Below are 70,568 nucleotides of genomic sequence, written 5' to 3' on the forward strand. Positions count from 1 at the left end.
AGAAACGGAACATTATCGTGGACCAGAGACAGAACATTATCGTGGACCAGAGACGGAACATTATCGTGGACCAGAGACGGAACATTATCGTGGACCAGAGACAGAACATTACCGTGAAACCGAACATTATCGTGGACCAGAGATCGAACATTACCGTGGACCAGAGACAAAACATTATCGTGGACCAGAAACTGAACATTACCGTGAAACCGAACATTATCGTGGACCAGAGACGGAACATTACCGTGGACCAGAGACAGAACATTACCGTGAAACCGAACATTATCGTGGACCAGAGATCGAACATTACCGTGGACCAGAGACAGAACATTACCGTGGACCAGAGACAGAACATTACCGTGGACCAGAGACAGAACATTACCGTGGACCAGAGACAGAACATTACCGTGGACCAGAGACAGAACATTACCGTGGACCAGAGACAGAACATTACTGTGGACCAGAGACCGAACTTTACCTTGAAACCGAACATTACCATGGACCAGAGACAGAACATTACCATGGACCAGGGACAGAACATTACCGTGAAACAGAACATTATCATGGACCAGAAACGGAACATTACCGTGAAACCGAAACAGAACATTATCGTGGACCAAAAACGGAACATTACCGTGGACTAGAAACGGAACATTACCGTGAAACCGAAACAGAACATTATCGTGGACCAAAAACGGAACATTACCGTGGACCAGAGACAGAACATTACCTTGAAACCAAAACAGAACATTATCGTGGACCAGAAAGGGAACATTATCGTGGACCAGAGATAGAACATTACCGTGAAACCGAAACAGAACATTATCGTGGACCAGAAACGGAACATTATCGTGGACCAGAGACAGAACATTATCGTGGACCAGAGACGGAACATTATCGTGGACCAGAGACGGAACATTATCGTGGACCAGAGACAGAACATTACCGTGAAACCTAAACAGAACATTATCGTGGACCAGAAACGGAACATTATCGTGGACCAGAAACAAAACATTATCGTGGACCAGAAACTGAACATTACCGTGAAACCGAACATTATCGTGGACCAGAGACGGAACATTACCGTGGACCAGAGACAGAACATTACCGTGAAACCGAACATTATCGTGGACCAGAGATCGAACATTACCGTGGACCAGAGACAGAACATTACCGTGGACCAGAGACAGAACATTACCGTGGACCAGAGACAGAACATTACCGTGAAACCGAACATTATCGTGGACCAGAAACAGAACATTATCGTGGACCAGAGACGGAACATTACCATGAAACCGAACATTATCGTGGACCAGAGATCGAACATTACCGTGGACCAGAGACAGAACATTACCGTGGACCAGAGACAGAACATTACCGTGGACCAGAGACAGAACATTACCGTGGACCAGAGACAGAACATTACCGTGGACCAGAGACAGAACATTACCGTGGACCAGAGACAGAACATTACCGTGAAACATAAACAGAATATTATCTTGGACCAGAAACGTAACATTACCGTGAAACCGAAACCGAACATTATCGTGGACCAGAGACGGAACATTACCGTGAAACCGAACATTATCATGGACCAGAAACGGAACATTGCCGTGAAACAGAAACAGAACATTATCGTGGACCAGAAACGGAACATTACCGTGAAACTGAAACAGAGCATTATCGTGGACCAGAAACGGAACATTATCATGGACCAGAGACAGAACATTACCGTGAAACCGAAACAGAACATTATCGTGGACCAGAAACGGAACATTACCGTGAAACAGAAACACAACATTATCGTGGACCAGAGACGGAACATTACCGTGAAACCGAACATTATCGTGGACCAGAGATCGAACATTACCGTGGACCAGAAATGGAACATTACCGTGAAACCGAACATTATCGTGGACCAGAGACGGAACATTACCGTGAAACCGAACATTATCGTCGACCAGAAATCGAACATTATCATGGACCAGAGACAGAACATTACCGTGAAAAAGAACATTATCATGGACCAGAAACGGAACATTACCGTGAAACAGAAACAGAACATTATTGTGGACCAGACACAGAACATTACCGTGGACCAGAGACAGAACATTACCGGGAAACCGAAACAGAACATTATCGTGGACCAGAAACGGAAAATTACCGTGAAACCGAACATTATCGTGGACCAGAGATCGAACATTACCATGGACCAGAGACAGAACATTACCGTTTACCAGAGACAGAACATTACCGTGGACCAAAGACCCAACTTTACCTTGAAACCGAACATTACCGTGGACCAGAGACAGAATATTACCATGGACCAGAGACAGAACATTACCGTGAAAAAGAATATTATCATGGACCAGAAACGGAACATTACCGTGAAACAGAAACGGAACATTAGCGTGGACCAGAGACAGAACATTACCGTGAAACTGAAACAGAACATTATCGTGGCCCAGAAACGGAACATTACCGTGAAACAGAAACACAACATTATCGTGGACCAGAGACGGAACATTACCGTGAAACCGAACATTATCGTGGACCAGAGATCGAACATTATCGTGGACCAGAGACAGAACATTACCGTGGACCAGAAATGGAACATTACCGTGAAACCGAACATTATCGTGGACCAGAGACGGAACATTACCGTGAAACCGAACATTATCGTCGACCAGAAATCGAACATTATCGTGGACCAGAGACAGAACATTACCGTGGACCAGAAATGGAACATTACCGTGAAACCGAACATTACCATGGACAAGATACGGAACATTACTGTGGACCAGAGACGGAACATTACCGTGGACCAGAACATTACCGTGGACCAGAATATTACCGTGAAACCGAACATTATCGTGGACCAGAGACCAAACATTACCGTGAAACCGAACATTACCGTGGACCAGAAACGGAACATTACCGTGAAACAGAAACACAAAATTATCGTGGACCAGAAACGGAACATTACCATGAAACAGAAACATAACATTATCGTGGACCAAAGACGGTCCATTATCGTGGACCAGAGACGGAACATTACTGTGAAACCGAACATTATCGTGGACCAGACACAGAACATTACCGTGGACCAGAGACAGAACTTTACCGTGAAACCGAACATTATCGTGGACCAGAAATGGAACATTACCGTGAAGCAGAAACACAAAATTATCGTGGACCAGAAACGGAACATTACCGTCATACAGAAACAGAACATTATCGTGGACCAGAGACGGAACATTACCGTGAAACCGAACATTATCGTGGACCAGAGATCGAACATTACCGTGGACCAGAGACAGACCATTACCGTGGACCAGAGACAGAAAATTACCGTGGACCAGAGACCGAACATTACCGTGGACCAGAGACAGAACATTACCGTGGACCAGAGAAAGAACATTACCGTGGACCAGAGTCACAACATTACCGTGGACCAGAGACAGAACATTACCGTGGACCAGAGACAGAACATTACTGTGGACCAGAGACCGAACTTTACCTTTAAACCGAACATTACCGTGGACCAGAGACAGAACATTACCATTGACCAGAGACAGAACATTACCATGGACCAGAGACAGAACATTATCATGGACCAGAAACGGAACATTACCGTGGACCAGAGACGGAACATTACCATGAAACCGAAACAGAACATTATCGTGGACCAGAGACGGAACATTACCGTGAAACCGAACATTATCGTGGACCAGAGATCGAACATTACTGTGGACCAGAGACAGAACATTACCGTGGACCAGAGATAGAACATTACCGTGGACCAGAGACAGAACATTACCGTGGACCAGAGACAGAACATTACTGTGGACCAGAGACCGAACTTTACCTTGAAACCGAACATTACCGTGGACCAGAGACAGAACATTACCATGGACCAGGGACAGAACATTACCGTGAAACAGAACATTATCATGGACCAGAAACGGAACATTACCGTGAAACAGAAACAGAAAATTATCGTGGACTAGAAACGGAACATTACCGTGAAACCGAAACAGAACATTATCGTGGACCAGAAACGGAACATTACCGTGGACCAGAGACAGAACATTACCTTGAAACCAAAACAGAACATTATCGTGGACCAGAGATAGAACATTACCGTGAAACCGAAACAGAACATTTCCGTGAAACCTAAACAGAACATTATCGTGGACCAGAAACGGAACATTATCGTGGACCAGAAACAAAACATTATCGTGAAACCGAACATTATCGTGGACCAGAGACGGAACATTACCGTGAAACAGAAACAAAACATTACCGTGGACCAGAGACAGAACATTACCGTGAAACGGAAACAGAACATTACCGTGAAACTGAAACAGAACATTATCGTGGACCAGAAACGGAACATTATCATGGACCAGAGACAGAACATTACAGTGAAACCGAAACAGAACATTATCGTGGACCAGAAACGGAACATTATCGTGGACCAAAGACGGAACATTATCGTGGACCAGAGACGGAACATTACAGTGAAACTGAACATTATCGTGGACCAGACACAGAACATTACCGTGGACCAGAGACAGAACATTACCGTGAAACCGAACATTATCGTGGACCAGAAACGGAACATTACCGTGAAACAGAAACACAAAATTATCGTGGACCAGAAACGGAACATTACCGTGATACAGAAACAGAACATTATCGTGGACCAGAGACGGAACATTACCGTGAAACCGAACATTATCGTGGACCAGAGATCGAACATTACCGTGGACCAGAGACAGAACATTACCGTGGACCAGAGACAGAACATTACCGTGGACCAGAGACAGAACATTACCGTGGACCAGAGACAGAACATTACCGTGGACCAGAGACGGAACATTACCGTGAAACAGAAACAGAATATTATCTTGGACCAGAAACGGAACATTACCGTGAAACCGAAACCGAACATTATCGTGGACCAGAGATCGAACATTACCATGGACCAGAGACAGAACATTACCGTGGACCAGAGACAGAACATTACCGTGGACCAGAGACAGAACATTACTGTGGACCAGAGACAGAACATTACCGTGGACCAGAGACAGAACATTGCCGTGGACCAGAGACAGAACATTACCGTGGACCAGAGACAGAACATTACTGTGGACCAGAGACCGAACTTTACCTTGAAACCGAACATTACCGTGGACCAGAGACAGAACATTACCATGGACCAGGGACAGAACATTACCGTGAAACAGAACATTATCATGGACCAGAAACGGAACATTACCGTGAAACAGAAACAGAAAATTATCGTGGACTAGAAACGGAACATTACCGTGAAACCGAAACAGAACATTATCGTGGACCAGAAACGGAACATTACCGTGGACCAGAGACAGAACATTACCTTGAAACCAAAACAGAACATTATCGTGGACCAGAGATAGAACATTACCGTGAAACCGAAACAGAACATTTCCGTGAAACCTAAACAGAACATTATCGTGGACCAGAAACGGAACATTATCGTGGACCAGAAACGGAACATTATCGTGGACCAGAAACCGAACATTATCGTGGACCAGAGACGGAACATTACCGTGAAACAGAAACAAAACATTACCGTGGACCAGAGACAGAACATTACCGTGAAACGGAAACAGAACATTACCGTGAAACTGAAACAGAACATTATCGTGGACCAGAAACGGAACATTATCATGGACCAGAGACAGAACATTACAGTGAAACCGAAACAGAACATTATCGTGGACCAGAAACGGAACATTATCGTGGACCAAAGACGGAACATTATCGTGGACCAGAGACGGAACATTACAGTGAAACTGAACATTATCGTGGACCAGACACAGAACATTACCGTGGACCAGAGACAGAACATTACCGTGAAACCGAACATTATCGTGGACCAGAAACGGAACATTACCGTGAAACAGAAACACAAAATTATCGTGGACCAGAAACGGAACATTACCGTGATACAGAAACAGAACATTATCGTGGACCAGAGACGGAACATTACCGTGAAACCGAACATTATCGTGGACCAGAGATCGAACATTACCGTGGACCAGAGACAGAACATTACCGTGGACCAGAGACAGAACATTACCGTGGACCAGAGACAGAACATTACCGTGGACCAGAGACAGAACATTACCGTGGACCAGAGACGGAACATTACCGTGAAACAGAAACAGAATATTATCTTGGACCAGAAACGGAACATTACCGTGAAACCGAAACCGAACATTATCGTGGACCAGAGATCGAACATTACCGTGGACCAGAGACAGAACATTACCGTGGACCAGAGACAGAACATTACCGTGGACCAGAGACAGAACATTACCGTGGACCAGAGACAGAACATCACCGTGGACCAGAGACAGAACATTACTGTGGACCAGAGACCGAACTTTACCTTGAAACCGAACATTACCGTGGACCAGAGACAGAACATTACCATGGACCAGGGACAGAACATTACCGTGAAACAGAACATTATCATGGGCCAGAAACGGAACCTTACCGTGAAACACAAACAGAACATTATCGTGGACTAGAAACGGAACATTACCGTGAAACCGAAACAGAACATTATCGTGGACCAAAAACGGAACATTACCGTGGACCAGAGACAGAACATTACCTTGAAACCAAAACAGAACATTATCGTGGACCAGAAAGGGAACATTATCGTGGACCAGAGATAGAACATTACCGTGAAACCGAAACAGAACATTATCGTGGACCAGAAACGGAACATTATCGTGGACCAGAGACAGAACATTATCGTGGACCAGAGACGGAACATTATCGTGGACCAGAGACGGAACATTATCGTGGACCAGAGACAGAACATTACCGTGAAACCTAAACAGAACATTATCGTGGACCAGAAACGGAACATTATCGTGGACCAGAAACAAAACATTATCGTGGACCAGAAACTGAACATTACCGTGAAACCGAACATTATCGTGTACCAGAGACGGAACATTACCGTGGACCAGAGACAGAACATTACCGTGAAACCGAACATTATCGTGGACCAGAGATCGAACATTACCGTGGACCAGAGACAGAACATTACCGTGGACCAGAGACAGAACATTACCGTGGACCAGAGACAGAACATTACCGTGAAACCGAACATTATCGTGGACCAGAAACAGAACATTATCGTGGACCAGAGACGGAACATTACCGTGAAACCGAACATTATCGTGGACCAGAGATCGAACATTACCGTGGACCAGAGACAGAACATTACCGTGGACCAGAGACAGAACATTACCGTGGACCAGAGACAGAACATTACCGTGGACCAGAGACAGAACATTACCGTGGACCAGAGACAGAACATTACCGTGAAACATAAACAGAATATTATCTTGGACCAGAAACGTAACATTACCGTGAAACCGAAACCGAACATTATCGTGGACCAGAGACGGAACATTACCGTGGACCAGAGACGGAACATTACCGTGAAACCGAACATTATCGTGGACCAGAGATCGAACATTACCGTGGACAAGAGACAGAACATTACCGTGAAACAGAACATTATCATGGACCAGAAACGGAACATTGCCGTGAAACAGAAACAGAACATTATCGTGGACCAGAAACGGAACATTACCGTGAAACTGAAACAGAGCATTATCGTGGACCAGAAACGGAACATTAACATGGACCAGAGACAGAACATTACCGTGAAACCGAAACAGAACATTATCGTGGACCAGAAACGGAACATTACCGTGAAACAGAAACACAACATTATCGTGGACCAGAGACGGAACATTACCGTGAAACCGAACATTATCGTGGACCAGAGATCGAACATTACCGTGGACCAGAGACAGAACATTACCGTGGACCAGAGACAGAACATTACCGTGGACCAGAGACAGAACATTATCGTGGACCAGAAACAGAACATTATCGTGGACCAGAGACGGAACATTACCGTGAAACCGAACATTATCGTGGACCAGAGATCGAACATTACCGTGGACCAGAGACAGAACATTACCGTGGACCAGAGACAGAACATTACCGTGGACCAGAGACAGAACATTACCGTGGACCAGAGACAGAACATTACCGTGGACCAGAGACAGAACATTACCGTGAAACATAAACAGAATATTATCTTGGACCAGAAACGTAACATTACCGTGAAACCGAAACCGAACATTATCGTGGACCAGAGACGGAACATTACCGTGGACCAGAGACGGAACATTACCGTGAAACCGAACATTATCGTGGACCAGAGATCGAACATTACCGTGGACAAGAGACAGAACATTACCGTGAAACAGAACATTATCATGGACCAGAAACGGAACATTGCCGTGAAACAGAAACAGAACATTATCGTGGACCAGAAACGGAACATTACCGTGAAACTGAAACAGAGCATTATCGTGGACCAGAAACGGAACATTATCATGGACCAGAGACAGAACATTACCGTGAAACCGAAACAGAACATTATCGTGGACCAGAAACGGAACATTACCGTGAAACAGAAACACAACATTATCGTGGACCAGAGACGGAACATTACCGTGAAACCGAACATTATCGTGGACCAGAGATCGAACATTACCGTGGACCAGAAATGGAACATTACCGTGAAACCGAACATTATCGTGGACCAGAGACGGAACATTACCGTGAAACCGAACATTATCGTCGACCAGAAATCGAACATTATCATGGACCAGAGACAGAACATTACCGTGAAAAAGAACATTATCATGGACCAGAAACGGAACATTACCGTGAAACAGAAACAGAACATTATCGTGGACCAGACACAGAACATTACCGTGGACCAGAGACAGAACATTACCGGGAAACCGAAACAGAACATTATCGTGGACCAGAAACGGAAAATTACCGTGAAACCGAACATTATCGTGGACCAGAGATCGAACATTACCATGGACCAGAGACAGAACATTACCGTTTACCAGAGACAGAACATTACCGTGGACCAAAGACCCAACTTTACCTTGAAACCGAACATTACCGTGGACCAGAGACAGAATATTACCATGGACCAGAGACAGAACATTACCGTGAAAAAGAATATTATCATGGACCAGAAACGGAACATTACCGTGAAACAGAAACAGAACATTATCGTGGACCAGAGACGGAACATTACCGTGAAACCTAAACAGAACATTATCGTGGACCAGAAACGGAACATTATCGTGAAACCGAAAATTATCGTGGACCAGAGACGGAACATTACCGTGAAACAGAAACACAACATTACCGTGGACCAGAGACAGAACATTACCGTGAAACGGAAACAGAAAATTACCGTGAAACAGAAACGGAACATTAGCGTGGACCAGAGACAGAACATTACCGTGAAACTGAAACAGAACATTATCGTGGCCCAGAAACGGAACATTACCGTGAAACAGAAACACAACATTATCGTGGACCAGAGACGGAACATTACCGTGAAACCGAACATTATCGTGGACCAGAGATCGAACATTATCGTGGACCAGAGACAGAACATTACCGTGGACCAGAAATGGAACATTACCGTGAAACCGAACATTATCGTGGACCAGAGACGGAACATTACCGTGAAACCGAACATTATCGTCGACCAGAAATCGAACATTATCGTGGACCAGAGAAAGAACATTACCGTGGACCAGAAATGGAACATTACCGTGAAACCGAACATTACCATGGACCAGATACGGAACATTACTGTGGACCAGAGACGGAACATTACCGTGGACCAGAACATTACCGTGGACCAGAACATTACCGTGAAACCGAACATTATCGTGGACCAGAGACCAAACATTACCGTGAAACCGAACATCACCGTGGACCAGAAACGGAACATTACCGTGAAACAGAAACACAAAATTATCGTGGACCAGAAACGGAACATTACCATGAAACAGAAACATAACATTATCGTGGACCAAAGACGGTCCATTATCGTGGACCAGAGACGGAACATTACTGTGAAACCGAACATTATCGTGGAACAGAAATGGAACATTAACGTGAAACAGAAACACAAAATTATCGTGGACCAGAAACGGAACATTACCGTCATACAGAAACAGAACATTATCGTGGACCAGAGACGGAACATTACCGTGAAACCGAACATTATCGTGGACCAGACACAGAACATTACCGTGGACCAGAGACAGAACTTTACCGTGAAACCGAACATTATCGTGGAACAGAAATGGAACATTACCGTGAAACAGAAACACAAAATTATCGTGGACAAGAAACGAAACATTACCGTCATACAGAAACAGAACATTATCGTGGACCAGAGACGGAACATTACCGTGAAACCGAACATTATCGTGGACCAGAGATCGAACATTACCATGGACCAGAGACAGACCATTACCGTGGACCAGAGACAGAACATTACCGTGGACCAGAGACCGAACTTTACCTTGAAACCGAACATTATCGTGGACCAGAGATCGAACATTACCGTGGACCAGAGACAGAACATTACCGTGGACCAGAGACCGAACATTACCGTGGACCAGAGACAGAACATTACCGTGGACCAGAAACGGAACATTGCCGTGAAACAGAAACACAACATTATCGTGGACCAGAGACGGAACATTACCGTGGACCAGAGACGGAACATTACCGTGAAACCGAAACAGAACATTATCGTGGACCAGAAACGGAACATTACCGTGGACCAGAGACGGAACATTACCGTGAAACCGAAACAGAACATTATCGTGGACCAGAAACGGAACATTACCGTGAAACCGAAACAGAACATTATCGTGGACCAGAGACGAAACATTACCGTGAAACCGAACATTATCGTGGACCAGAGATCGAACAATACCGTGGACCAGAGACAGAACATTACCGTGGACCAGAGACAGAACATTGCCATGGACCAGAAACGGAACATTGCCGTGAAACAGAAACACAACATTATCGTGGACCAGAGACGGAACATTACCGTGGACCAGAGACGGAACATTACCGTGAAACCGAAACAGAACATTATCGTGGACCAGAAACGGAACATTACCGTGAAACCGAAACAGAACATTATCGTGGACCAGAGACGAAACATTACCGTGAAACCGAACATTATCGTGGACCAGAGATCGAACAATACCGTGGACCAGAGACAGAACATTACCGTGGACCAGAGACAGAACATTACCGTGGACCAGGGACAGAACATTACCGTGGACCAGAGACAGAACATTACTGTGGACCAGAGACCGAACTTTACCTTGAAACCGAACATTACCGTGGACCAGAAATGGAACATTACCGTGAAACCGAAACAGAACATTATCGTGGACCAGAGACGGAACATTACCGTGAAACCGAACATTATCGTGGACCAGAGATTGAACATTACCGTGGACCAGAGACAGAACATTACCGTGGACCAGAGAAAGAACATTACCGTGGACCAGAGACAGAACATTACCGTGGACCAGAAACGGAACATTACCGTGAAACCGAAACAGAACATTATCGTGGACCAGAGACGGAACATTACCGTGAAACCGAACATTATCGTGGACCAGAGATCGAACATTACCGTGGACCAGAGACAGAACATTACCGTGGACCAGAGACAGAACATTACCGTGGACCAGAGACAGAACATTACTGTGGACCAGAGACCGAACTTTACCTTGAAACCGAACATTACCGTGGACCAGAGACAAAACATTACCATGGACCAGAGACAGAACATTACTGTGGACCAGAGACCGAACTTTACCATTAACAGAGATCAGAAGATGTTCAAGCAGGTAAACCATTCACAGCGGGAGCGGGCGGGACCGGGCAGAAGCGGGCGGGAGCGGGTGGGAGCGGGATGGAGCGGGACCGGGAGGGAGTGAGCGGGAGCGGGTGGGAGCGGGATGGAGCGGGACCGGGAGGGAGCGGGCGGGAGCGAGCTGGAGCGAGCGGGACCGGGCAGAAGCGGGAGAGAGCGGGCGGGAGCGGGAGGGAGCGGGCGGGAGCGAGCGATATGAACTTTGCCACGGGCAGAAGTGGGAGGGAGCGGGCGGGAGCAAGCGGGAGCGGGATCGGGAGCGGGAGGGAGCGAGCAGTATGAACTTTGCCGCGGGCAGAAGCGGGAGGGAGCGGGCGGAAGCGGGAGGGAGCGGGCATGAGCGAGCGGGAGCGGGAGCGAGCGGGCGGGAGTGGGTGGGAGCGAGCAATATGAACTTTGCCACGGGCAGAAGTGGGAGGATGCGGGCGGTAGCGAGCTGGAGCGAGCGGGACCGGGCAGAAGTGGGAGGATGCGGGCGGGAGCGGGCGAGAGCGAGCTGGAGCGAGCGGGACCGGGCAGAAGCGGGAGGGAGCGGGCGGGAGCGAGCGGGAGCGGGAGGGAGTGGGCGGGAGCGAGCGATATGAACTTTGCCGCGGGCAGAAGTGGGAGGGAGCGGGCGGGAGCGGGAGCGGGAGGGAGCGAGCAGTATGAACTTTGCCTTGGGCAGAAGCGGGAGGGAGCGGGCGGAAGCGGGAGGGAGCGGGCATGAGCGAGCGGGAGCGGGAGGGAGCGGGCGGGAGCGGGTGGGAGCGAGCAATATGAACTTTGCCGCGGGCAGAAGCGGGCGGGAGCGAGCGGGAGCAGGAGGGAGCGAGCGAGAGCGGGCGGGAGCGGGCGGGAGCGAGCAATATGACCTTTGCCGCGGGCAGAAGCGGGAGGGAGTGGGCGGGAGCGTGCGGGAGCGAGCGGGACCGGGCAGAAGTGGGAGGGAGCGGGCGGGAGCGGGAGGGAGCGGGTGGGAGCGAGCGATATGAACTTTGCCGCGGGCAGAAGTGGGAGGATGCGGGCAGAAGTGGGAGGATGCGGGCGGGAGCGGGCGGGGGCGGGAGCGGGAGTGGGAGGGAGCGAGCAATTTGAACTTTGCCACGGGCTGAAGCGGCTAGCGGGCGGGAGTTAAACTGTCAACAAATGTAGACATTATTAAATCCAGGTTAAAAACATTTCTTTTCTCATGTGTTTGTGCATGAAATCTGCACGATATCTTTAACTTATCCAGACTGCTGCTTGTTTTAATAATTTTAATTTAAATTTTATTATTTCATTTCTATCTTTTACAGTTTTAAATAAATAAAAGGCATAAAATTCATAAAATAAATGAATAACCCCTGATGGTTGTCTTCTAAATTGCATAAGACGGGTTAGGGGTTAGGGTTAGGACGTAGGACATGTTTTGTAATTATACCACAACCAGCAATTGTACATGAAATGTGCTACACAAATACATTTGACTGTAAGTTTAGCTCAAGGAAAATGGGAGCAAAAAGAAAACTTGGCGGGAGCGAGCAATATGACCTTTGCCGCGGGCAGAAGCGGGAGGGAGCGGGTGGGAGTGAGCGGGCGGGAGCGAGCAATATGAACTTTGCCGCGGGCAGAAGCGGGAGGGAGCGGGCGGGAGCGGGAGGTAGAGGGCGGAAGCGAGCGGGAGCGGGAGGGAGCGAGCGGGATTGAGCAATATGAACTTTGCCGCGGGCAAAAGCGGGAGGGAGCGGGAGCAGGAGGAAGCGAGCGAGAGCGGGCGGGAGTGAGCGGAAGGGGCGGGAGCGGGTGGGAGCGAGCAATATGAACTTTGCCGCGGGCAGATGTGGGAGGGAGCGGGCGGGAGCGGGTGGGAGTGAGCAATATGAATTTTGCCGCGGGCAGAAGCGGGAGGGAGGGAGTGATCGAGAGCGGGCGGGAGCGGGAGGGAGCGAGCGGGAGTGGGCAGGAGGGAGCGGGCGGGAGCGAGCGATATGAACTTTGCCGCGGGCAGAAGCGGGAGGGAGCAGGCGGGAGCGAGCGGGAGCAGGAGGGAGTGATCGAGAGCGGGTGGGAGCGGGCGGGAGCGGGTGGGAGTGAGCAATATGAACTTTGCCGCGGGCAGAAGTGGGAGGGAGCGGGCGGTAGCGGGTGGGAGTGAGCAATATGAATTTTGCCGCGGGCAGAAGCGGGAGGGAGGGAGTGATCGAGAGCGGGCGGGAGCGGGAGGGAGCGAGCGGGAGTGGGCAGGAGGGAGCGGGCGGGAGCGAGCGATATGAACTTTGCCGCGGGCAGAAGCGGGAGGGAGCAGGCGGGAGCGAGCGGGAGCAGGAGGGAGTGATCGAGAGCGGGTGGGAGCGGGCGGGAGCGGGTGGGAGTGAGCAATATGAACTTTGCCGCGGGCAGAAGTGGGAGAGAGCGGGCGAGAGTGAGCGGGAGTTAAACTGTCAACAAATGTAGACATTTTTAAATCCAGTTTAAAAACATTTCTTTTCTCATGTGTTTGTGCATGAAATCTGCACGATATCTTTAACTTATCCAGACTGTTGCTTGTTTTAATAATTTTAATTTAATTTTTATTATTTCATTTCTTTCTTTTACAGTTTTAAATAAATAAAAGGCGTAAAATTCATAAAATAAATGAATAACCCCTGATGATTGTCTTCAAAATTGCACAAGACGGGTTAGGGGTTAGAGTTAGGACTTAGGACATGTTTTGTAATTATACCACAACCAGCAATTGTATATGAAATGTGCTACACAAATACATTTGACTGTAAGTTTAGCTCAAGGAAAATGGGAGCAAAAAGAAAACTTGTGTTCATATTTTTGTTCATTGTATGTAAATGTGGTCCTGAGAATTGTTAAAAGTTGTAAATTTGCATCCGTGGGTCTTATAGGGTTAGGTCAGAGAATAGAGGTGTGAATGTGAGACAATGTGGCTCAACAAGTGTTAGGTTGGTGAAACCAACATTAACAGAGAGCAGAAGATGTTCAGGCAGGTAAACCATTCACAGGTGACAGCTTTAGGTTGGTGAAACCAACATTAACAGAGATAAGAAGATGTTCAAGCAGGTAAACCATTCACAGCGGGAGCGGGAGCGAGCTGGAGCGGGCGGGAGCGGGAGGGATCTTCGGCGAAGGAGGAGACGAAGATGAAGATGATGAGGACACAGATAAAGAGGAAGAACAAAGCATGATGGAAGTGAAAGCTCACTCCATTATGATGGAGGAGGAAGAGGATGGTGAGAGTGTGATGAGCAGCGTTTCCTCTTCTGCAGCTGCTGCAGCGCTCAAAAGTGGACTGACCGGAGCGCAGAATGGGATGGACAGCCAGGCTTTAACTGGTGGTGAAGAGCAGCTGGTTCCTCCTGAGCACAATGGCGGGGAGGATAGGGAAGATGATGATGGTCTCGACAGCATGATCCGCGAGTGGCAGCGCAGAAATGAAATATACCAGAGTGATGACTGGTGGGAGGCCCAGCTCAACAGTGAGGAGGAGGATGGGGAATCTCTTGCAGGGGGTCGTCCAAAAAAGACAAAAGAAATTACAGATGCTGATGTGGAGAGCGTCACCAGTGAGGATGTACGAGCTGTAAAAGAGCGGTTAAAGCGTCGCATCAGGCGCCCTCCCTCCGACGCGATGTCCACCTCCAGCTGCTCAAGCTATTCCGATCTTTGGAAACAGCGGCTGAAGGAAATCGAGGAACAAGCTGCTGCTCGCTACCGCAAAAAAGAGGATGATGAAGGCAGTGAGAGCACTGCTACAGAAGGCGAAGGAGGAAAGCAAAAGATTGATGATGAAGTTCAGAGCATCCTCTCTGACACAACTTCCATGTACAATTTTTGCCAGAAGAACAAGGAAAAGATGACACCTTTGGAGCGCTGGCGCATAAAGAGAATCCAGTTCGGTTGGAACAAGAAAGATCGCGAGGATGGAGAGAAAAGTTCTGTCGGTGACGGAGAGAAAGGTGATGGCGAGGGAGAAGCCAAGACCCCATCCTTCCAAGATGTGAACCTCACAGCGTACCAGTCGTGGAAGCTAAGGCAACAAAAGCGTCTTGGTGAGGATAACACAGACGAGATTCTGGAGTTGAGCCGGGGGGAGGACTCTGCTACAGTCAAAAGGAGGCAAAGACGTGAGGAGATTCTGGAGCGTTCCAAGAAAACTTTAGAGGAAAGTAAATGGTAAATGGACTTGTACTTGTATAGCGCTTTTCTAGTCTAACTGACCACTCAAAGCGCTTCACTACATGCCGCATTCACCCCATTCACACACACTCATACAGCACGTCTTAAGATACACATAACTACGTGCTTTCTAAGCATTCACACACATTCATACCCCCAATGATACACTGGGGGAGCAACGTTGGGTTCAGTGTCTTGCCCAAGGACGCTTCGACATGTATCCTAGGGAAGCCAAAGTCGAACCACCGACCTTCCGATTGGTGGGCGACTGCTCTTCCTCCTGAGCTACAGCCGCCCCAGTCAGTCCATGTGTGGCTGGGAGACAGAGAGCTGTGTTAGCGGTGGTACGATACCTCTCTCTGCCTTCTGGGCTGGAGCCGGCGTAGCAGGCCCACCAAGTGTGGCTAACGATGACAACATGTCCATGCTCAGTGGCAGATCGTCTGTCATATCCTCTGTTTCAAAAGCTCGCAGTACGAGATCTGTCCAGTCCGCAGTTCCACCGAACCCCATGATGCCGGTTCCTCCCATCCTTCCAGTTCCAGCGGTGCAAGGTCCTGGAGGCGAACCAATGGTCAATCTGGCCAGTATCCAAAACTGGATCGCCAATGTTGTCTCTGAAACAATCAAACAGAAGCAGAGTGGTGGTGGTGCTTCCTACTCCAGTGCTCTGTCCAAAGGACGTGGTGGAGCAGCATCTGCCCTCTCTGGGTCGAGTAGCATCTCAGGTCTCAGTGGTCGAGGCTCGGCCCTGGGTTCTGACCTTGGCTCCACTCTGGGCTCCAAGAAAAACAAAATCACCACCACGAGTGTCCCTCTCTTCAGTCTCAAACTGAACTGGGCAAACTGGATGCCATGGACAAGGAGATCAAGACTGAGATGAGAGAGAAGATGGCCACATATGAAAAGAAGAAGATCCTGGAAGACAACAAGCGAAGTACTCTCTACAAGAAAAAGAAACCGAAGGAGGATGAAGATGAGGAGGAGGAAAGGAAGAAGAGGGAGGAGGAGTTTCTTGAAGGGACAAAGAAAAAGGAGAAACCGAAGAGGAGTTATGGCCTCTCTGGGTGCCTGGATCTCAACCCAGCACTGGAGAAAAACAAGAACACCAGTATCGATGACTGGCTGGAAAGTGTCAGGCCCCCCCCGAGAAAATCCTCTTCTGGTCCAGATGCTGATCCATCAGAAGATCCATATGACGATCTTGATGCTTCTGCTTCTGAATTCGACTTCTCAAGTCGCAGGGCTTCCTACACCGCAGAAGGAGATGATGAGGAAACATACGGTGTTACCTCCAGACACCAGTCAAGACTGCATGAAGATCTGTCGAGGGAAGACACGGAGTATTCCTACAACGGGTTCTCGCAGTCCCGCGGCTACAGCCGTGCAGGAAGGTCATCTGCAACTTATGAGGAGAGCGATGAGGGAACAGAGAGCTATGGCGACTTCACCCAGAGAAAGTTCCCTCATCGTTCACGGCATGAAAACAGCGAGACAGAAGGGAGGAGGAGCAGGCGAGAGGACACCAACGAAGAAGAGGAGGACGACATTGCTACTTTCATTGCCCAAACCAGGCAGAGGGTCAGGGCTCGGGCTGCTGCGGAGACTCTAGATGACGAGGTGCTCACTGCATGGAGGGCTCAGCAGGAAGCAAAGGCTCAGAGTAGAAGTGAATCTTAGAAAGTATTCTAGCTCTTTTGTGCTTCTCAAAAAGGTTCAAACATGACATGTTATCTGAGGTGATTGAAGGAATTCTTTATGCACTATTTTTCATTTGAAAAACACTGGAATTTACATCCAAAGGGAGACTTTACCTTCTTATCATGTATCGAAACTGTACAACATTGAGTACCGGAGCGTGTTTTCAATAATGATTAGAAATAAAAGTAGTTTTACACTCGTTTGTGGTTTTGTGTGCACCTTTGTTGAACGTAAAACTGCTCCTAAAGCACATCGAGTGTGTATTTTCTTCGAAAAGTGCAAGAAAAAAAGAACATTTTCTCCAATTTGTGCTGCTGCATCAATCTATCCTCGTATAAATGTTCTCATAAACAGTGGTGATAGGTCCTCAATTCAGTTCAATCACACTTTATTAATCCCTGAAGGGGAATTATGTTGCTGCATAAATTATTGTTATATACAAGTTTTATATATAATAATAGGTGGATAACAAACTCTAATTCAAAAAAAGGTAACAAGCTGACAAACAAAGTATCCCCACTCACGCCAACCAGCATCACCAACTAAATCACACCGCCGAGGTCAGCAAAGGCGTAAAACAACACCGCATCAACAGAGAGGACAACAATATTTTAATTCCATACACAGCTGAGAACAATGAAAACACTGGGAATGAAACACCTCAACACAAGCTGAGTGGTGTCAGTTCAGTGCAGTTCCCAGACCTTTATAACCGGGGACAATGCACAGCACATGGCAGCCAGATCCTCCACCTCTCACATTCAGCACTCCACCAGCACCTTAAGGATAAGGGACCTTTCCTGATCACAGACAAATGATGGAAGAGCCACAGGTGACTATAACATGTAGGTAAAGAAAACAGGCAGCGACAACCCTCAGAATTACGTCAAGATACTTCAAATTTTATTCATTTAATGTGTAAAAAGTCGGATGTGGCCTTGAACTCTGCACATATGACTGTATTTCCCATGCTACACTGCCACCCGATGGACTTTGTAGGGAAGTGATCATTCATTGCATTAGCTGCAGTGAGAGTCAGTGGGTCCACATGCTGAGATTAACTGAAGCTACAGTTGGGTTCTGCTCCTTATCTGAGGGTAATTATCCTTGGATATATGGCGGTGAATGAATGGAATCACTGGCACAAAGCATGTCATACCCCGGTACCATAGGTGGCGCTGTCCCCATTTCAGCTATCGCTAATAGAGCCACTTCCTGTTGACGTCTTCACCACCAACAACAGCAAACTCAGGCATTCAGAAAGATGGCGAACGCAGAGCGAGATGAAGCTGCGTCCCTCTCCATCTGTGATGAGCTGGTTATGGCACAGACGATGCACAACGGCGCGTTCTCCATCGCGTTGTTTCTTTCTTTCTGACGACAACAACAGGAATATCGGCTCCTTCCACTTCCGGGTGACGATCCAGGAAAAAATCTGGAGCATGCGCAGAACGCATCTCGGGGTCTTAATTCGATCCGATTTCTTGTCAGATTAAGCTTGTTAAATGAACTGAATAACTCAATCTAATGCTACCCACACACCAGAAGACTTTGAAAAGACTCTGAAAGACGAGTGTTTAGAGTTTTTAGTCCCAGACCAGCCTCAGACTAAAGATTTTACAAAGACTGTGAATCTTGTAGGGTCACTATTTACAAGACTACAACTAGATTTTTTTAGATGTTTTACAAACATGGAGAAGAAGCAACTTTTAGCTGCAGCTGCTCTGGTCTGTGCAGTGGTTTATAGTGAAAAACCCAACAAAAAGAAGAGAAAACGCCACAGAATGTCGCTCGTTCTTCTACGTCCGCCGACATGTTTGTTATCGACTGTCTGCTTTCCTGTTTCTGATCTTGTCAGAGCTCATCTATTGGTTGTTGATTGTGTTACGTCACTGCAACCTGCGATAATATTAAACATTTTGATATGAGCCCAAGACTGGGGAAGGATTGGTATGAAACGCGGTCGCAGACTGCAGATTAACACCTTAAACTTAATGATCGAGATGACCGGAGCGCGCCGAGACTCCAGTCAGACTCCTAAACTATACTATTTTATTGCATCCAAAGAAATCGTATTAAACTGAGCTCTTCAGTTAATTCTCATGCATAAGTTGAATCCATGTAAAGCTCAGTAAAAGAACAGCAACCCGTTAAAAGAGAAAAAAGATAAATATCTCCTTCATTGTCTCTGGCTCTGTGGTTCTGTGTTTCTCTGCGGAAGCCATGATGGGCTCCGGGGGCTCTGCCGCCTCCACTCTGTGAAACTCCAGGAAGTACAAGCATCGGCCCATTTTAGCTTCATTAACCAGATAAAACGGGTCGCAGGTTTCAGCTGAAAATTAGTCCAAAACAGGTCCGTCGGGGCCGGAATGTATCCATGGAAATCTATCGATGCATTTTCTGTACCTGCTTGAGCCAAAGCAGGACAGGGGGCGGAGCCTATCCCAGCTGCCATCAGGTGAGAGGCAGGGTACACCTGGACCAGTTCATGAACAGTTTTCATCCTGAATCAGCATCCAACTGGCAGCTGTAATCAGTGTGAAGAAGAAGAAGAAGAGACAGAGGAGCATTGCTTTCACGCAGGAAACATGATGAAGAGAGACGGACATTAATTAACTATTTATTAATATTATTATTAATGCACGTATTTCAGACAATTTATTGTGTGTATTTATTACAGGGTGCGATTTGTGAAAAAACAGAGGGGGGGGGGGGGTCATTTTGAGAAAAATGATCACACAACAGTGTGCAAACTGTTGTGTAGATAAACCTCACACTTAGGCGGTAGGCCTGTTTTGAACCTGAACTTAACCACTGCATCTGCAGAAATATTTTCTCAAAATATTGTTTTTAAATTTGTCAAATAAAAATAAAATTGTAATTCTTTCCCGATATCAGTTCAACAGAAAACATGAAATACCACAATGTGCTGCCAAGATGTTTGTTTTTCCTTTTTTTTCTTTTTTAATGGTTAATCGGGTTGACTATAGGTCAGACTATGAAAACAGTATATATTCTTTGTTGTGGTCCAGTAAAATATGACGATATGCCGCTCTGGATTATTCAAATTTTTTCTCTATTTGATTAAGCTTTTGTTTTGGCGCGGATGACGCAAACAGGAAGTTGGACTTGTGAAACGGAAGAAAATCCGGTTGGTTTTCAAAATAAAACTACTTTCAAAATGAACACGGACCCTTTGTATTTTGGTTGTTAATAATTACGATGTAATGGTGAAAATGCAGGGGGGATAAATCACCGGCAAATCACACCCTGTATAGATATTCTGAGTTTCCCAACGTTTTATACACATGTATCATATTATTAAATCTGCTAACCCTACACACACACACACACACGTGTGCCGCCTTAATCAGAAATAGATATACATGTTCAATCAATCAATCAATGTTATTATATTGCATGTATATGTGTATATATATATATATATATATGAACATAAATATAGAAATATCTATATCTATATTTCTTATTAAGGCGGTGTCAGCCCTCCACAGTGATGAAAAAGATTCAGTGTTGATGTTTTCTTGGTCCACTGCTGCCATCTAGAGGAGTTGTGCCAAAGTCACTTTGCATCTGTCTCTATGCTGCCCTCTTGTGGCCATAAGCTGTAACTACATCTTCATTCAGGATGAACATTGAAACGTGGGAAATCTTTATAAAAGGAGGTTTTATGACGGAAGAGAGCAGTTATATTAATATTTTAACAACACTGTCATATTTAGTTAAGATTATGAATGCTGGAGTTTTACCACAGCTTACATTTCTTATCATTACTCAGTGAAGATGGATCGATGGAAAGATGGACCAGTTTCAAACCTGCACAGTAACTTTTAAAAACCTTTGAGGATGAAACTTCTCGTAAATATAGTTGTACTTTGTCAGTCTGAATGTTTTACTGAAAGCATTGTTGTCCCGTTGTGTCTGAAATGGAGTGAAATCTGTTTGTTATAAAGTCATTTTGTTCATATGATGAAGGCAACCAGCTGCAGTCCACAGATTCAGTCTTTATACTGTGAGCAGGGCGTTTCTGCCCTCTAGCGGCCACAGATGGTATCTACAGAAAAGGTAAAGCTGGAGATATTACAAATGACTGACACTTCCTGTAAGACTTTCAAAATAAAATTATATTAACGCTGTGCTGCACTTAACAGATGTGACATAAAGCTATTTGATCTGATAACAGCGGAGAATTGTTTTACGGACTAGTGACTGAATGTAAATAAATTGGTGGCCTCTTTGTGTGAAAGGCGCAGTTTTTTCCTTCAAGTGTAAACCAAGCTACAGTTAGCGCTAGCTAGTTAACGGCAGTCAGCATCTTTGTTTTCTCTGCTTCTATTCAGCTGAAATGATGAGTCCAAAATGAGTGAATGTGGTGCTAAATCGTGGCTACTTCATGTGACAGTAAATTTAAACAGAACAGACTTTATATTTCTCGCTGTACCGTGGTTCTGGTAATCTAACTTCCGGTTAAATCAGAAAGCACTGATTAATGTAGCTGTGCAGTTTAACCGCTAGAGGGCAGTAATAAACGGCCATTTTATTTTCCAGCGCTTTTTCATGGCAGATATGAATGAATAAATACACACAATAACGTCTGTGTAATACAAACATGATGCATGATGAAACTCTGGACTGTAACACGTGTTTAGGTAGAATTAAGACTCTTCTCCGGGTTATGGAGGGACTTGTAATAAATGTTAATGGTTATTTTGGTTTTCCTCCATTTTCTTTCAGCTCTCCTGCATTTTTTTCATTTGTTTGATTCTCTCATTTCTCCACTTTGGTTTAGTTTTATCTTAGTTTTAAATGGAGCTGCAGCATCAATTGTCTGACTTCAGTTTGCTGTTAAAATAATCAACAACAAAATCACACGATGCAGGTAAAAATCAACTTTAACTTGCATAAGTCACCAGTTATTAAAAAGCTGTTATATTTGGAGCGTATCGATGTTAAAAAGTCAGAAAACTTGAGTAAAACAGGAAGGAGGCTTGGGTGGTCTGTAAACTGTGACACATGAGACAAACAAATGATGCTCAGAAGAAGAATTAAAAGGAACCATCTTTGTTAAAACTGAGCTTCGAGCAATCGATGCAGTTCCACAGCCTTTTTTGCCACCTTGACAGAAAATAAAGAATTACATGATATCTGTTACACATGATGAAATAAAGTTTTAAACATAACAGCTGGAAGCTTCAGGGATCTGCCTCTTTATGAATGAGTCCATCAGCAGCTGTCCATGAACACGGAGGAACATTTCTTCTCATCAGCAGCAGATCAAAGTGTTTCTGGTGTAAACTGGGTCGTACAGAAAAGGCCTCTGAGATCCAGGTGTGTTTCTGCCACAGAGTCACTCAGCTGTAAACTAAACTGAACTAAAACTCATCGTTCTGATCATTTCTTACAGTTAAAGTGGTTTTAACGTGTTTTTTCCTGAGTGTTCAGTTGCTGCATCGTTACCCTGAGACGACATTCAGAATAAATACAGAGAACTCTTCACCTCCTCTTCATCATCAGATACTTTAGCAGAGGAAAGGCAGAGTCCTGATGACTGAGAGCCCTCCTGGAACTCTGTCAAAGCACCAAGAATGAAAGAAAGAGTGAAATGCTCTCAGAAAGAAGGCTGCTTGTTTGCTTCAGCAGCTCAGGCTGTCAGCAGAAGGCTTTAAGTCTGAAAGGGATTTTCTGAAGGCTGCAGTGAGCTCAAGAAGCAGCTCAGCTGTGAGCTCAGATGGTGCCAGCTGTTAGAGATCAGCTTGGGAAGGCAAAGGGACCGAGTTCAAGTCTTTACCAGGCTCCATTTTGAAGGACAAAACTCCAAAAAAGAGACAAAAGCTTCAAGAAAGACCAAACTTCTGTCAGGAAGAACAACTCCAGCTGTTGGAGATCAGCTTGGGAAGGCAAAGGGACCGAGTTAAAGTCTTTACCAGGCTCCATTTTGAAGGACAAAACTCCAAAAAAGAGACAAAAGCTTCAAGAAAGACCAAACTTCTGTCAGGAAGAAAAACTCCAGCTGTTAGAGATCAGCTTGGGAAGGCGAAGGGACCGAGTTCAAGTCTTTACCAGGCTCCATTTTGAAGGACAAAACTCCAAAGAAGAGACAAAAGCTTCAAGAAAGACCAAACTTCTGTCAGGAAGAACAACTCCAGCTGTTAGAGATCAGCTTGGGAAGGCAAAGGGACCGAGTTAAAGTCTTTACCAGGCTCCATTTTGAAGGACAAAACTCCAAAAAAGAGACAAAAGCTTCAAGAAAGACCAAACTTCTGTCAGGAAGAAAAACTCCAGCTGTTAGAGATCAGCTTGGGAAGGCAGAGGGACCGAGTTCAAGTCTTTACCAGGTTCCACTCAACCATGTCTTCAACTTCTAAACCAACAACTCAAATGAAGAGATAAAAGCTTCTGGCCGGAGGAGGCAGCAGAGTGGAAGATTAGCTCAGGCTGCTGCATGAAGGTTTCTGGTTTGGAGGACGCTGGTTCGATGCCCACAGTCAAAGCAACATTGCTTATTGTATTAGATTATTCTAATGAGTCTAAAGGAGTTTTTCTCAGACAGAAACGGACTGATTCCAGACCTCTGAAGTGTGACGGAGTAGCTTGGTGGCATCATGGTAGATGTCAGAGACAGAGAGCTGTAGCTGGAGAAAGACCTGGTTTGAGTCCAGGAGCTGTCAGAGAAGAAGAACAGGGGGAGAGAAGAGAGGAAGAGGAGTGGATAGAGAGAGAGAGGGAGAAGAAGATAGAGAGGCTGAGATAGACCTGGTTTGAGTCCAGGAGCCGTCAGAGAGAGTTAAGGAAGAGAAAGAGGAAGAGGAGTGTTTAGAGAGAGGGTGAGAAGAAGATAGAGATGGGAGGAGGCAGGAGGAAGAAGATACTGGTGAAGAAGACAGAGAGTGGGGCCAGGTGGCCCCCAGAGAGTTCCAGAGGCAAAAGTAGGGGGTTATGATGAGATTTTACAGTTATATTGGATTGTTTTAGTTTAGATTGTTAGTATATTTACATTAGTTATAGTTATAACTATTAGTTATAGTTATATTAGTTACATAACTGTAAAATCTCAGCATAACCCCCTACTTTTGCCTCTGGAACTCTCTGGGGGCCACCTGGCCCCACTCTCTGTCTTCTTCTTCACCATTATCTTCTTCCTCCTGCCTCCTCCCATCTCTATCTTCTTCTCACCCTCTCTCTAAACACTCCTCTTCCTCTTTCTCTTTCTCTTTCTTAACTCTCTCTCTGACAGCTCCTGGACTCAAACCAGGTCTATCTCAGCCTCTCTATCTTCTTCTCCCTCTCTATCCACTCCTCTTCCTCTCTCTAATCTCTCTTCTCCCGCCTGTTCTTTTTCTCTGACAGCTCCTGGACTCAAACCAGGTCTTCTCCAGCTACAGCTCTCTGTCTCTGACATCTACCATGATGCCACCAAGCCCTCTGGGCATCTGGAGAAGTTCTCGGAGCGCTTTTAAATCTTCCTCCAGGTGTTGGACTGTAAAAGTCATTAAAGTTTAAAGTGTCCACCTGACAGCAGCCACAGCTGGAGCCTTCGCAGCTGTGGGCTTTGATCCCAACTCTCCCAAACAGCAGCTCAGTGTTTTATCAGCCTGAGCTATCTGCCCTTCAACGCTCTCACACAAAGCTCACTTTGGTTGTTGGTCCCTGACAGAAATGATGATTATATTCCTTAAAGAATGAAGGCTGGCAGCCCACAGAGCATCTGAGGGAACTGAACCTGTGATGAGTGCAACCCCAGGCAGCGTCCCATCATCCTGAGCTACTCTCTCTGAGTATTTCCACGTCTCAGAGGCTCAAAGCTTTCACCCAACAGCCTGAGCTGTTCAGCTACTCACTGAAAGGTTGAATCCTAAAGTTTCTCTTTTTATTTTGGCTTCAAAAAGCCCAGCCGACTCTGAGCTGAACAACCTGCCTCCTTCTATAAAAGCCATCCCCAGGAGTTGAACCCCCCCTCTGCTTCCAGAAGCTGCTCCGTATGCACCTGAGCCTCCAAACCACAGCTTCAGCCTCCTTTCTGAGCTGCTTCCATCCTTCTGTTCGGATGCTGAACTGCAGAGTTTATTGCTTTAAGAGCTTTGATCCCTCGTCTTCACAAACTAAAAGCTGCTCAGTTTGAGCCATTAAACCAGAGACTTTGCACCTTAAAGCTTTTCACTCTTTACTTTGGCCTCTAAAACCTGAAGACATTTAAATTCTTTAAGCAGCTCACAGGACTTGAAACTATGAGCTCCGAGTCCCAAAGCAGTTTATTGAGCCTCTGAGTTACGGCTCTGCTGGTTTGAGCTGCTTTTCTTGGCACTTTGTACCTGAGACTGATGACCACAGTGTTTTAATGTTTCCTGGGAAGCAGCTTTGCTCATCAACTGTCTTTGGTTTGTTCAGCTGTGTTGGGTTGGGACTGTTCTGTCTCATGCTCTGTATCCAGATAAAGACCTGAGAGTCCAGTCTCCAGAGAGGATCCTCTGTGATCAGACAGTCTGCAAACGGACAAATCACTCATTCTGAACAGAAAACCTTTTTCTGGCGACTGAAGATAGTTCTTTATTCCTCTGGCTGGATGTTTGGGCCGGTTGTCCTGCTGCAGAATGAATGTGGGACCGATCAGAGCCCAAATAAAATGGCCGTTTATTACTAACCTCTAGCGGTTAAACTGCACAGCTACATTAATCAGTGCTTTCTGATTTAACCGGAAGTTAGATTACCAGAACTACGGTACAGCGAGAAATATAAAGTCTGTTCTGTTTAAATTTACTGTCACATGAAGTAGCCACGATTTAGCACCACATTCACTCATTTTGGACTCATCATTTCAGCTGAATAGAAGCAGAGAAAACAAAGATGCTAACTGCCGTTAACTAGCTAGCGCTAACTCAGCTTGGTTTACACTTGAAGGAAAAAACTGCGCCTTTCACACAAAGAGGCCACCAATTTATTTACAGTCAGTCACTAATCCGTAAAACAATTCTCCGCTGTTATCAGATCAAATAGCTTTATGTTACGTCTGTTAAGTGCAGCACAGCGTTAATATAATTTTATTTTGAAAGTCTTACAGGAAGTGCCAGTCATTTGTAATATCTCTATTTTTACCTTTTCTGTAGATACCATCTGTGGCCGCTAGAGGGCAGAAACGCCCTGCTCACAGTATAAAGACTGAATCTGTGGACTGCAGCTGGTTGCCTTCATCATATGAACAAAATGACTTTATAACAAACAGATTTCACTCCATTTCAGACACAACGGGACAACAATGCTTTCAGTAAAACATTCAGACTGACAAAGTACAACTATATTTGTGAGGAGTTTCATCCTTAAAGGTTTTTAACAGTTACTGTGCAGGTTTGAAACTGGTCCATCTTTCCATCGATCCATCTTCACTGAGTAATGATAAGAAATGTAAGCTGTGGTAAAACTCCAGCATTCATAATCTTAACTAAATATGACAGTGTTGTTAAAATATTAATATAACTGCTCTTTTCCATCATAAAACCTTATTTTATAAAGATTTCCCACGTTTCAATGTTCATCCTGACTGAAGGTGTAGTTACAGCTTATGGCCACAGGAGGGCAGCATAGAGACAGATGCAAACTGTCTGTCAAGTCAGCAGTGACGCAATTAGATATCACTTCCGGTAAGGACATAAAAAATAAAAGCTTCCCAAATAATTAATTGTCAGATAAACAAGCAAACACTCCCAAAGTATCAGATACACTTTTTACTATTTCGGTTTGTTGGTTTCATTTTTATATTAGTAAACTTCTCCAGTGGATCAGTCTAACTGCTGGAACAGAAAATATTACCATATTACAGAAAAGGCCTCTGAGATCCAGGTGTGTTTCTGCCACAGAGTCACTCAGCTGTAAACTAAACTGAACTAAAACTCATCGTTCTGATAATTTCTTACAGTTAAAGTGGTTTTAACGTGTTTTTTCCTGAGTGTTCAGTTGCTGCATCGTTACCCTGAGACGACATTCAGAATAAATACAGAGAACTCTTCACCTCCTCTTCATCATCCTTCCTTCATCATCCGAGTCCTTATGACTGAGAGCCCTCCTGTAACTTTGTCAGTTATTTGGATCAGTTTTCTCTCTGAGTTGAACTCTGAATGGCAGCTTCCATCTTTAAAGGACTGGAAGAGGAAGAAGTTTCCAAGGAATCATTCAGAAGAGTTTCAACCAGAAAGTGACTGAATCCATGAATCTGAAAAGGTGTTTCTGAGTGAAAGAGACAGACATGTAGAGACTGAACTATCTGTTCAACAGTGATTCTCTGACAGGAGGAAACTCTTTATGCTCAACACAGAGACACTGAGGAACCAGAGGACCTGAACCCAAACCCAGGAAGCAGAGGTGGAGGAGGAGGAGGAGGAGGAGGAGGAGGAGGAGGAGGAGGAGGAGGAGGAGGAGGAGGAGGAGGAGGAGGAGGAGGAGGAGGAGGAGGAGATGATGTCTGTTCCTCTGTTATTGTGCCAGACAGAGTAACGTCCATCACAGCAGATCAGACTCCAGGACTGATCGTTCCGTCCAAACACACAGTCTCTGCCTCCTCTCCGGCTGATTCTTCTGTAACTCACTGATATATAAACTCTTCCTCTCCACTCGACCTCCCAGAAACAGCGACCAGTCAGAACATTTCTGCACAGCAGCTGAGGCCAGAAATCAAATCTGTCTGGATGATCAGGATATGACTGAACCTCCTCCACCTATGTCACCTTCCTGTTGTCAGACAGTTTCAGTCTCCTGCTCACTGTGTTTGTGTCGATGGTGAGTCGACAGGAATCTGATGGAGAGAACAAACACAATCCAGCTGCAGTTATTGATCTATCATCTGTTCACTTTGATCAGTGAGGGATGTGACAGTGAAGATGGCTGGATGTCATGAATCAGATGAAGAACACACTTACACTTCCTCAGACCTGGAGTCAGCCATCGTTCTCCAGCAGGCTCCACCCTGAAAGGAGGAAAAGAACTGCTAGATTTTTCAGGACTCCACAACTAGTATCTAGAATTAGCCAGTCACATTCCAGCTTATGCTGGAGGAGTTGTGGAGCACATCCTGCCAATCAGAGCCATTTATTCTGGTTCTGTCCCAAACTAAAGACACTCTGGGGAGAGGTCTTTGATGCTCTTAAAGAGCTTTTCCAGCAGGATATACCTCGGGATCCTGCTGTGGCTCGATTAGGAGTGATGCCTAAAGGACTGAATGGGGGGGCAGAGAAACATCTTTTAAATATATTACTTACAGCAGCACTGAAGTGTGCAACTGTTAGATGGTTGAAACCAGCCCCCCCTTCATATAACAGATGGATCCAGAAGGTTTGGGACCTCTATCAGATGGAGCACATTTGTAAGCCCCAGAATTGAAGGGAGTTAGAGGAGTTTTTCCTTCAAAGTCATTCAAAAAGCTGCTGAGACCTCCTCACACTGAGGATAAATCCCTCGGAGTTCACTGAGAGCGACGCACCGCTGCTGTGGAGTACAGCGACTCTCAGCGAAACTCTTCCACAACATCCCACAAACAAGCCCTAAATGAAGGAAAAGGAGGAACCAGCCGAGGCTACGATGAGCTCCTATCAAACAGTTGTGGACCGAGCAGCTAGCAGAACACGATGATGACGTTCTGCACGTTAAAGAGAGAAAGAGAAAGCAAACAACACAAATACGTCAACTGCATTAAATCAGCGTTTGCACCCTGCAAATTATCCATTATCCAGTGAGCAGATTTCCAGCATTTAAAGCCTTTAAATATCAGCCGTTCAAGTCCTCCTTCATGATGAGTGAAACAGGCGAAGACATCGTCAAACGCAGGCGAAAGTCCAACTGGTCCCAGGACCAGCTGCTACTGCTGGCCCAGTTTGTGCTGCAGAGGAGAGGGATTATTAAGGGGAACTTTGGCTCTGGGGGAAGAGCAGTAAAAAGTAAAGACAAGCGGGAGGCGTGGGAAGGAATATGCCTCAGCACGCTCCCAGCAGTGCGTCGCTATACTGAGGACTGCGAGAAGCGATGGTATGCCCTGCAATCACAGCGCAGGCTCCAGACTGCAGACCTTAAGAGAGCCGCCGCAGCTGCAGCTATGTCCTTTTTAACATTGCTCGCATTTATTTGGGACATGCATTTGCATGAGCTGCTTGACTCATTAGAATTTCCCCCACTGGGGGATGAATAAAGTATTTTCTATTCTATTAAACATACAATTAGTGAAGGCTACAGCGGCACGAAACGTTGTGAATGAACCTGAAATTTAATTTGTTGGAGGAGGATCTGCACCAAAGCCATCGTCTCCAGAACATTTGGTGTCGCTGCAGCCATTTTCCGACTCTTTGTGAACAGGTCTTACTGAGTTAGGAGTCCTCTGGAGGACTTTAAGCTCTCCTACAGTTAGGAGCTACTTTTAGGCTGAAGATCCTTTGTGAATACGGCCACTGACCTGTTGATAGACCGGTTCAGAGACTTGTATGAATCTCATTTTCTTCCACTCGGTTCACATAACATTCTGTACTGACATCAGTTTAGAACTGAAATATGTAACAAAGAAATATTCCTTTCAAAACCTTTTAACAGATCAGATCAGAACCGGTTCAGAGACTCTTGTATGCAGCCACGCCGCAGCCACATGAGGTTCTAACCCGGGACAGGAAGTGGGTGGAACTGATGGCGCTAGAAGTGATTTGATTGGTTTTGAGGTGTCTGATATTTACCACGTGTGTAAAGTTGTTCTGGGAAGTGATAAGAAGTCTGAGAACTAGCAGCTGTGTCGGGGAGTCTCGAGCTAAATCAGGACACTGAGCATAACAGACTCCCCAGTTAGTTTGTCCAGAAGAGGCTCAATAGATACGACCATCCGGGCTTCGTGGCTGCTGATGGGAACATGCAACATCTTCAAGGTCACCAAGAAGCGGCAGATTCTACTTAATGAGAGAAGCACCCACAGTAAGGCAGATTTTAGGGAGTTTTACCTGAGATTGTGTGGATCCTTCAGTGCGGCCCTCAGCAGCTTCACTCCTGAGGCTCCTGGATGGTTGTAGCTCAGGTCCAGCTCTCTCAGATGGGAGGGGTTGGAGGTCACAGCTTCAGCCAGAGAAGCACAGCCTTCCTCTGTGATCAGACCTCCTGACAGGCTGCAGGCACACAGAACAACACTCATGGCAGATGGTACACACTATGCAGTCCATGCTCAGCATGGGTATATGTTGCCATTATGAGTGGCAGTTCTGCAGATCAGCCTCTAAAGACTGAAACAATGACACTGAGGAATGGAGCGAGAGTCAAGCTGGGTGTGAATTACGGATTTTGACTCATCTACCAACTTTGGCTGGCTGTTAGATTATTACAGCATCCTAGCTGTGGTGCAAATGAAACCAAAGAAAAATCCCACGAGGGAGCTCCCTAATCCATATAACCCACAGAGAACCCCTTCAACTGGCTGCTCTGAATGTGTCTGTTGGCTTTCAGCTCCAACAGGTCATGAGTATGATTTGACAAAAGACAACTCTTGACAGGTTTTCCGTCGTCTTACAGCCGGTTGGAAACCTGACGAAAGACGGGAATCAATCCTGACCTGAGTGCTTCCAGTCTGCAGTTTGGATTCTTCAGTCCAGCAGACACCTGCTTCACTCCTGAATCCTGCAGGTTGTTGTTACTCAGGTCCAGTTCTGTCAGCCTGGAGGACGGGGAGCTGAGAGCTGAGGACAGAGCTGCGCATCCTTCATCTGAGAGGTTACAGACGCTCAGCCTGAAGCGGGAGCGGGAGGGAGCAGGCAGGAGCGAGCTGGAGCGAGCGGGACGTGTGAGGCAGAAGCAGGAGGGAGCGGGCGGGAGCGAGCGGGAGTGGGAGGGAGCGGGCGGGAGCGAGCAATATGAACTTTGCCGCGGGCAGAAGCGGGAGGGAGCGGGCGGGAGCGGGAGGGAGCTAGCGATATGAACTATGCCGCGGGCAGAAGCGGGAGGGAACGGGCGGGAGCGAGCAATATGAACTTTGCCGCGGGCAGAAGCTTGAGGGAGCGGGTGGGAGCGAGCGGGAGCGGGTGGGAGCGAGCAATATGAACTTTGCCGCCGGCAGAAGCGGGAGGGAACGGGCGGGAGCGGGACCGGGCAGAAGCAGGAGGGAGCGGGCGGGAGCGAGCGGGAGCGGGAGGGAGCGGGTGGGAGCGAGCAATATGAACTTTGCCGCCGGCAGAAGCGGGAGGGAACGGGCGGGAGCGAGCGGGAGCGGGCGGGAGCGAGCAATATGAACTTTGCCGCCAGCAGAAGCGGGAGGAAACGGGCGGGAGCGGGCGGGAGTGTGCGGGAGCGAGCAGTATGAACTTTGCCGCGGGCAGAAGCGGATAGCGGGCGGGAGCGAGCGGGAGCGAGCGGGAGTTAAACTGTCACCAAATGTAGACATTTTTAAATCCAGGTTAAAAACATTTCTTTTCTCATGTGTTTGTGCATGAAATCTGCACGATATCTTTAACTTATCCAGACTGCTGCTTGTTTTAATAATTTTAATTTAATTTTTATTATTTAATTTCTTTCTTTTACAGTTTTAAATAAATAAAAGGCGTAAAATTCATAAAATAAATGAATAACCCCTGATGGTTGTCTTCTAAATTGCATAAGACGGGTTAGGACGTAGGACATGTTTTGTAATTATACCACAACCAGCAATTGTACATGAAATGTGCTCAAATACATTTGACTTTAAGTTCAGCTCATGGAAAATGGGAGCAAAAAGAAAACTTGCGTTCATATTTTTGTTCATTGTATGTAAATATGGTCCTGAGAATTGTTAAAAGTTGTAAATTTGCATCCGTGGGTCTTATAGGGTTAGGTCAGAGAATAGAGGTGTGAATGTGAGACAATGTGGCTCAACAAGTGTTAGGTTGGTGAAACCAACATTAAAAGAGAGCAGAAGATGTTCTGGCAGGTAAACCATTCACAGGTGACAGCTTTAGGTTGGTGAAACCAACATTAACAGAGATCAGAAGATGTTCAAGCAGGTAAACCATTTACAGCGGGAGCGGGAAGGAACGGGAGGGAACGGGAGGGAATGGGAGGGAGCGGGTGGGAGCGGGAGCGGGCGGGAGCGGGCGGGCGGGAGCGGGAGGGAGTGAACGGGACCGGGCAGGAGCGGGAGGGAGTGGGCAGTATGAACTTTGCCGCGGGAAGGAGCAGGAGGGAGCAGGCGGGGATGGGAAGGAGCGGGAGGGAGCGGGTAGTGTGAACTTTGCCGCGGGCAGAAGCGGGAGGGAGCGGGCGGGAGCGGGAGGGAGCGGGCGGGAGTGGGAGGGAGCGAGCAGTATGAACTTTGCCGCGGGCAGAAGCGGGAGGGAGCGGGCGGGAGCTAGCGGGAGCGAGCAATATGAACTTTGCCGCGGGCAGAAGTGGGAGGGAGCAGGAGGGAGCGGGCGGGAGCGAGCGGGAGTTAAACTGTCAACAAATGTAGACATTTTTAAATCCAGGTTAAAAACATTTCTTTTCTCATGTGTCTTTTACGGTTTTAAATAAATAAAAGGCGTAAAATTCATAAAATAAATGAATAACCCCTGATGGTGGTCTTCTAAATTGGATAAGACGGGTTAGGGGTTAGGGTTAGGACGTAGGACATGTTTTGTAATTATACCACAACCAGCAATTGTAAATTAAATGTGCTACACAAATACATTTGACTTTAAGTTTAGCTCATGGAAAATGGGAGCAAAAAGAAAACTTGCGTTCATATTTTTGTTCATTGTATGTAAATGTGGTCCTGAGAATTGATAAAAGTTGTAAATTTGCATGCGTGGGTTTTATAGGGTTAGGTCAGAGAATAGAGGTGTGAATGTGAGACAATGTGGCTCGACAAGTGTTAGGTTGGTGAAACCAACATTAACAGAGAGCAGAAGATGTTCAGGCAGGTAAACCATTCACAGGTGACAGCTTTAGGTTGGTGAAACCAACATTAACAGAGATCAGAAGATGTTCAAGCAGGAAGGATTGAGCGGGAGCGAGCAATATGAACTTTGCCGCGGGCAGAAGCGGGAGGGAGCGGGCGGGAGGGAGAAATATGAACTTTGCCGCGGGCAGAAGCGGGAGGGAGCGGGCGGGAGTGAGCGGGAGCGGGAGGGAGCGGGCGGGAGCGGAAGGGAGCGAGCGGGAGCGGGAGGGAGCGGGCGGGATTGAGCAATATTAACTTTGCCGTGGGCAGAAGCTGGAGGGAGCGGGCGGGAGCGGGCGGGAGAAAGCAATATGAACTTTGCCGCGGGCAGAAGTGGGAGGGAGCGGGCGGGAGCGAGCGGGAGCGGGAGGAAGCGGAAGGGAGCGAGCAATATGAACTTTGCCGCGGTCAGAAGCGGGAGGGAGCGGGCGGGAGCGGGTGGGAGTGAGCGGGAGCGGGCGGGAGCGGGTGGGAGCGAGCAATATAAACTTTGCCGCGGGCAGAAGCGGGAGGGAGCGGGCGGGAGCGAGCGGGAGCGGGTGGTAGTGAGCGGGAGCGGGCGGGAGCGGGTGGGAGCGAGCAATATGAACTTTGCCGCGGGCAGAAGTGGGAGGGAGCGAGCGGGAGCGGGTGGTAGTGAGCGGGAGCGATCGAGAGCAGGCGGGGAGCGAGCAATATGACCGTTGCCGCGGGCAGAAGCGGGAGGGAGCGGGAGGGAGCGGGCGGGAGCGGGAGGGAGCAAGCGATATGAACTTTGCCGCAGGCAGAAGTGGGAGGGAGCGGGCGGGAGTGAGCGGGAGCGGGAGGGAGCGGGAGGGAGATGGCGGGAGCGGTAGGGATTAGGAAGGAGCGGGCGGGAGCGGGTGGGAGCGGGTGCGGGATGGAGCGGGACCGGGAGGGAGCGGGCGGGAGCGGGAGGGAGTGAACGGGACAGGGCAGGAGCGGGCGGGAGCGAGCAATATGAACTTTGCCGCGGGCAGAAGCGGGAGGGAGCGGGCGGGAGCGAGCGGGAGCGGGCGGGAGCGGGTGGGAGTGAGCGGGAGCGGGCGGGAGCGGGTGGGAGCGAGCAATATGAACTTTGCCGCGGGCAGAAGTGGGAGGGAGCGGGCGGGAGCGAGCGGGAGCGGGTGGGAGTGAGCGGGAGCAGGCGGGGACGGGTGGGAGCGAGCAATATAAACTTTGCCGCGGGCAGAAGCGGGAGGTAGCGGGCGGGAGCGAGCGATATGAACTTTGCTGCAGGAAGAAGTGGGAGGGAGCGGGCGGGAGCGGGAACGGGAGGGAGCGAGCAGTATGAACTTTGCCGCGGGCAGAAGCGGGAGGGAGCGGGCGGGAGCGGGAGGGAGCGGGCGGGAGCGAGCGGGAGCAGGAGGGAGCGGGCGGGAGCGGGTGGGAGCGGGAGCGGGATGGAGCGGGACCGGGAGGGAGCGGGCGGGAGCGGGAGGGAGTGAACGGGACAGGGCAGGAGCGGGAGGGAGCGGGCGGGAGCGAGCAATATGAACTTTGCCGCGGGCAGAAGCGGGAGGGAGCGGGCGGGAGCGGGCGGGAGCGGGTGGGAGTGAGCGAGAGCGGGCGGGAGCTGGTGGGAGCGAGCAATATGAACTTTGCCGCGGGCAGAAGTGGGAGGGAGCGGGCGGGAGCGAGCGATATGAACTTTGCCGCGGGCAGAAGCGGGAGGGAGCGGGCGGGAGCGGGAGGGAGCGGGCGGGAGCGAGCGGGAGCAGGAGGGAGCGGGCGGGAGCGGGTGGGAGCGGGAGCGGGATGGAGCGTGACCGGGAGGAAGCGGGCGGGAGCGGGAGGTAGTGAACGGGACAGGGCAGGAGCGGGAGGGAGCGGGCGGGAGCGAGCAATATGAACTTTGCCGCGGGAAGAAGCGGGAGGGAGCGGGCGGGAGCGAGCGGGAGCGGGCGGGAGCGGGTGGGAGTGAGCAATATAAACTTTGCCGCGGGCAGAAGCGGGAGGGAGCGGGCGGGAGCGGGTGGGAGTGAGCGGGAGCGGGCGGGAGTGGGTGGGAGCGAGCAATATGAACTTTGCCGCGGGCAGAAGCGGGAGGGAGCGGGCGGGATTGAGCGGGAGCGGGTGGGAGTGAGCGGGAGCGGGCGGGAGCGGGTGGGAGCGAGCAATATGAACTTTGCCGCGGGCAGAAGTGGGAGGGAGCGGGTGGGAGTGAGCGGGAGCGGGCGGGAGCGGGTGGGAGTGAGCGGGAGCGGACGGGAGCGGGTGGGAGCGAGCAATATAAACTTTGCCGCGGGCAAAAGCGGGAGGGAGCGGGCGGGAGCGGTCGGGAGCGGGTGGGAGCGAGCAATATGAACTTTGCCGCGTGAAGAAGCGGGAGGGAGCGGGCGGGAGCGGGCGGGATTGAGCAATATGAACTTTGCCGCAGGCAGGAGCGGGCGGGAGTGAGCGGGAGCGGGAGGGAGCGGGCGGGAGCGGGAGGGAGAGGGCGGGAGATGTAGAGAGCTGGCGGGAGTGAGCGGGAGCAGGAAGGATTGAGCGGGAGCGAGCAATATGAACTTTGCCGCGGGCAGAAGCGGGAGGGATCGGGCGGGAGTGAGAAATATGAATTTTGCCGCGGGCAGAAGCGGGAGGGAGCGGGCGGGAGTGAGCGGGAGCGGGAGGGAGCGGGCGGGAGCGGGAGGGAGTGAGCGGGAGCGGGAGGGAGCGGGCGGGAGCGAGCAATATGAACTTTGCCGTGGGCAGAAGCGGGAGGGAGCAGGCGGGAGCGGGCGGGAGAAAGCAATATGAACTTTGCCGCGGGCAGAAGTGGGAGGGAGCGGGCGGGAGCGAGCGGGAGCGGGAGGAAGCGGAAGGGAGCGAACGGGAGAGGGAGGGAGTGAACGGGACCAGGCAGGAGCGGGAGGGAGCGGGCGGGAGTGAGCGATATGAACTTTGCCGCGGGCAGAAGCGGGAGGGAGTGGGCGGGTGCGACCGGGAGCAGGAGGGAGCGATCGAGAGCGGGCGGGAGCGGGAGGGAGCAAGCGATATGAACTTTGCCGCAGGCAGAAGTGGGCGGGAGCGAGCGGGAGCGGGAGGGAGCGGGAGGGAGCGGGCGGGAGCGGTAGGGAGCGGGAGCAGGAGGGAGCGAGCGAGAGCGGGTGGGAGCGAGCGGATAGGGCGGGAGCGGGTGGGATGCGAGCAATATAAACTTTGCCACGGGCAAAAGCGGGAGGGAGCGGGCGGGAGCGAGCGGGAGCGGTCGGGAGAGGGTGGGAGTGAGCAATATGAACTTTGCCGCGGGCAGAAGTGGGAGGGAGCGGGCGGGAGTGAGCGGGAGCGGGAGGGAGCGGGCGGGATTTAGCGGGAGTTGGAGGGAGTGAACGGGACCAGGCAGGAGCGGGAGTGAGCGGGCGGGAGCGATCAATATGAACTTTGCCGCGGTCAGAAGCGGGAGGGAGCTGGCGGGAGCGGGTGGGAGTGAGCAATATTAACTCTGCCGTGGGCAGAAGCGGGAGGGAGCGGGCGGGAGCGGTTGGGATTGAGCAATATGAACTTTGCCGCGGGCAGAAGCGGGAGGGAGCGGGCGGGAGTGAGCGGGAGCGGGAGGGAGCGGGCGGGAGCGGGAGGGAGCGAGCGGGAGCGGGAGCGGGCGGGATTGAGCAATATGAACTTTGCCGTGGGCAGAAGCGGGAGGGAGCGGGAGGGAGCGGGCGGGAGCGGGCGGGAGCGAGCAATATGAACTTTGTCGCGGGCAGAAGCGGGAGGGAGCGGGCGGGAGCGAGCGGGAGCGGGAGGGAGTGAGCAATATGAACTTTGCCGCGGGCAGAAGCGGGAGGGAGCGGGCGGGAGTGAGCGGGAGCGGGAGGGAGCGGGCGGAAGCGAGCGGGAGCGGGCGGGAGTTGGTGGGAGTGAGCGATATGAACTTTGCCGCGGGCAGAAGCGGGAGGGAGTGGGCGGGTGCGACCGGGAGCAGGAGGGAGCGATCGAGAGCGGGCGGGAGCGGGAGGGAGCAAGCGATATGAACTTTGCCGCAGGCAGAAGTGGGAGGGAGCGGGAGGGAGCGGGCGGGAGCGGTAGGGAGCGGGAGCAGGAGGGAGCGAGCGAGAGTGGGCAGGAGCGAGCGGATAGGGCGGGAGCGGGTGGGAGCGAGCAATATAAACTTTGCCGCGGGCAAAAGCGGGAGGGAGCGGGCGGGAGCGAGCGGGAGCGGTCGGGAGCGGGTGGGAGTGAGCAAAATGAACTTTGCCGCAGGCAGAAGTGGGAGGGAGCGGGCGGGAGTGAGCGGGAGCGGGAGGGAGCGGGCGGGAGCGGGAGGGAGCAAGCGGGAGCGGGAGGGAGCGGGTGGGATTGAGCAATATGAACTTTGCCGTGGGCAGAAGCGGGAGGGAGCGGGCGGGAGCGGGTGGGAGCGGGAGGGAGCGGGCGGGAGCGAGCAATATGAACTTTGCCGCGGGCAGAAGCGGGAGGGAGTGGGCGGGAGTGAGCGGGAGCGGGAGGGAGCTGGCGGGAGCGGGAGGGAGCGAGCGGGAGGGGGAGGGAGCGGGCGGGATTGAGCAATATGAACTTTGCCGTGGGCAGAAGCGGGAGGGAGCGGGCGGGAGCGGTTGGGATTGAGCAATATGAACTTTGCCGCGGGCAGAAGCGGGAGGGAGCGGGCGGGAGGGAGCGGGCGGTAGCGGGAGGGAGCGAGCGGGAGCGGGAGGGAGCGGGCAAGATTGAGCAATATGAACTTTGCCGTGGGCAGAAGCGGGAGGGAGCGGGCGGGAGCGGGCGGAGGGAGCGGGCGGGAGCGGGCGGAGGGAGCGGGCGGGAGCGGGCGGGAGCGAGCAATATGAACTTTGCCGCGGTCAGAAGCGGGAGGGAGCGGGCGGGAGCGGGCGGGAGCGAGCAATATGAACTTTGCCGCGGGCAGAAGTGGGAGGGAGCGGGCGGGAGTGAGCGGGAGCGGGAGGGAGCGGGCGGGAGCGAGCGGGAGCGGGAGGGAGTGAACGGGACCAGGCAGGAGCGGGAGTGAGCGGGCGGGAGCGAGCGGAGGGAGCGGGCGGGAGCAGGCGGAGGGAGCGGGCGGGAGCGGGCGGGATTGAGCAATATGAACTTTGCCGTGGGCAGAAGCGGGAGGGAGCGGGCGGGAGCGGGCGGGAGCGAGCAATATGAACTTTGCCGAGGGCAGAAGCGGGAGGGAGCGGGCGGGAGCGAGCGGGAGCGGGAGGGATTGAGCAATATGAACTTTGCCGCGGGCAGAAGCGGGAGGGAGCGGGCGGGAGTTAGCGGGAGCGGGAGGGAGCGGGCGGAAGCGAGCGGGAGCGGGCGGGAGTTGGTGGGAGTGAGCGATATGAACTTTGCCGCGGGCAGAAGCGGGAGGGAGTGGGCGGGTGCGACCGGGAGCAGGAGGGAGCGATCGAGAGCGGGCGGGAGCGGGAGGGAGCAAGCGATATGAACTTTGCCGCAGGCAGAAGTGGGAGGGAGCGGGCGGGAGCGAGCGGGAGTGGGCGGGAGCGAGCGGGAGCGGGAGGGAGCGGGAGGGAGCGGGCGGGGAGCGGTAGGGAGCGAGCAATATGAACTTTGCCGAGGGCAGAAGCGGGAGGGAGCGGGCGGGAGCGAGCGGGAGTGGGAGGGATTGAGCAATATGAACTTTGCCGCGGGCAGAAGCGGGAGGGAGCGGGCGGGAGTTAGCGGGAGCGGGAGGGAGCGGGCGGAAGCGAGCGGGAGCGGGCGGGAGTTGGTGGGAGTGAGCGATATGAACTTTGCCGCGGGCAGAAGCGGGAGGGAGTGGGCGGGTGCGACCGGGAGCAGGAGGGAGCGATCGAGAGCGGGCGGGAGCGGGAGGGAGCAAGCGATATGAACTTTGCCGCAGGCAGAAGTGGGAGGGAGCGGGCGGGAGCGAGCGGGAGTGGGCGGGAGCGAGCGGGAGCGGGAGGGAGCGGGAGGGAGCGGGCGGGAGCGGTAGGGAGCGGGAGCAGGAGGGAGCGAGCGAGAGCGGGCGGGAGCGAGCGGATAGGGCGGGAGCGGGTGGGAGGAAGCAATATAAACTTTGCCGCGGGCAAAAGCGGGAGGGAGCGGGCGGGAGCGAGCGGGAGCGGTCGGGAGCGGGTGGGAGTGAGCAATATGAACTTTGCCGCGGGCAGAAGTGGGAGGGAGCGGGCGGGAGTGAGCGGGAGCGGGAGGGAGCGGGCGGGAGCGAGCGGGAGCGGGAGGGAGTGAACGGGACCAGGCAGGAGCGGGAGTGAGCGGGCGGGGAGCGAGCAATATGAACTTTGCCGCGGTCAGAAGCGGGAGGGAGTGGGCGGGAGCGGGTGGGAGTGAGCAATATGAACTTTGCCGCGGGCAGAAGTGGGAGGGAGCGGGCGGGAGCGAGCGGGAGCGGGTGGTAGTGAGCGGGAGCGGGCGGGAGCGGGTGGGAGCGAGCAATATAAACTTTGCCGCGGGCAGAAGCGGGAGGGAGCGGGCGGGAGCGAGCGGGAGCGGGAGGGAGTGAACGGGACCAGGCAGGAGCGGGAGTGAGCGGGCGGGAGCGAGCAATATGAACTTTGCCGCGGTCAGAAGCGGGAGGGAGCGGGCGGGAGCGGGTGGGAGTGAGCAATATGAACTTTGCCGCGGGCAGAAGTGGGAGGGAGCGGGCGGGAGCGAGCGGGAGCGGGTGGTAGTGAGCGGGAGCGGGCGGGAGCGGGTGGGAGCGAGCAATATAAACTTTGCCGCGGGAAGAAGCGGGAGGGAGCGGGCGGGAGCGAGCGGGATCGGGAGGGAGTGAACGGGACCAGGCAGGAGCGGGAGTGAGCGGGCGGGAGCGAGCAATATGAACTTTGCCGCGGTCAGAAGCGGGAGGGAGCGGGCGGGAGCGGGTGGGAGTGAGCAATATGAACTTTGCCGCGGGCAGAAGTGGGAGGGAGCGGGCGGGAGCAAGCGGGAGCGGGTGGTAGTGAGCGGGAGCGGGCGGGAGCGGGTGGGAGCGAGCAATATAAACTTTGCCGCGGGCAGAAGCGGGAGGGAGCGGGCGGGAACGAGCGGGAGCGGGTGGTAGTGAGCGGGAGCGGGCGGGAGCGGGTGGGAGCGAGCAATATGAACTTTGCCGCGGGCAGAAGTGGGAGGGAGCGAGCGGGAGCGGGTGGTAGTGAGCGGGAGCGATCGAGAGCAGGCGGGAGCGAGCAATATGACCTTTGCCGCGGGCAGAAGCGGGAGGGAGCGGGAGGGAGCGGGCGGGAGCGGGAGGGAGCAAGCGATATGAACTTTGCCGCAGGCAGAAGTGGGAGGGAGCGGGCGGGAGTGAGCGGGAGCGGGAGGGAGCGGGAGGGAGATGGCGGGAGCGGTAGGGATTAGGAAGGAGCGGGCGGGAGCGGGTGGGAGCGGGTGCGGGATGGAGCGGGACCGGGAGGGAGCGGGCGGGAGCGGGAGGGAGTGAACGGGACAGGGCAGGAGCGGGCGGGAGCGAGCAATATGAACTTTGCCGCGGGCAGAAGCGGGAGGGAGCGGGCGGGAGCGAGCGGGAGCGGGCGGGAGCGGGCGGGAGTGAGCGGGAGCGGGCGGGAGCGGGTGGGAGCGAGCAATATGAACTTTGCCGCGGGCAGAAGTGGGAGGGAGCGGGCGGGAGCGAGCGGGAGCGGGTGGGAGTGAGCGGGAGCAGGCGGGGACGGGTGGGAGCGAGCAATATAAACTTTGCCGCGGGCAGAAGTGGGAGGGAGCGAGCGGGAGCGGGTGGTAGTGAGCGGGAGCGATCGAGAGCAGGCGGGAGCGAGCAATATGACCTTTGCCGCGGGCAGAAGCGGGAGGGAGCGGGAGGGAGCGGGCGGGAGCGGGAGGGAGCAAGCGATATGAACTTTGCCGCAGGCAGAAGTGGGAGGGAGCGGGCGGGAGTGAGCGGGAGCGGGAGGGAGCGGGAGGGAGATGGCGGGAGCGGTAGGGATTAGGAAGGAGCGGGCGGGAGCGGGTGGGAGCGGGTGCGGGATGGAGCGGGACCGGGAGGGAGCGGGCGGGAGCGGGAGGGAGTGAACGGGACAGGGCAGGAGCGGGCGGGAGCGAGCAATATGAACTTTGCCGCGGGCAGAAGCGGGAGGGAGCGGGCGGGAGCGAGCGGGAGCGGGCGGGAGCGGGCGGGAGTGAGCGGGAGCGGGCGGGAGCGGGTGGGAGCGAGCAATATGAACTTTGCCGCGGGCAGAAGTGGGAGGGAGCGGGCGGGAGCGAGCGGGAGCGGGTGGGAGTGAGCGGGAGCAGGCGGGGACGGGTGGGAGCGAGCAATATAAACTTTGCCGCGGGCAGAAGCGGGAGGGAGCGGGCGGGAGCGAGCGATATGAACTTTGCCGTGGGCAGAAGCGGGAGGGAGCGGGCGGGAGCGGGAGGGAGCGGGCGGGAGCGAGCGGGAGCAGGAGGGAGCGGGCGGGAGCGGGTGGGAGCGGGAGCGGGATGGAGCGTGACCGGGAGGAAGCGGGCGGGAGCGGGAGGTAGTGAACGGGACAGGGCAGGAGCGGGAGGGAGCGGGCGGGAGCGAGCAATATGAACTTTGCCGCGGGAAGAAGCGGGAGGGAGCGGGCGGGAGCGAGCGGGAGCGGGCGGGAGCGGGTGGGAGTGAGCAATATAAACTTTGCCGCGGGCAGAAGCGGGAGGGAGCGGGCGGGAGCGGGTGGGAGTGAGTGGGAGCGGGCGGGAGTGGGTGGGAGCGAGCAATATGAACTTTGCCGCGGGCAGAAGCGGGAGGGAGCGGGCGGGATTGAGCGGGAGCGGGTGGGAGTGAGCGGGAGCGGGCGGGAGCGGGTGGGAGCGAGCAATATGAACTTTGCCGCGGGCAGAAGTGGGAGGGAGCGGGTGGGAGTGAGCGGGAGCGGGCGGGAGCGGGTGGGAGTGAGCGGGAGCGGACGGGAGCGGGTGGGAGCGAGCAATATAAACTTTGCCGCGGGCAAAAGCGGGAGGGAGCGGGCGGGAGCGGTAAGGAGCGGGTGGGAGCGAGCAATATGAACTTTGCCGCGTGAAGAAGCGGGAGGGAGCGGGCGGGAGCGGGCGGGATTGAGCAATATGAACTTTGCCGCGGGAAGAAGCGGGAGGGAGCGGGCGGGAGCGAGCGGGAGCGGGCGGGAGCGGGTGGGAGTGAGCAATATAAACTTTGCCGCGGGCAGAAGCGGGAGGGAGCGGGCGGGAGCGGGTGGGAGTGAGTGGGAGCGGGCGGGAGTGGGTGGGAGCGAGCAATATGAACTTTGCCGCGGGCAGAAGCGGGAGGGAGCGGGCGGGATTGAGCGGGAGCGGGTGGGAGTGAGCGGGAGCGGGCGGGAGCGGGTGGGAGCGAGCAATATGAACTTTGCCGCGGGCAGAAGTGGGAGGGAGCGGGTGGGAGTGAGCGGGAGCGGGCGGGAGCGGGTGGGAGTGAGCGGGAGCGGACGGGAGCGGGTGGGAGCGAGCAATATAAACTTTGCCGCGGGCAAAAGCGGGAGGGAGCGGGCGGGAGCGGTCGGGAGCGGGTGGGAGCGAGCAATATGAACTTTGCCGCGTGAAGAAGCGGGAGGGAGCGGGCGGGAGCGGGCGGGATTGAGCAATATGAACTTTGCCGCAGGCAGGAGCGGGCGGGAGTGAGCGGGAGCGGGAGAGAGCGGGCGGGAGCGGGAGGGAGAGGGCGGGAGATGTAGAGAGCTGGCGGGAGTGAGCGGGAGCAGGAAGGATTGAGCGGGAGCGAGCAATATGAACTTTGCCGCGGGCAGAAGCGGGAGGGATCGGGCGGGAGTGAGAAATATGAATTTTGCCGCGGGCAGAAGCGGGAGGGAGCGGGCGGGAGTGAGCGGGAGCGGGAGGGAGCGGGCGGGAGCGGGAGGGAGTGAGCGGGAGCGGGAGGGAGCGGGCGGGAGCGAGCAATATGAACTTTGCCGTGGGCAGAAGCGGGAGGGAGCAGGCGGGAGCGGGCGGGAGAAAGCAATATGAACTTTGCCGCGGGCAGAAGTGGGAGGGAGCGGGCGGGAGCGAGCGGGAGCGGGAGGAAGCGGAAGGGAGCGAACGGGAGAGGGAGGGAGTGAACGGGACCAGGCAGGAGCGGGAGGGAGCGGGCGGGAGCGAGCAATATGAACTTTGCCGTGGGCAGAAGCGGGAGGGAGTGGGCGGGTGCGACCGGGAGCAGGAGGGAGCGATCGAGAGCGGGCGGGAGCGGGAGGGAGCAAGCGATATGAACTTTGCCGCAGGCAGAAGTGGGCGGGAGCGAGCGGGAGTGGGAGGGAGCGGGAGGGAGCGGGCGGGAGCGGTAGGGAGCGGGAGCAGGAGGGAGCGAGCGAGAGCGGGTGGGAGCGAGCGGATAGGGCGGGAGCGGGTGGGATGCGAGCAATATAAACTTTGCCACGGGCAAAAGCGGGAGGGAGCGGGCGGGAGCGAGCGGGAGCGGTCGGGAGAGGGTGGGAGTGAGCAATATGAACTTTGCCGCGGGCAGAAGTGGGAGGGAGCGGGCGGGAGTGAGCGGGAGCGGGAGGGCGCGGGCGGGATTTAGCGGGAGTTGGAGGGAGTGAACGGGACCAGGCAGGAGCGGGAGTGAGCGGGCGGGAGCGAGCAATATGAACTTTGCCGCGGTCAGAAGCGGGAGGGAGCTGGCGGGAGCGGGTGGGAGTGAGCAATATTAACTCTGCCGTGGGCAGAAGCGGGAGGGAGCGGGCGGGAGCGGTTGGGATTGAGCAATATGAACTTTGCCGCGGGCAGAAGCGGGAGGGAGCGGGCGGGGAGCGAGCGGGAGCGGGAGGGAGTGAGCAATATGAACTTTGCCGCGGGCAGAAGCGGGAGGGAGCGGGCGGGAGTGAGCGGGAGCGGGAGGGAGCGGGCGGAAGCGAGCGGGAGCGGGCGGGAGTTGGTGGGAGTGAGCGATATGAACTTTGCCGCGGGCAGAAGCGGGAGGGAGTGGGCGGGTGCGACCGGGAGCAGGAGGGAGCGATCGAGAGCGGGCGGGAGCGGGAGGGAGCAAGCGATATGAACTTTGCCGCAGGCAGAAGTGGGAGGGAGCGGGAGGGAGCGGGCGGGAGCGGTAGGGAGCGGGAGCAGGAGGGAGCGAGCGAGAGTGGGCAGGAGCGAGCGGATAGGGCGGGAGCGGGGTGGGAGCGAGCAATATAAACTTTGCCGCGGGCAAAAGCGGGAGGGAGCGGGCGGGAGCGAGCGGGAGCGGTCGGGAGCGGTTGGGAGTGAGCAAAATGAACTTTGCCGCAGGCAGAAGCGGGAGGGAGCGGGCGGGAGAGGGTGGGAGTGAGCAATATGAACTTTGCCGCGGGCAGAAGTGGGAGGGAGCGGGCGGGAGCGAGCGGGAGCGGGTGGTAGTGAGCGGGAGCGGGCGGGAGCGGGTGGGAGCGAGCAATATAAACTTTGCCGCGGGAAGAAGCGGGAGGGAGCGGGCGGGAGCGAGCGGGATCGGGAGGGAGTGAACGGGACCAGGCAGGAGCGGGAGTGAGCGGGCGGGGAGCGAGCAATATGAACTTTGCCGCGGTCAGAAGCGGGAGGGAGCGGGCGGGAGCGGGTGGGAGTGAGCAATATGAACTTTGCCGCGGGCAGAAGTGGGAGGGAGCGGGCGGGAGCAAGCGGGAGCGGGTGGTAGTGAGCGGGAGCGGGCGGGGAGCGGGTGGGAGCGAGCAATATAAACTTTGCCGCGGGCAGAAGCGGGAGGGAGCGGGCGGGAACGAGCGGGAGCGGGTGGTAGTGAGCGGGAGCGGGCGGGAGCGGGTGGGAGCGAGCAATATGAACTTTGCCGCGGGCAGAAGTGGGAGGGAGCGAGCGGGAGCGGGTGGTAGTGAGCGGGAGCGATCGAGAGCAGGCGGGAGCGAGCAATATGACCGTTGCCGCGGGCAGAAGCGGGAGGGAGCGGGAGGGAGCGGGCGGGAGCGGGAGGGAGCAAGCGATATGAACTTTGCCGCAGGCAGAAGTGGGAGGGAGCGGGCGGGAGTGAGCGGGAGCGGGAGGGAGCGGGAGGGAGATGGCGGGAGCGGTAGGGATTAGGAAGGAGCGGGCGGGAGCGGGTGGGAGCGGGTGCGGGATGGAGCGGGACCGGGAGGGAGCGGGCGGGAGCGGGAGGGAGTGAACGGGACAGGGCAGGAGCGGGCGGGAGCGAGCAATATGAACTTTGCCGCGGGCAGAAGCGGGAGGGAGCGGGCGGGAGCGAGCGGGAGCGGGCGGGAGCGGGCGGGAGTGAGCGGGAGCGGGCGGGAGCGGGTGGGAGCGAGCAATATGAACTTTGCCGCGGGCAGAAGTGGGAGGGAGCGGGCGGGAGCGAGCGGGAGCGGGTGGGAGTGAGCGGGAGCAGGCGGGGACGGGTGGGAGCGAGCAATATAAACTTTGCCGCGGGCAGAAGCGGGAGGTAGCGGGCGGGAGCGAGCGATATGAACTTTGCTGCAGGAAGAAGTGGGAGGGAGCGGGCGGGAGCGGGAACGGGAGGGAGCGAGCAGTATGAACTTTGCCGCGGGCAGAAGCGGGAGGGAGCGGGCGGGAGCGGGAGGGAGCGGGCGGGAGCGAGCGGGAGCAGGAGGGAGCGGTCGGGAGCGGGTGGGAGCGGGAGCGGGATGGAGCGGGACCGGGAGGGAGCGGGCGGGAGCGGGAGGGAGTGAACGGGACAGGGCAGGAGCGGGAGGGAGCGGGCGGGAGCGAGCAATATGAACTTTGCCGCGGGCAGAAGCGGGAGGGAGCGGGCGGGAGCGGGCGGGAGCGGGTGGGAGTGAGCGAGAGCGGGCGGGAGCTGGTGGGAGCGAGCAATATGAACTTTGCCGCGGGCAGAAGTGGGAGGGAGCGGGCGGGAGCAAGCGGGAGCGGGCGGGAGCGGGTGGGAGTGAGCGGGAGCGGGTGGGAGCGAGCAATATAAACTTTGCCGCGGGCAGAAGCGGGAGGGAGCGGGCGGGAGCGAGCGATATGAACTTTGCCGCGGGCAGAAGCGGGAGGGAGCGGGCGGGAGCGGGAGGGAGCGGGCGGGAGCGAGCGGGAGCAGGAGGGAGCGGGCGGGAGCGGGTGGGAGCGGGAGCGGGATGGAGCGTGACCGGGAGGAAGCGGGCGGGAGCGGGAGGTAGTGAACGGGACAGGGCAGGAGCGGGAGGGAGCGGGCGGGAGCGAGCAATATGAACTTTGCCGCGGGAAGAAGCGGGAGGGAGCGGGCGGGAGCGAGCGGGAGCGGGCGGGAGCGGGTGGGAGTGAGCAATATAAACTTTGCCGCGGGCAGAAGCGGGAGGGAGCGGGCGGGAGCGGGTGGGAGTGAGTGGGAGCGGGCGGGAGTGGGTGGGAGCGAGCAATATGAACTTTGCCGCGGGCAGAAGCGGGAGGGAGCGGGCGGGATTGAGCGGGAGCGGGTGGGAGTGAGCGGGAGCGGGCGGGAGCGGGTGGGAGCGAGCAATATGAACTTTGCCGCGGGCAGAAGTGGGAGGGAGCGGGTGGGAGTGAGCGGGAGCGGGCGGGGAGCGGACGGGAGCGGGTGGGAGCGAGCAATATAAACTTTGCCGCGGGCAAAAGCGGGAGGGAGCGGGCGGGAGCGGTAAGGAGCGGGTGGGAGCGAGCAATATGAACTTTGCCGCGTGAAGAAGCGGGAGGGAGCGGGCGGGAGCGGGCGGGATTGAGCAATATGAACTTTGCCGCGGGAAGAAGCGGGAGGGAGCGGGCGGGAGCGAGCGGGAGCGGGCGGGAGCGGGTGGGAGTGAGCAATATAAACTTTGCCGCGGGCAGAAGCGGGAGGGAGCGGGCGGGAGCGGGTGGGAGTGAGTGGGAGCGGGCGGGAGTGGGTGGGAGCGAGCAATATGAACTTTGCCGCGGGCAGAAGCGGGAGGGAGCGGGCGGGATTGAGCGGGAGCGGGTGGGAGTGAGCGGGAGCGGGCGGGAGCGGGTGGGAGCGAGCAATATGAACTTTGCCGCGGGCAGAAGTGGGAGGGAGCGGGTGGGAGTGAGCGGGAGCGGGCGGGAGCGGGTGGGAGTGAGCGGGAGCGGACGGGAGCGGGTGGGAGCGAGCAATATAAACTTTGCCGCGGGCAAAAGCGGGAGGGAGCGGGCGGGAGCGGTCGGGAGCGGGTGGGAGCGAGCAATATGAACTTTGCCGCGTGAAGAAGCGGGAGGGAGCGGGCGGGAGCGGGCGGGATTGAGCAATATGAACTTTGCCGCAGGCAGGAGCGGGCGGGAGTGAGCGGGAGCGGGAGAGAGCGGGCGGGAGCGGGAGGGAGAGGGCGGGAGATGTAGAGAGCTGGCGGGAGTGAGCGGGAGCAGGAAGGATTGAGCGGGGAGCGAGCAATATGAACTTTGCCGCGGGCAGAAGCGGGAGGGATCGGGCGGGAGTGAGAAATATGAATTTTGCCGCGGGCAGAAGCGGGAGGGAGCGGGCGGGAGTGAGCGGGAGCGGGAGGGAGCGGGCGGGAGCGGGAGGGAGTGAGCGGGAGCGGGAGGGAGCGGGCGGGAGCGAGCAATATGAACTTTGCCGTGGGCAGAAGCGGGAGGGAGCAGGCGGGAGCGGGCGGGAGAAAGCAATATGAACTTTGCCGCGGGCAGAAGTGGGAGGGAGCGGGCGGGAGCGAGCGGGAGCGGGAGGAAGCGGAAGGGAGCGAACGGGAGAGGGAGGGAGTGAACGGGACCAGGCAGGAGCGGGAGGGAGCGGGCGGGAGCGAGCAATATGAACTTTGCCGTGGGCAGAAGCGGGAGGGAGTGGGCGGGTGCGACCGGGAGCAGGAGGGAGCGATCGAGAGCGGGCGGGAGCGGGAGGGAGCAAGCGATATGAACTTTGCCGCAGGCAGAAGTGGGCGGGAGCGAGCGGGAGTGGGAGGGAGCGGGAGGGAGCGGGCGGGAGCGAGCGGAGGGAGCAGGAGGGAGCGAGCGAGAGCGGGTGGGAGCGAGCGGATAGGGCGGGAGCGGGTGGGATGCGAGCAATATAAACTTTGCCACGGGCAAAAGCGGGAGGGAGCGGGGCGGGAGCGAGCGGGAGCGTGTCGGGAGAGGGTGGGAGTGAGCAATATGAACTTTGCCGCGGGCAGAAGTGGGAGGGAGCGGGCGGGAGTGAGCGGGAGCGGGAGGGGAGCGGGCGGGATTTAGCGGGAGTTGGAGGGAGTGAACGGGACCAGGCAGGAGCGGGAGTGAGCGGCGGGAGCGAGCAATATGAACTTTGCCGCGGTCAGAAGCGGGAGGGAGCTGGCGGGAGCGGGGTGGGAGTGAGCAATATTAACTCTGCCGTGGGCAGAAGCGGGAGGGAGCGGGCGGGGAGCGGTTGGGATTGAGCAATATGAACTTTGCCGCGGGCAGAAGCGGGAGGGAGCGGGCGGGAGCGAGCGGGAGCGGGAGGGGAGTGAGCAATATGAACTTTGCCGCGGGCAGAAGCGGGAGGGAGCGGGCCGGGAGTGAGCGGGAGCGGGAGGGAGCGGGCGGAAGCGAGCGGGAGCGGGCGGGAGTTGGTGGGAGTGAGCGATATGAACTTTGCCGCGGGCAGAAGCGGGAGGGAGTGGGCGGGGTGCGACCGGGAGCAGGAGGGAGCGATCGAGAGCGGGCGGGAGCGGGAGGGAGCAAGCGATATGAACTTTGCCGCAGGCAGAAGTGGGAGGGAGCGGGAGGGAGCGGGCGGGAGCGGTAGGGAGCGGGAGCAGGAGGGAGCGAGCGAGAGTGGGCAGGAGCGAGCGGATAGGGCGGGAGCGGGTGGGAGCGAGCAATATAAACTTTGCCGCGGGCAAAAGCGGGAGGGAGCGGGCGGGAGCGAGCGGGAGCGGTCGGGAGCGGGTGGGAGTGAGCAAAATGAACTTTGCCGCAGGCAGAAGTGGGAGGGGAGCGGGCGGGAGTGAGCGGGAGCGGGAGGGAGCGGGCGGGAGCGGGAGGGAGCAAGCGGGAGCGGGAGGGAGCGGGTGGGATTGAGCAATATGAACTTTGCCGTGGGCAGAAGCGGGAGGGAGCGGGCGGGAGCGGGTGGGAGCGGGAGGGAGCGGGCGGGAGCGAGCAATATGAACTTTGCCGCGGGCAGAAGCGGGAGGGAGTGGGCGGGAGTGAGCGGGAGCGGGAGGGAGCTGGCGGGAGCGGGAGGGAGCGAGCGGGAGGGGGAGGGAGCGGGCGGGATGAGCAATATGAACTTTGCCGTGGCAGAAGCGGGAGGGAGCGGGCGGGAGCGGTTGGGATTGAGCAATATGAACTTTGCCGCGGGCAGAAGCGGGAGGGAGCGGGCGGGAGGGAGCGGGCGGGTAGCGGGAGGGAGCGAGCGGGAGCGGGAGGGAGCGGGCAAGATTGAGCAATATGAACTTTGCCGTGGGCAGAAGCGGGAGGGAGCGGGCGGGAGCGGGCGGAGGGACGCGGGCGGGAGCGGGGCGGAGGGAGCGGGCGGGAGCGGGCGGGATTGAGCAATATGAACTTTGCCGTGGGCAGAAGCGGGAGGGAGCGGGCGGGAGCGGGCGGGAGCGAGCAATATGAACTTTGCCGAGGGCAGAAGCGGGAGGGAGCGGGCGGGAGCGAGCGGGAGCGGGAGGGATTGAGCAATATGAACTTTGCCGCGGGCAGAAGCGGGAGGGAGCGGGCGGGAGTTAGCGGGAGCGGGAGGGAGCGGGCGCATAGGGCGGGAGCGGGAGGGAGCGGGTGGGAACGAGCAATATGAACTTTGCCGCGGGCAGGAGCGGGCGGGAGCGACCGGGAGCAGGAGGGAGCGATCGAGAGCGGGCGGGAGCGAGCAATATGACCGTTGCCGCGGGCAGAAGCGGGAGGGAGCGGGAGGGAGCGGGCGGAAGCGGGAGGGAGCAAGCGATATGAACTTTGCCGCAGGCAGAAGTGGGAGGGAGCGGACGGGATTGAGCAATATGAACTTTGCCGTGGGCAGAAGTGGGAGGGAGCAGGCGGGAGCGGGCGGGAGAAAGCAATATGAACTTTGCCGCGGGCAGAAGTGGGAGGGAGCGGGCGGGAGCGAGCGGGAGCGGGAGGAAGCGGAAGGGAGCGAACGGGAGAGGGAGGGAGTGAACGGGACCAGGCAGGAGCGGGAGGGAGCGGGCGGGAGCGAGCAATATGAACTTTGCCGCGGTCAGAAGCGGGAGGGAGCGGGCGGGAGCGGTTGGGATTGAGCAATATGAACTTTGCCGCGGGCAGAAGCGGGAGGGAGCGGGCGGGAGTGAGCGGGAGCGGGAGGGAGCGGGCGGGAGCGGGAGGGAGCGAGCGGGAGCGGGCGGGATTGAGCAATATGAACTTTGCCGTGGGCAGAAGCGAGAGGGAGCGGGCGGGGAGCGGGCGGGAGCGAGCAATATGAACTTTGCCGCGGGCAGAAGCGGGAGGGAGCGGGCGGGAGCGAGCGGGAGCGGTCGGGAGCGGGTGGGAGTGAGCAATATGAACTTTGCCGCGGGCAGAAGTGGGAGGGAGCGGGCGGGAGTGAGCGGGAGCGGGAGGGAGCGGGCGGGGGCGAGCGGGAGCGGGAAGGAGTGAACGGGACCAGGCAGGAGCGGGAGTGAGCGGGCGGGAGCGAGCAATATGAACTTTGCCACGGTCAGAAGCGGGAGGGAGCGGGCGGGAGCGGGTGGGAGTGAGCGGGCGGGATTGAGCAATATGAACTTTGCCGTGGGCAGAAGCGGGAGGGAGCGGGCGGGAGCGGGCGGGAGCGAGCAATATGAACTTTGCCTCGGGCAGAAGCGGGAGGGAGTGGGCGGGAGTGAGCGGGAGCGGGAGGGAGCGGGCGGGAGCGGGAGGGAGCGAGCGGGCGGGATTGAGCAATATGAACTTTGCCGTGGGCAGAAGCGGGAGGGAGCGGGCGGGAGCGGTTGGGATTGAGCAATATGAACTTTGCCGCGGGCAGAAGCGGGAGGGAGCGGGCGGGAGGGAGCGGGCGGGAGCGGGGAGGGAGCGAGCGGGAGCGGGAGGGAGCGGGCAAGATTGAGCAATATGAACTTTGCCGTGGGCAGAAGCGGGAGGGAGTGGGCGGGAGGGAGCGGGCGGGAGCGGGCGGGAGCGAGCGGGAGCGGGAGGGAGTGAACGGGACCGGGAAGAAGCGGGAGGGAGCGGAAGGAGCGAGCTGGATCGGGCGGGACCAGGCAGAAGCGGGAGGGAGCGGGCGGGAGCGAGCAATATGAACTTTGCCGCGGGCAGAAGCGGGAGGGAGCGGGCGGAAGCGGGAGGGAGCGGGCGGGAGCGGGAGAGAGCTGGCGGGAGTGAGCGGGAGCAGGAAGGATTGAGCGGGAGCGAGCAATATGAACTTTGCCGCGGGCAGAAGCGGGAGGGAGCGGGCGGGAGTGAGCGGGAGCGGGAGGGAGCGGGCGGGAGCGAGCAATATGAACTGCCGCGGGCAGAAGCGGGAGGGAGCGGGCGGGAGTGAGCGGGAGCGGGAGGGAGCGGGAGGGAGCGAGCGGGAGCGAGCAATATGAACTTTGCCGCGGGAAGAAGCGGGAGGGAGCGGGCGGGAGCGGGTGGGAGTGGGAGGGAGCGGGCGGGAGCGAGCAATATGAACTTTGCCGCGGGAAGAAGCGGGAGGGAGCGGGCGGGAGTGGGTGGGAGCGGGAGGGAGCGGGCGGGGAGCGAGCAATATGAACTTTGCCGCGGGCAGAAGCGGGAGGGAGTGGGCGGGAGTGAGCGGGAGCGGGAGGGAGCGGGCGGGAGCGGGAGGGAGCGAGCGGGAGGGGGAGGGAGCGGGTGGGATTGAGCAATATGAACTTTGCCGTGGGCAGAAGCGGGAGGGAGCGGGCGGGAGCGGTTGGGATTGAGCAATATGAACTTTGCCGCGGGCAGAAGCGGGAGGGAGCGGGCGGGAGGGAGCGGGCGGGAGCGGGAGGGAGCGAGCGGGAGCGGGAGGGAGCGGGCAAGATTGAGCAATATGAACTTTGCCGTGGGCAGAAGCGGGAGGGAGCGGGAGGGAGCGGGCGGGAGCGGGCGGAGGGAGCGGGCGGGAGCGGGCGGGAGCGGGCGGGAGCGAGCGGGCGGGATTGAGCAATATGAACTTTGCCGTGGGCAGAAGCGGGAGGGAGCGGGCGGGAGCGAGCAATATGAACTTTGCCGCGGGCAGAAGCGGGAGGGAGCGGGCGGGAGCGAGCGGGAGCGGGAGGGATTGAGCAATATGAACTTTGCCGCGGGCAGAAGCGGGAGGGAGCGGGCGGGAGTTAGCGGGAGCGGGAGGGAGCGGGCGGGAGTTGGTGGGAGTGAGCGATATGAACTTTGCCGCGGGCAGAAGCGGGAGGGAGTGGGCGGGTGCGACCGGGAGCAGGAGGGAGCGATCGAGAGCGGGCGGGAGCGGGAGGGAGCGGGCGGGAGCGGGCGGGAGCGAGCAATATGAACTTTGCCGCGGGCAGAAGCAGGAGGGAGCGGGCGGGGAGCGGGCGGGAGCGGGCGGGGAGCGAGCAATATGAACTTTGCTGCGGGCAGAAGTGGGAGGGAGCGGGTGGGAGCGAGCGGGAGCGGGAGGAAGCAGAAGGGAGCGAACGGGATTGGGAGAGAGTGAACGGGACCAGGCAGAAGCGGGAGGGAGCGGGCGGGAGCGAGCAATATGAACTTTGCCGCGGGCAGAAGCGGGAGGGAGCGGGCGGGAGCGAGCGGGAGCGGGCGGGAGCGGGTGGGAGTGAACAATGTTAACTTTGCCTTGGGCAGAAGCGGGAGGGAGCGGGCGGGAGCGGGAGGGAGCGGGCGGGAGCGAGCGGGGGCAGGAGGGAGCGGGCGGGAGCGGGTGGGAGCTGGAGCGGGATGGAGCGGGCGGGAGCGGGAGGGAGTGAACGGGACAGGGCAGGAGCGGGCGGGGAGCGAGCAATATGAACTTTGCCGCGGGCAGAAGCGGGAGGGAGCGGGCGGGAGCGGGTGGGAGTGAGCAATATAAACTTTGCCGCGGGCAGAAGCGGGAGGGAGCGGGCGGGAGTGAGCGGGAGCAGGAAGGATTGAGCGGGAGCGAGCAATATGAACTTTGCCGCGGGCAGAAGCGGGAGGGAGTGGGCGGGAGCGAGCGGGAGCGGGAGGAAGCGGAAGGGAGCGAACGGGAGAGGGAGGGAGTGAACGGGACCAGGCAGGAGCGGGAGGGAGCGGGCGGGAGCGAGCAATATGAACTTTGCCGTGGTCAGAAGCGGGAGGGAGCGGGCGGGAGCGAGCGGGAGCGGGAGGAAGCAGAAGGGAGCGAACGGGAGCGGGAGGGAGTGAACGGGACCAGGCAGGAGCGGGAGGGAGCGGGCGGGGAGCGAGCAATATGAACTTTGCCACGGTCAGAAGCGGGAGGGAGCAGGCGGGGAGCGGGTGGGAGTGAGCAATATTAACTTTGCCGCGGGCAGAAGCGGGAGGGAGTGGGCGGGTGCGACCGGGAGCAGGAGGGAGCGATCGAGAGCGGGCGGGGAGCGGGAGGGAGCAAGCGATATGAACTTTGCCGCAGGCAGAAGTGGGAGGGAGCGGGCGGGAGCGAGCGGGAGTGGGCGGGAGCGGGAGGGAGCGGGAGGGAGCGGGCGGGAGCGGTAGGGAGCGGGAGCAGAAGGGAGCGAGCGCATAGGGCGGGAGCGGGAGGGAGCGGGTGGGAACGAGCAATATGAACTTTGCCGCGGGCAGGAGCGGGCGGGAGCGACCGGGAGCAGGAGGGAGCGATCGAGAGCGGGCGGGAGCGAGCAATATGACCGTTGCCGCGGGCAGAAGCGGGAGGGAGCGGGAGGGAGCGGGCGGAAGCGGGAGGGAGCAAGCGATATGAACTTTGCCGCAGGCAGAAGTGGGAGGGAGCGGACGGGATTGAGCAATATGAACTTTGCCGTGGGCAGAAGTGGGAGGGAGCAGGCGGGAGCGGGCGGGAGAAAGCAATATGAACTTTGCCGCGGGCAGAAGTGGGAGGGAGCGGGCGGGAGCGAGCGGGAGCGAGCGGGAGCGGGAGGAAGCGGAAGGGAGCGAACGGGAGAGGGAGGGAGTGAACGGGACCAGGCAGGAGCGGGAGGGAGCGGGCGGGAGCGAGCAATATGAACTTTGCCGCGGTCAGAAGCGGGAGGGAGCGGGCGGGAGCGGTTGGGATTGAGCAATATGAACTTTGCCGCGGGCAGAAGCGGGAGGGAGCGGGCGGGAGTGAGCGGGAGCGGGAGGGAGCGGGCGGGAGCGGGAGGGAGCGAGCGGGAGCGGGCGGGATTGAGCAATATGAACTTTGCCGTGGGCAGAAGCGAGAGGGAGCGGGCGGGAGCGGGCGGGAGCGAGCAATATGAACTTTGCCGCGGGCAGAAGCGGGAGGGAGCGGGCGGGAGCGAGCGGGAGCGGTCGGGAGCGGGTGGAAGTGAGCAATATGAACTTTGCCGCGGGCAGAAGTGGGAGGGAGCGGGCGGGAGTGAGCGGGAGCGGGAGGGAGCGGGCGGGGGCGAGCGGGAGCGGGAGGGAGTGAACGGGACCAGGCAGGAGCGGGAGTGAGCGGGCGGGAGCGAGCAATATGAACTTTGCCACGGTCAGAAGCGGGAGGGAGCGGGCGGGAGCGGGTGGGAGTGAGCGGGCGGGATTGAGCAATATGAACTTTGCCGTGGGCAGAAGCGGGAGGGAGCGGGCGGGAGCGGGCGGGAGCGAGAAATATGAACTTTGCCTCGGGCAGAAGCGGGAGGGAGTGGGCGGGAGTGAGCGGGAGCGGGAGGGAGCGGGCGGGAGCGGGAGGGAGCGAGCGGGCGGGATTGAGCAATATGAACTTTGCCGTGGGCAGAAGCGGGAGGGAGCGGGCGGGAGCGGGCGGGAGCGGTTGGGATTGAGCAATATGAACTTTGCCGCGGGCAGAAGCGGGAGGGAGCGGGCGGGAGGGAGCGGGCGGGAGCGGGAGGGAGCGAGCGGGAGCGGGAGGGAGCGGGCAAGATTGAGCAATATGAACTTTGCCGTGGGCAGAAGCGGGAGGGAGTGGGCGGGAGGGAGCGGGCGGGAGCGGGCGGGAGCGAGCGGGAGCGGGAGGGAGTGAACGGGACCGGGCAGGAGCGGGAGGGAGCGGAAGGAGCGAGCTGGATCGGGCGGGACCAGGCAGAAGCGGGAGGGAGCGGGCGGGAGCGAGCAATATGAACTTTGCCGCGGGCAGAAGCGGGAGGGAGCGGGCGGAAGCGGGAGGGAGCGGGCGGGAGCGGGAGAGAGCTGGCGGGAGTGAGCGGGAGCAGGAAGGATTGAGCGGGAGCGAGCAATATGAACTTTGCCGCGGGCAGAAGCGGGAGGGAGCGGGCGGGAGTGAGCGGGAGCGGGAGGGAGCGGGCGGGAGCGAGCAATATGAACTGCCGCGGGCAGAAGCGGGAGGGAGCGGGCGGGAGTGAGCGGGAGCGGGAGGGAGCGGGAGGGAGCGAGCGGGAGCGAGCAATATGAACTTTGCCGCGGGAAGAAGCGGGAGGGAGCGGGCGGGAGCGGGTGGGAGTGGGAGGGAGCGGGCGGGAGCGAGCAATATGAACTTTGCCGCGGGCAGAAGCGGGAGGGAGCGGGCGGGAGCGAGCGGGAGCGGGCGGGAGCGGGTGGGAGTGAACAATGTTAACTTTGCCTTGGGCAGAAGCGGGAGGGAGCGGGCGGGAGCGGGAGGGAGCGGGCGGGGAGCGAGCGGGGGGCAGGAGGGAGCGGGCGGGAGCGGGTGGGAGCTGGAGCGGGATGGAGCGGGCGGGAGCGGGAGGGAGTGAACGGGACAGGGCAGGAGCGGGAGGGAGCGGGCGGGAGCGAGCAATATGAACTTTGCCGCGGGCAGAAGCGGGAGGGAGCGGGCGGGAGCGGGTGGGAGTGAGCAATATAAACTTTGCCGCGGGCAGAAGCGGGAGGGAGCGGGCGGGAGTGAGCGGGAGCAGGAAGGATTGAGCGGGAGCGAGCAATATGAACTTTGCCGCGGGCAGAAGCGGGAGGGAGCGGGCGGGAGCGAGCGGGAGCGGGAGGAAGCGGAAGGGAGCGAACGGGAGAGGGAGGGAGTGAACGGGACCAGGCAGGAGCGGGAGGGAGCGGGCGGGAGCGAGCAATATGAACTTTGCCGCGGTCAGAAGCGGGAGGGAGCGGGCGGGAGCGAGCGGGAGCGGGAGGAAGCAGAAGGGAGCGAACGGGAGCGGGAGGGAGTGAACGGGACCAGGCAGGAGCGGGAGGGAGCGGGCGGGAGCGAGCAATATGAACTTTGCCACGGTCAGAAGCGGGAGGGAGCAGGCGGGAGCGGGTGGGAGTGAGCAATATTAACTTTGCCGCGGGCAGAAGCGGGAGGGAGTGGGCGGGTGCGACCGGGAGCAGGAGGGAGCGATCGAGAGCGGGCGGGAGCGGGAGGGAGCAAGCGATATGAACTTTGCCGCAGGCAGAAGTGGGAGGGAGCGGGCGGGAGCGAGCGGGAGTGGGCGGGAGCGGGAGGGAGCGGGAGGGAGCGGGCGGGAGCGGTAGGGAGCGGGAGCAGAAGGGAGCGAGCGCATAGGGCGGGAGCGGGAGGGAGCGGGTGGGAACGAGCAATATGAACTTTGCCGCGGGCAGGAGCGGGCGGGAGCGACCGGGAGCAGGAGGGAGCGATCGAGAGCGGGTGGGAGCGAGCAATATGACCGTTGCCGTGGGCAGAAGCGGGAGGGAGCGGGAGGGAGCGGGCGGAAGCGGGAGGGAGCAAGCGATATGAACTTTGCCGCAGGCAGAAGTGGGAGGGAGCGGACGGGATTGAGCAATATGAACTTTGCCGTGGGCAGAAGTGGGAGGGAGCAGGCGGGAGCGGGCGGGAGAAAGCAATATGAACTTTGCCGCGGGCAGAAGTGGGAGGGAGCGGGCGGGAGCGAGCGGGAGCGAGCGGGAGCGGGAGGAAGCGGAAGGGAGCGAACGGGAGAGGGAGGGAGTGAACGGGACCAGGCAGGAGCGGGAGGGAGCGGGCGGGAGCGAGCAATATGAACTTTGCCGCGGTCAGAAGCGGGAGGGAGCGGGCGGGAGCGGTTGGGATTGAGCAATATGAACTTTGCCGCGGGCAGAAGCGGGAGGGAGCGGGCGGAGGTGAGCGGGAGCGGGAGGGAGCGGGCGGGAGCGGGAGGGAGCGAGCGGGAGCGGGCGGGATTGAGCAATATGAACTTTGCCGTGGGCAGAAGCGAGAGGGAGCGGGCGGGAGCGGGCGGGGAGCGAGCAATATGAACTTTGCCGCGGGCAGAAGCGGGAGGGAGCGGGCGGGGAGCGAGCGGGAGCGGTCGGGAGCGGGTGGGAGTGAGCAATATGAACTTTGCCGCGGGCAGAAGTGGGAGGGAGCGGGCGGGAGTGAGCGGGAGCGGGAGGGAGCGGGCGGGGGCGAGCGGGAGCGGGAGGGAGTGAACGGGACCAGGCAGGAGCGGGAGTGAGCGGGCGGGAGCGAGCAATATGAACTTTGCCACGGTCAGAAGCGGGAGGGAGCGGGCGGGAGCGGGTGGGAGTGAGCGGGCGGGATTGAGCAATATGAACTTTGCCGTGGGCAGAAGCGGGAGGGAGCGGGCGGGAGCGGGCGGGGAGCGAGCAATATGAACTTTGCCTCGGGCAGAAGCGGGAGGGAGTGGGCGGGGAGTGAGCGGGAGCGGGAGGGAGCGGGCGGGAGCGGGAGGGAGCGAGCGGGCGGGATTGAGCAATATGAACTTTGCCGTGGGCAGAAGCGGGAGGGAGCGGGCGGGAGCGGTTGGGATTGAGCAATATGAACTTTGCCGCGGGCAGAAGCGGGAGGGAGCGGGCGGGAGGGAGCGGGCGGGAGCGGGAGGGAGCGAGCGGGAGCGGGAGGGAGCGGGCAAGATTGAGCAATATGAACTTTGCCGTGGGCAGAAGCGGGAGGGAGTGGGCGGGAGGGAGCGGGCGGGAGCGGGCGGGAGCGAGCGGGAGCGGGAGGGAGTGAACGGGACCGGGCAGGAGCGGGAGGGAGCGGAAGGAGCGAGCTGGATCGGGCGGGACAAGGCAGAAGCGGGAGGGAGCGGGCGGGAGCGAGCAATATGAACTTTGCCGCGGGCAGAAGCGGGAGGGAGCGGGCGGAAGCGGGAGGGAGCGGGCGGGGAGCGGGAGAGAGCTGGCGGGAGTGAGCGGGAGCAGGAAGGATTGAGCGGGAGCGAGCAATATGAACTTTGCCGCGGGAAGAAGCGGGAGGGAGCGGGCGGGAGTGGGTGGGAGCGGGAGGGAGCGGGCGGGAGCGAGCAATATGAACTTTGCCGCGGGCAGAAGCGGGAGGGAGTGGGCGGGAGTGAGCGGGAGCGGGAGGGAGCGGGCGGGAGCGGGAGGGAGCGAGCGGGAGGGGGAGGGAGCGGGTGGGATTGAGCAATATGAACTTTGCCGTGGGCAGAAGCGGGAGGGAGCGGGCGGGAGCGGTTGGGATTGAGCAATATGAACTTTGCCGCGGGCAGAAGCGGGAGGGAGCGGGCGGGAGGGAGCGGGCGGGAGCGGGAGGGAGCGAGCGGGAGCGGGAGGGAGCGGGCAAGATTGAGCAATATGAACTTTGCCGTGGGCAGAAGCGGGAGGGAGCGGGAGGGAGTGGGCGGGAGCGGGCGGAGGGAGCGGGCGGGAGCGGGCGGGAGCGGGCGGGAGCGAGCGGGCGGGATTGAGCAATATGAACTTTGCCGTGGGCAGAAGCGGGAGGGAGCGGGCGGGAGCGAGCAATATGAACTTTGCCGCGGGCAGAAGCGGGAGGGAGCGGGCGGGAGCGAGCGGGAGCGGGAGGGATTGAGCAATATGAACTTTGCCGCGGGCAGAAGCGGGAGGGAGCGGGCGGGAGTTAGCGGGAGCGGGAGGGAGCGGGCGGGAGTTGGTGGGAGTGAGCGATATGAACTTTGCCGCGGGCAGAAGCGGGAGGGAGTGGGCGGGTGCGACCGGGAGCAGGAGGGAGCGATCGAGAGCGGGCGGGAGCGGGAGGGGGCAAGCGATATGAACTTTGCCGCAGGCAGAAGTGGGAGGGAACGGGCGGGAGTGGGCGGGAGCGAGCGGGAGTGGGCGGGAGCGAGCGGGGAGCGGGAGGGAGCGGGAGGGAGCGGGCGGGAGCGGTAGGGAGCGGGAGCAGGAGGGAGCGAGCGAGAGCGGGCGGGAGCGAGCGGATAGGGCGGGAGCGGGTGGGAGCGAGCAATATAAACTTTGCCGCGGGCAAAAGCGGGAGGGAGAGGGCGGGAGCGAGCGGGAGCGGTCGGGAGCGGGTGGGAGTGAGCAATATGAACTTTGCCGCGGGCAGAAGTGGGAGGGAGCGGGCGGGAGTGAGCGGGAGCGGGAGGGAGCGGGCGGGAGCGAGCGGGAGCGGGAGGGAGTGAACGGGACCAGGCAGGAGCGGGAGTGAGCGGGCGGGAGCAAGCAATATGAACTTTGCCGCGGTCAGAAGTGGGAGGGAGCGGGCGGGAGCGGGTGGGAGTGAGCAATATTAACTTTGCCGCGGTCAGAAGCGGGAGGGAGCGGGCGGGAACGGGTGGGAGCGAGCAATATGAACTTTGCCGCGGGCAGAAGTGGGAGGGAGCGGGCGGGAGCGGGCGGGAGCGGGTGGGAGCGAGCAATATAAACTTTGCCGCGGGCAGAAGCGGGAGGGAGCGGGCGGGAGCGAGCGGGAGCGGGTGGTAGTGAGCGGGAGCGGGCGGGAGCGGGTGGGAGCGAGCAATATGAACTTTGCCGCGGGCAGAAGTGGGAGGGAGCGGGCGGGAGCGGGCGGGAGCGGGCGGGAGCGATCGAGAGCAGGCGGGAGCGAGCAATATGACCGTTGCCGCGGGCAGAAGCGGGAGGGAGCGGGAGGGAGCGGGCGGGAGCGGGAGGGAGCAAGCGATATGAACTTTGCCGCAGGCAGAAGTGGGAGGGAGCGGGCGGGAGTGAGCGGGAGCGGGAGGGAGCGGGAGGGAGATGGCGGGAGCGGTAGGGATTAGGAAGGAGCGGGCGGGAGCGGGTGGGAGCGGGTGCAGGATGGAGCGGGACCGGGAGGGAGTGAACGGGACAGGGCAGGAGCGGGAGGGAGCGGGCGGGAGCGAGCAATATGAACTTTGCCGCGGGCAGAAGCGGGAGGGAGAGGGCGGGAGCGAGCGGGAGCGGGTGGGAGTGAGCGGGAGCGGGCGGGAGCGGGTGGGAGCGAGCAATATGAACTTTGCCGCGGGCAGAAGTGGGAGGGAGCGGGCGGGAGCGAGCGGGAGCGGGTGGGAGTGAGCGGGAGCGGGCGGGAGCGGGTGGGAGCGAGCAATATAAACTTTGCCGCGGGCAGAAGCGGGAGGTAGCGGGCGGGAGCGAGCGATATGAACTTTGCTGCAGGCAGAAGTGGGAGGGAGCGGGCGGGAGCGGGAACGGGAGGGAGCGAGCAGTATGAACTTTGCCGCGGGCAGAAGCGGGAGGGAGCGGGCGGGAGCGGGAGGGAGTGAACGGGACAGGGCAGGAGCGGGAGGGAGCGGGCGGGAGCGAGCAATATGAACTTTGCCGCGGGCAGAAGCGGGAGGGAGCGGGCGGGAGCGGGCGGGAGCGGGTGGGAGTGAGCGGGAGCGGGCGGGAGCTGGTGGGAGCGAGCAATATGAACTTTGCCGCGGGCAGAAGTGGGAAGGAGCGGGCGGGAGCGAGCGGGAGCGGGTGGGAGTGAGCGGGAGCGGGCGGGAGCGGGTGGGAGCGAGCAATATAAACTTTGCCGCGGGCAGAAGCGGGAGGGAGCGGGCGGGAGCGGGAGGGAGCGGGCGGGAGCGAGCGGGAGCAGGAGGGAGCGGGCGGGAGCGGGTGGGAGCGGGAGCGGGATGGAGCGTGACCGGGAGGGAGCGGGCGGGAGCGGGAGGGAGTGAACGGGACAGGGCAGGAGCGGGAGGGAGCGGGCGGGAGCGAGCAATATGAACTTTGCCGCGGGAAGAAGCGGGAGGGAGCGGGCGGGAGCGAGCGGGAGCGGGCGGGGAGCGGGTTGGAGTGAGCAATATAAACTTTGCCGCGGGCAGAAGCTGGAGGGAACGGGCGGGAGTGGGTGGGAGTGAGCGGGAGCGGGCGGGAGCGGGTGGGAGCGGGTGGGAGCGAGCAATATAAACTTTGCCGCGGGCAGAAGCGGGAGGGAGCGGGCGGGAGCGGGCGGGAGCGAGCGGGAGCGGGTGGTAGTGAGCGGGAGCGGGCGGGAGCGGGTGGGAGCGAGCAATATGAACTTTGCCGCGGGCAGAAGTGGGAGGGAGCGGGCGGGAGCGGGCGGGAGTGATCGAGAGCAGGCGGGAGCGAGCAATATGACCGTTGCCACGGGCAGAAGCGGGAGGGAGCGGGAGGGAGCGGGCGGGAGCGGGAGGGAGCAAGCGATATGAACTTTGCCGCAGGCAGAAGTGGGAGGGAGCGGGCGGGAGTGAGCGGGAGCGGGAGGGAGCGGGAGGGAGATGGCGGGAGCGGTAGGGATTAGGAAGGAGCGGGCGGGAGCGGGTGGGAGCGGGTGCAGGATGGAGCGGGACCGGGAGGGAGTGAACGGGACAGGGCAGGAGCGGGAGGGAGCGGGCGGGAGCGAGCAATATGAACTTTGCCGCGGGCAGAAGCGGGAGGGAGAGGGCGGGAGCGAGCGGGAGCGGGCGGGAGCGGGTGGGAGTGAGCGGGAGCGGGCGGGAGCGGGTGGGAGCGAGCAATATGAACTTTGCCGCGGGCAGAAGTGGGAGGGAGCGGGAGGGAGCGGGCGGGAGCGAGCGGGAGCGGTCGGGAGCGGGTGGGAGTGAGCAATATGAACTTTGCCGTGGGCAGAAGTGGGAGGGAGCGGGCGGGAGTGAGCGGGAGGGAGCGGGCGGGAGCGAGCGGGAGCGGGAGGGAGTGAACGGGACCAGGCAGGAGCGGGAGTGAGCGGGCGGGAGCAAGCAATATGAACTTTGCCGCGGTCAGAAGCGGGAGGGAGCGGGCGGGAGCGGGTGGGAGTGAACAATATTAACTTTGCCGCGGTCAGAAGCGGGAGGGAGCGGGCGGGAATGGGTGGGAGCGAGCATTATGAACTTTGCCGCGGGCAGAAGTGGGAGGGAGCGGGCGGGAGCGGGTGGGAGCGAGCAATATAAACTTTGCCGCGGGCAGAAGCGGGAGGGAGCGGGTGGTAGTGAGCGGGAGCGGGCGGGAGCGGGTGGGAGTGAGCGGGAATGGGCGGGAGCGGGTGGGAGCGAGCAATATAAACTTTGCCGCGGGCAGAAGCGGGAGGGAGCGGGCGGGAGCGGGAAAGGGAGGGAGCGAGCAGTATGAACTTTGCCGCGGGCAGAAGCGGGAGGGAGCGGGCGGGAGCGGGAGGGAGCGGGCGGGAGCGAGCGGGAGCAGGAGGGAGCGGGCGGGAGCGGGTGGGAGCGGGAGCGGGATGGAGCGGGACCGGGAGGGAGCGGGCGGGAGCGGGAGGGAGTGAACGGGACAGGGCAGGAGCGGGAGGGAGCGGGCGGGAGCGAGCAATATGAACTTTGCCGCGGGCAGAAGCGGGAGGGAGCGGGCGGGAGCGGGTGGGAGTGAGCGATATGAACTTTGCCGCGGGCAGAAGCGGGAGGGAGTGGGCGGGTGCGACCGGGAGCAGGAGGGAGCGATCGAGAGCGGGCGGGAGCGGGAGGGAGCAAGCGATATGAACTTTGCCGCAGGCAGAAGTGGGAGGGAACGGGCGGGAGTGGGCGGGAGCGAGCGGGAGTGGGCGGGAGCGAGCGTTAGCGGGAGGGAGCGGGAGGGAGCGGGCGGGAGCGGTAGGGAGCGGGAGCAGGAGGGAGCGAGCGAGAGCGGGCGGGAGCGAGCGAGAGCGGGCGGGAGCGAGCGGATAGGGCGGGAGCGGGTGGGAGCGAGCAATATAAACTTTGCCGTGGGCAAAAGCGGGAGGGAGCGGGCGGGAGCGAGCGGGAGCGGTCGGGAGCGGGTGGGAGTGAGCAATATGAACTTTGCCGTGGGCAGAAGTGGGAGGGAGCGGGCGGGAGTGAGCGGGAGCGGGAGGGAGCGGGCGGGAGCGAGCGGGAGCGGGAGGGAGTGAACGGGACCAGGCAGGAGCGGGAGTGAGCGGTTGGGAGCAAGCAATATGAACTTTGCCGCGGTCAGAAGCGGGAGGGAGCGGGCGGGAGCGGGTGGGAGTGAACAATATTAACTTTGCCGCGGTCAGAAGCGGGAGGGAGCGGGCGGGAGCGGGTGGGAGCGAGCAATATGAACTTTGCCGCGGGCAGAAGTGGGAGGGAGCGGGCGGGAGCGGGTGGGAGCGAGCAATATAAACTTTGCCGCGGGCAGAAGCGGGAGGGAGCGGGTGGTAGTGAGCGGGAGCGGGCGGGAGCGGGTGGGAGCGAGCAATATGAACTTTGCCGCGGGCAGAAGTGGGAGGGAGCGGGCGGGAGCGGGCGGGAGCGGGCGGGAGCGATCGAGAGCAGGCGGGAGCGAGCAACATGACCGTTGCCGCGGGCAGAAGCGGGAGGGAGCGGGAGGGAGCGGGCGGGAGCGGGAGGGAGCAAGCGATATAAACTTTGCCGCGGGCAGAAGCGGGAGGGAGCGGGTGGTAGTGAGCGGGAGCGGGCGGGAGCGGGTGGGAGCGAGCAATATGAACTTTGCCGCGGGCAGAAGTGGGAGGGAGCGGGCGGGAGCGGGCGGGAGCGGGCGGGAGCGATCGAGAGCAGGCGGGAGCGAGCAACATGACCGTTGCCGCGGGCAGAAGTGGGAGGGAGCGGGCGGGAGTGAGCGGGAGCGTGAGGGAGCGGGAGGGAGATGGCGGGAGCGGTAGGGATTAGGATGGAGCGGGCGGGAGCGGGTGGGAGCGGGTGCAGGATGGAGCGGGACCGGGAGGGAGTGAACGGGACAGGGCAGGAGCGGGAGGGAGCGGGCGGGAGCGAGCAATATGAACTTTGCCGCGGGCAGAAGCGGGAGGGAGCGGGCGGGAGCGAGCGGGAGCGGGCGGGAGCGGGTGGGAGTGAGCGGGAGCGGGCGGGAGCGGGTGGGAGCGAGCAATATGAACTTTGCCGCGGGCAGAAGTGGGAGGGAGCGGGCGGGAGCGAGCGGGAGCGGGCGGGAGCGGGTGGGAGTGAGCGGGAATGGGCGGGAGCGGGTGGGAGCGAGCAATATAAACTTTGCCGCGGGCAGAAGCGGGAGGTAGCGGGCGGGAGCGAGCGATATGAACTTTGCTGCAGGCAGAAGTGGGAGGGAGCGGGCGGGAGCGGGAACGGGAGGGAGCGAGCAGTATGAACTTTGCCGCGGGCAGAAGCGGGAGGGAGTGGGCGGGAGCGGGAGGGAGCGGGCGGGAGCGAGCGGGAGCAGGAGGGAGCGGGCGGGAGCGGGTGGGAGCGGGAGCGGGATGGAGCGTGACCGGGAGGGAGAAGGCGGGAGCGGGAGGGAGTGAACGGGACAGGGCAGGAGCGGGAGGGAGCGGGCGGGAGCGAGCAATATGAACTTTGCCGCGGGCAGAAGAGAGAGGGAGCGGGCGGGAGCGAGCGAGAGCGGGCGGGAGCGAGCGGATAGGGCGGGAGCGGGTGGGAGCGAGCAATATAAACTTTGCCGCGGACAAAAGCGGGAGGGAGCGGGCGGGAGCGAGCGGGAGCGGTCGGGAGCGGGTGGGAGTGAGCGATATGAACTTTGCCGCGGGCAGAAGCGGGAGGGAGTGGGCGGGTGCGACCGGGAGCAGGAGGGAGCGATCGAGAGCGGGCGGGAGCGGGAGGGAGCAAGCGAAATGAACTTTGCCGCAGGCAGAAGTGGGAGGGAGCGGGCGGGAGCGAGCGGGAGCGGGAGGGAGCGGGAGGGAGCGGGCGGGAGCGGTAGGGAGCGGGAGCAGGAGGGAGCGAGCGAGAGCGGGCGGGAGCGAGCGGATAGGGCGGGAGCGGGTGGGAGCGAGCAATATAAACTTTGCCGCGGGCAAAAGCGGGAGGGAGCGGGCGGGATTGAGCAATATGAACTTTGCCGTGGGCAGAAGCGGGAGGGAGCAGGCGGGAGCGGGCGGGAGAAAGCAATATGAACTTTGCCGCGGGCAGAAGTGGGAGGGAGCGGGCGGGAGCGAGCGGGAGCGGGAGGGAGATGGCGGGAGCGGTAGGGATTAGGAAGGAGCGGGCGGGAGCGGGTGGGAGCGGGTGCAGGATGGAGCGGGACCGGGAGGGAGTGAACGGGACAGGGCAGGAGCGGGAGGGAGCGGGCGGGAGCGAGCAATATGAACTTTGCCGCGGGCAGAAGCGGGAGGGAGCGGGCGGGAGCGAGCGGGAGCGGGCGGGAGCGGGTGGGAGTGAGCGGGAGCGGGCGGGAGCGGGTGGGAGCGAGCAATATGAACTTTGCCGCGGGCAGAAGTGGGAGGGAGCGGGCGGGAGCGAGCGAGCGGGAGCGGGCGGGAGCGGGTGGGAGTGAGCGGGAATGGGCGGGAGCGGGTGGGAGCGAGCAATATAAACTTTGCCACGGGCAGAAGCGGGAGGTAGCGGGCGGGAGCGAGCGATATGAACTTTGCTGCAGGCAGAAGTGGGAGGGAGCGGGCGGGAGCGGGAACGGGAGGGAGCGAGCAGTATGAACTTTGCCGCGGGCAGAAGCGGGAGGGAGCGGGCGGGAGCGGGAGGGAGCGGGCGGGAGCGAGCGGGAGCAGGAGGGAGCGGGCGGGAGCGGGTGGGAGCGGGAGCGGGATGGAGCGTGACCGGGAGGGAGAAGGCGGGAGCGGGAGGGAGTGAACGGGACAGGGCAGGAGCGGGAGGGAGCGGGCGGGAGCGAGCAATATGAACTTTGCCGCGGGCAGGAGCGAGAGGGAGCGGGCGGGAGCGAGCGAGAGCGGGCGGGAGCGAGCGGATAGGGCGGGAGCGGGTGGGAGCGAGCAATATAAACTTTGCCGCGGACAAAAGCGGGAGGGAGCGGGCGGGAGCGAGCGGGAGCGGTCGGGAGCGGGTGGGAGTGAGCGATATGAACTTTGCCGCGGGCAGAAGCGGGAGGGAGTGGGCGGGTGCGACCGGGAGCAGGAGGGAGCGATCGAGAGCGGGCGGGAGCGGGAGGGAGCAAGCGATATGAACTTTGCCGCAGGCAGAAGTGGGAGGGAGCGGGCGGGAGCGAGCGGGAGCGGGAGGGAGCGGGAGGGAGCGGGCGGGAGCGGTAGGGAGCGGGAGCAGGAGGGAGCGAGCGAGAGCGGGCGGGAGCGAGCGGATAGGGCGGGAGCGGGTGGGAGCGAGCAATATAAACTTTGCCGCGGGCAAAAGCGGGAGGGAGCGGGCGGGATTGAGCAATATGAACTTTGCCGTGGGCAGAAGCGGGAGGGAGCAGGCGGGAGCGGGCGGGAGAAAGCAATATGAACTTTGCCGCGGGCAGAAGTGGGAGGGAGCGGGCGGGAGCGAGCGGGAGCGGGAGGAAGCGGGCAGTATGAACTTTGCCGCGGGCAGAAGCGGGAGGGAGCGGGCGGGAGCGGGAGGGAGCGGGCGGGAGCGAGCGGGAGCAGGAGGGAGCGGGCGGGAGCGGGTGGGAGCGGGAGCGGGATGGAGCGGGACCGGGAGGGAGCGGGCGGGAGCGGGAGGGAGTGAACGGGACAGGGCAGGAGCGGGAGGGAGCGGGCGGGAGCGAGCAATATGAACTTTGCCGCGGGCAGAAGCGGGAGGGAGCGGGCGGGAGCGGGTGGGAGTGAGCGATATGAACTTTGCCGCGGGCAGAAGCGGGAGGGAGTGGGCGGGTGCGACCGGGAGCAGGAGGGAGCGATCGAGAGCGGGCGGGAGCGGGAGGGAGCAAGCGATATGAACTTTGCCGCAGGCAGAAGTGGGAGGGAACGGGCGGGAGTGGGCGGGAGCGAGCGGGAGTGGGCGGGAGCGAGCGTTAGCGGGAGGGAGCGGGAGGGAGCGGGCGGGAGCGGTAGGGAGCGGGAGCAGGAGGGAGCGAGCGAGAGCGGGCGGGAGCGAGCGGATAGGGCGGGAGCGGGTGGGAGCGAGCAATATAAACTTTGCCGTGGGCAAAAGCGGGAGGGAGCGGGCGGGAGCGAGCGGGAGCGGTCGGGAGCGGGTGGGAGTGAGCAATATGAACTTTGCCGTGGGCAGAAGTGGGAGGGAGCGGGCGGGAGTGAGCGGGAGCGGGAGGGAGCGGGCGGGAGCGAGCGGGAGCGGGAGGGAGTGAACGGGACCAGGCAGGAGCGGGAGTGAGCGGTTGGGAGCAAGCAATATGAACTTTGCCGCGGTCAGAAGCGGGAGGGAGCGGGCGGGAGCGGGTGGGAGTGAACAATATTAACTTTGCCGCGGTCAGAAGCGGGAGGGAGCGGGCGGGAGCGGGTGGGAGCGAGCAATATGAACTTTGCCGCGGGCAGAAGTGGGAGGGAGCGGGCGGGAGCGGGTGGGAGCGAGCAATATAAACTTTGCCGCGGACAGAAGCGGGAGGGAGCGGGTGGTAGTGAGCGGGAGCGGGCGGGAGCGGGTGGGAGCGAGCAATATGAACTTTGCCGCGGGCAGAAGTGGGAGGGAGCGGGCGGGAGCGGGCGGGAGCGGGCGGGAGCGATCGAGAGCAGGCGGGAGCGAGCAACATGACCGTTGCCGCGGGCAGAAGCGGGAGGGAGCGGGAGGGAGCGGGCGGGAGCGGGAGGGAGCAAGCGATATGAACTTTGCCGCAGGCAGAAGTGGGAGGGAGCGGGCGGGAGTGAGCGGGAGCGTGAGGGAGCGGGAGGGAGATGGCGGGAGCGGTAGGGATTAGGAAGGAGCGGGCGGGAGCGGGTGGGAGCGGGTGCAGGATGGAGCGGGACCGGGAGGGAGTGAACGGGACAGGGCAGGAGCGGGAGGGAGCGGGCGGGAGCGAGCAATATGAACTTTGCCGCGGGCAGAAGCGGGAGGGAGCGGGCGGGAGCGAGCGGGAGCGGGCGGGAGCGGGTGGGAGTGAGCGGGAGCGGGCGGGAGCGGGTGGGAGCGAGCAATATGAACTTTGCCGCGGGCAGAAGTGGGAGGGAGCGGGCGGGAGCGAGCGATATGAACTTTGCTGCAGGCAGAAGTGGGAGGGAGCGGGCGGGAGCGGGAACGGGAGGGAGCGAGCAGTATGAACTTTGCCGCGGGCAGAAGCGGGAGGGAGCGGGCGGGAGCGGGAGGGAGCGGGCGGGAGCGAGCGGGAGCAGGAGGGAGCGGGCGGGAGCGGGTGGGAGCGGGAGCGGGATGGAGCGTGACCGGGAGGGAGAAGGCGGGAGCGGGAGGGAGTGAACGGGACAGGGCAGGAGCGGGAGGGAGCGGGCGGGAGCGAGCAATATGAACTTTGCCGCGGGCAGAAGAGAGAGGGAGCGGGCGGGAGCGAGCGAGAGCGGGCGGGAGCGAGCGGATAGGGCGGGAGCGGGTGGGAGCGAGCAATATAAACTTTGCCGCGGACAAAAGCGGGAGGGAGCGGGCGGGAGCGAGCGGGAGCGGTCGGGAGCGGGTGGGAGTGAGCGATATGAACTTTGCCGCGGGCAGAAGCGGGAGGGAGTGGGCGGGTGCGACCGGGAGCAGGAGGGAGCGATCGAGAGCGGGCGGGAGCGGGAGGGAGCAAGCGAAATGAACTTTGCCGCAGGCAGAAGTGGGAGGGAGCGGGCGGGAGCGAGCGGGAGCGGGAGGGAGCGGGAGGGAGCGGGCGGGAGCGGTAGGGAGCGGGAGCAGGAGGGAGCGAGCGAGAGCGGGCGGGAGCGAGCGGATAGGGCGGGAGCGGGTGGGAGCGAGCAATATAAACTTTGCCGCGGGCAAAAGCGGGAGGGAGCGGGCGGGATTGAGCAATATGAACTTTGCCGTGGGCAGAAGCGGGAGGGAGCAGGCGGGAGCGGGCGGGAGAAAGCAATATGAACTTTGCCGCGGGCAGAAGTGGGAGGGAGCGGGCGGGAGCGAGCGGGAGCGGGAGGGAGATGGCGGGAGCGGTAGGGATTAGGAAGGAGCGGGCGGGAGCGGGTGGGAGCGGGTGCAGGATGGAGCGGGACCGGGAGGGAGTGAACGGGACAGGGCAGGAGCGGGAGGGAGCGGGCGGGAGCGAGCAATATGAACTTTGCCGCGGGCAGAAGCGGGAGGGAGCGGGCGGGAGCGAGCGGGAGCGGGCGGGAGCGGGTGGGAGTGAGCGGGAGCGGGCGGGAGCGGGTGGGAGCGAGCAATATGAACTTTGCCGCGGGCAGAAGTGGGAGGGAGCGGGCGGGAGCGAGCGGGAGCGGGCGGGAGCGGGTGGGAGTGAGCGGGAATGGGCGGGAGCGGGTGGGAGCGAGCAATATAAACTTTGCCGCGGGCAGAAGCGGGAGGTAGCGGGCGGGAGCGAGCGATATGAACTTTGCTGCAGGCAGAAGTGGGAGGGAGCGGGCGGGAGCGGGAACGGGAGGGAGCGAGCAGTATGAACTTTGCCGCGGGCAGAAGCGGGAGGGAGCGGGCGGGAGCGGGAGGGAGCGGGCGGGAGCGAGCGGGAGCAGGAGGGAGCGGGCGGGAGCGGGTGGGAGCGGGAGCGGGATGGAGCGTGACCGGGAGGGAGAAGGCGGGAGCGGGAGGGAGTGAACGGGACAGGGCAGGAGCGGGAGGGAGCGGGCGGGAGCGAGCAATATGAACTTTGCCGCGGGCAGAAGAGAGAGGGAGCGGGCGGGAGCGAGCGAGAGCGGGCGGGAGCGAGCGGATAGGGCGGGAGCGGGTGGGAGCGAGCAATATAAACTTTGCCGCGGACAAAAGCGGGAGGGAGCGGGCGGGAGCGAGCGGGAGCGGTCGGGAGCGGGTGGGAGTGAGCGATATGAACTTTGCCGCGGGCAGAAGCGGGAGGGAGTGGGCGGGTGCGACCGGGAGCAGGAGGGAGCGATCGAGAGCGGGCGGGAGCGGGAGGGAGCAAGCGAAATGAACTTTGCCGCAGGCAGAAGTGGGAGGGAGCGGGCGGGAGCGAGCGGGAGCGGGAGGGAGCGGGAGGGAGCGGGCGGGAGCGGTAGGGAGCGGGAGCAGGAGGGAGCGAGCGAGAGCGGGCGGGAGCGAGCGGATAGGGCGGGAGCGGGTGGGAGCGAGCAATATAAACTTTGCCGCGGGCAAAAGCGGGAGGGAGCGGGCGGGATTGAGCAATATGAACTTTGCCGTGGGCAGAAGCGGGAGGGAGCAGGCGGGAGCGGGCGGGAGAAAGCAATATGAACTTTGCCGCGGGCAGAAGTGGGAGGGAGCGGGCGGGAGCGAGCGGGAGCGGGAGGGAGATGGCGGGAGCGGTAGGGATTAGGAAGGAGCGGGCGGGAGCGGGTGGGAGCGGGTGCAGGATGGAGCGGGACCGGGAGGGAGTGAACGGGACAGGGCAGGAGCGGGAGGGAGCGGGCGGGAGCGAGCAATATGAACTTTGCCGCGGGCAGAAGCGGGAGGGAGCGGGCGGGAGCGAGCGGGAGCGGGCGGGAGCGGGTGGGAGTGAGCGGGAGCGGGCGGGAGCGGGTGGGAGCGAGCAATATGAACTTTGCCGCGGGCA

General features: G+C 58.8%; 1 pseudogene; it reads left to right on the forward strand.

Moving 5' to 3' along the window:
- Positions 1–14,963: 14,963 nt before the first annotated feature.
- LOC140285365 (serine/threonine/tyrosine-interacting-like protein 2) lies at positions 14,964–17,707 on the forward strand (annotated as a pseudogene).
- The last annotated feature ends 52,861 nt before the right edge of the window (positions 17,708–70,568 follow it).

The sequence above is a fragment of the Leuresthes tenuis genome, unplaced genomic scaffold (genome assembly GCF_036924035.1).
Source record: "Leuresthes tenuis unplaced genomic scaffold, fLeuTen1.0.hap1 SCAF_36, whole genome shotgun sequence".
In the NCBI taxonomy this organism is placed as follows: Eukaryota; Metazoa; Chordata; class Actinopteri; order Atheriniformes; family Atherinopsidae; genus Leuresthes; species Leuresthes tenuis.